Raw genomic sequence first — 66,945 nt, 5'->3', positions numbered from 1 at the left:
AGCGCTGCGTGCCTTCGGCGGCTGGCAAAGCCGTGCGTGCCTTCGTCGCCTCACACACCGCGGCGTGCCTTCGGCGCCTGGCAGAGCAGCGCGTGCCTTCGCCGCCTCGCCGCCTAAGAGAGCGCTGCGTGCCTTCGCCGCCTCACACAGCGCGGCGTGCCTTCGGCGGCTGGCAGAGCAGCGCGTGCCTTCGCCGCCTCGCCGCCTGAGAAAGCGCTGCGTGCCTTCTCGCCCTCGCCGCCTAGCAAAGCGCCGTGTCCCTTCACCGCCTCGCCGCCTAGCAAAGCTGCGCGTGCCGTCGCCGCCTAGCAAAGCGCCGTGTTCCTTCGGCGCCTAGCAAAGCAGCGCGTGCCTTCGCCGCCTCGCCGCCTAAGAAAGCGCTGCGTGCCTTTCGCCCTCGCCGCCCAACAAAGCGCCCTGTCCCTTCACCGCCTCCCCAATCGCTTCGGCCCTTCGCCGCCTCGCCGCCCAGCAAAGCGCTGCTTGCCTTCGCCGCCTCACACACCGCTGCGTCCCTTCGCCGCCTCGCCGCTTAGCAAACGCCGTAGTAGCGCCGAAGGCACACGGCGCTTTTGTAGGCGCCGAAGGCACGTGGCGCTTTGCTAAGCAGCGAGGCAGCGAAGGCACGCAGCGATCTGATCGTGGTGGACGGGCTAGGGCGCCTTGCTAGGCGGCGAGGCGGCGAAGGCACGCAGCGCTTTGCCAGGCGCCCAAGGACGCAGCGCTGTGCGAGGTGGCGAGGGCACGCAGTGCTTTGCCAGGCGCCGAAGGCACTCAGCGCTTTGCCAGGCGCCGAAGGCACGCAGCGCTGTGCGAGGCGGTGAGGGCACACAGTGCTTTGCTAGGCGGCGAGCGGACGTGCAGCTTTGCTAGGCAGCGAAGGCTGAGGACGCTTTGCTAGGCGCTTTGCTAGGCGGCGAAGGCACGAAGCGATTGGGGAGGCGGCGAAGGCACACGGCGCTTTGCTAGGCGGCGAGGGCGAGAAGGCACGCAGCGCTCTCTTAGGCGGCGAGGCAGCGAAGGCACGCGCTGCTTTGCTAGGCGCCGAAGGCACGCAGCGCTTCCTTCGTTTGCGAGGCAGCGAAGAGATGGAGCGCTTTGCTTGTTGGCCAGGCAGCGAACAGGCGCTGTGCTTTGCTTTCTGCCACTCAGCGAATACACGCAGCGCTCTGCTTTTTGGCGAGGCACTGAACAGATGCAGCGTTTAGTTTGCGAGGCGGCCAAGAGACGCGGCGCTTTGCATGCTGGCGAGGCGGCGAGCAGATCGAGTGGTTTGCTTGTTGGTGAGGCAGCGAAGAGATGCAGCGGTTTGCTTGTTGGCAAGGCAGCGAAGAGATTCAGCAGTCTCCTTGTTTGTGAGACAGCCAACATGCACAGTGCTTGCTCCTTGTGCGAGGCAGCGAAGAGATGCAGCACTTTGCTTGTGCACCAGGTGGCGCAGTGGCATCGCGGATGGCTTTTTGGCGTGGAGGCGAAGCGAGGCAGCACTTTGCTAGTTGGCGAGGCAGCGAAGAGACGCAGCAGTCTGCTTGTTTGTGAGACAGCCAACATGCCCAGTGGTTAGCTTTTGTGCGAGGCAGCGAATGACCGCCGAGCAAATCGCTTTGTGCGTTCGCCGCCTCGCTGCCTAGCAAAGCGTCGTCTGCCTTGGGCGCCTAGCAAAGCTGCGCGTGCCGTCGCCGTCAGGCAAAGCGCCGTGTTCCTTGGGCGCCTAGCAAGGAACTGCCTGCGTTGGGCGCCTCGCCGCATCGCAGCCTAGCAAAGCGCTGCGTGCCTTCGGCGGCTGGCAAAGCCGTGCGTGCCTTCGCCGCCTCACACAGCGCGGCGTGCCTTCGCCGCCTGGCAGAGCAGCGCGTGCCTTCGCCGCCTCGCCGCCTGAGAAAGCGCTGCGTGCCTTCTCGCCCTCGCCGCCTAGCAAAGCGCCGTGTCCCTTCACCGCCTCGCCGCCTAGCAAAGCTGCGCGTGCCGTCGCCGCCTAGCAAAGCGCCGTGTTCCTTCGGCGCCTAGCAAAGCAGCGCGTGCCTTCGCCGCCTCGCCGCCTAAGAAAGCGCTGCGTGCCTTTCGCCCTCGCCGCCCAACAAAGCGCCCTGTCCCTTCACCGCCTCCCCAATCGCTTCGGCCCTTCGCCGCCTCGCCGCCCAGCAAAGCGCTGCTTGCCTTCGCCGCCTCACACACCGCTGCGTCCCTTCGCCGCCTCGCCGCTTAGCAAACGCCGTAGTAGCGCCGAAGGCACACGGCGCTTTTGTAGGCGCCGAAGGCACGTGGCGCTTTGCTAAGCACCGAGGCAGCGAAGGCACGCAGCGATCTGATCGTGGTGGACGGGCTAGGGCGCCTTGCTAGGCGGCGAGGCGGCGAAGGCACGCAGCGCTTTGCCAGGCGCCCAAGGACGCAGCGCTGTGCGAGGCGGCGAGGGCACGCAGTGCTTTGCCAGGCGCCGAAGGCACTCAGCGCTTTGCCAGGCGCCCAAGGACGCAGCGCTGTGCGAGGTGGCGAGGGCACGCAGTGCTTTGCCAGGCGCCCAAGGCACTCAGCGCTTTGCCAGGCGCCCAAGGACGCAGCGCTGTGCGAGGTGGCGAGGGCACGCAGTGCTTTGCCAGGCGCCGAAGGCACGCAGCGCTTTGCCAGGCGCCGAAGGCACGCAGCGCTGTGCGAGGCGGTGAGGGCACACAGTGCTTTGCTAGGCGGCGAGCCGACGTGGAGCTTTGCTAGGCAGCGAAGGCTGAGGACGCTTTGCTAGGCGCTTTGCTAGGCGGCGAAGGCACGAAGCGATTGGGGAGGCGGCGAAGGCACACGGCGCTTTGCTAGGCGGCGAGGCAGCGAAGGCACGCGCTGCTTTGCTAGGCGCCGAAGGCACGCAGCGCTTCCTTCGTTTGCGAGGCAGCGAAGAGATGGAGCGCTTTGCTTGTTGGCCAGGCAGCGAACAGGCGCTGTGCTTTGCTTTCTGCCACTCAGCGAATACACGCAGCGCTCTGCTTTTTGGCGAGGCACTGAACAGATGCAGCGTTTAGTTTGCGAGGCGGCCAAGAGACGCGGCGCTTTGCATGCTGGCGAGGCGGCGAGCAGATCGAGTGGTTTGCTTGTTGGTGAGGCAGCGAAGAGATGCAGCGGTTTGCTTGTTGGCAAGGCAGCGAAGAGATTCAGCAGTCTCCTTGTTTGTGAGACAGCCAACATGCACAGTGCTTGCTCCTTGTGCGAGGCAGCGAAGAGATGCAGCACTTTGCTTGTGCACCAGGTGGCGCAGTGGCATCGCGGATGGCTTTTTGGCGTGGAGGCGAAGCGAGGCAGCACTTTGCTAGTTGGCGAGGCAGCGAAGAGACGCAGCAGTCTGCTTGTTTGTGAGACAGCCAACATGCCCAGTGGTTAGCTCTTGTGCGAGGCAGCGAATGACCGCAGAGCAAATCGCTTTGTGCGTTCGCCGCCTCGCTGCCTAGCAAAGCGTCGTCTGCCTTGGGCGCCTAGCAAAGCTGCGCGTGCCGTCGCCGTCAGGCAAAGCGCCGTGTTCCTTGGGCGCCTAGCAAGGAACTGCCTGCGTTGGGCGCCTCGCCGCATCGCAGCCTAGCAAAGCGCTGCGTGCCTTCGGCGGCTGGCAAAGCCGTGCGTGCCTTCGTCGCCTCACACACCGCGGCGTGCCTTCGGCGCCTGGCAGAGCAGCGCGTGCCTTCGCCGCCTCGCCGCCTAAGAGAGCGCTGCGTGCCTTCGCCGCCTCACACACCGCGGCGTGCCTTCGCCGCCTGGCAGAGCAGCGCGTGCCTTCGCCGCCTCGCCGCCTGAGAAAGCGCTGCGTGCCTTCTCGCCCTCGCCGCCTAGCAAAGCGCCGTGTCCCTTCACCGCCTCGCCGCCTAGCAAAGCTGCGCGTGCCGTCGCCGCCTAGCAAAGCGCCGTGTTCCTTCGGCGCCTAGCAAAGCAGCGCGTGCCTTCGCCGCCTCGCCGCCTAAGAAAGCGCTGCGTGCCTTTCGCCCTCGCCGCCCAACAAAGCGCCCTGTCCCTTCACCGCCTCCCCAATCGCTTCGGCCCTTCGCCGCCTCGCCGCCCAGCAAAGCGCTGCTTGCCTTCGCCGCCTCACACACCGCTGCGTCCCTTCGCCGTCTCGCCGCTTAGCAAACGCCGTAGTAGCGCCGAAGGCACACGGCGCTTTTGTAGGCGCCGAAGGCACGTGGCGCTTTGCTAAGCACCGAGGCAGCGAAGGCACGCAGCGATCTGATGGTGGTGGACGGGCTAGGGCGCCTTGCTAGGCGGCGAGGCGGCGAAGGCACGCAGCGCTTTGCCAGGCGCCCAAGGACGCAGCGCTGTGCGAGGCGGCGAGGGCACGCAGTGCTTTGCCAGGCGCCGAAGGCACTCAGCGCTTTGCCAGGCGCCGAAGGCACGCAGCGCTGTGCGAGGCGGTGAGGGCACACAGTGCTTTGCTAGGCGGCGAGCGGACGTGCAGCTTTGCTAGGCAGCGAAGGCTGAGGACGCTTTGCTAGGCGCTTTGCTAGGCGGCGAAGGCACGAAGCGATTGGGGAGGCGGCGAAGGCACACGGCGCTTTGCTAGGCGGCGAGGGCGAGAAGGCACGCAGCGCTCTCTTAGGCGGCGAGGCAGCGAAGGCGCGCGCTGCTTTGCTAGGCGCCGAAGGCACGCAGCGCTTCCTTCGTTTGCGAGGCAGCGAAGAGATGGAGCGCTTTGCTTGTTGGCCAGGCAGCGAACAGGCGCTGTGCTTTGCTTTCTGCCACTCAGCGAATACACGCAGCGCTCTGCTTTTTGGCGAGGCACTGAACAGATGCAGCGTTTAGTTTGCGAGGCGGCCAAGAGACGCGGCGCTTTGCATGCTGGCGAGGCGGCGAGCAGATCGAGTGGTTTGCTTGTTGGTGAGGCAGCGAAGAGATGCAGCGGTTTGCTTGTTGGCAAGGCAGCGAAGAGATTCAGCAGTCTCCTTGTTTGTGAGACAGCCAACATGCACAGTGCTTGCTCCTTGTGCGAGGCAGCGAAGAGATGCAGCACTTTGCTTGTGCACCAGGTGGCGCAGTGGCATCGCGGATGGCTTTTTGGCGTGGAGGCGAAGCGAGGCAGCACTTTGCTAGTTGGCGAGGCAGCGAAGAGACGCAGCAGTCTGCTTGTTTGTGAGACAGCCAACATGCCCAGTGGTTAGCTCTTGTGCGAGGCAGCGAATGACCGCAGAGCAAATCGCTTTGTGCGTTCGCCGCCTCGCTGCCTAGCAAAGCGTCGTCTGCCTTGGGCGCCTAGCAAAGCTGCGCGTGCCGTCGCCGTCAGGCAAAGCGCCGTGTTCCTTCGGCGCCTAGCAAGGAATTGCCTGCGTTCGGCGCCTCGCCGCATCGCAGCCTAGCAAAACGCTGCGTGCCTTCGCCGCCTCACACAGCGCGGCGTGCCTTCGGCGCCTGGCAGAGCAGCGCGTGCCTTCGCCGCCTCGCCGCCTGAGAAAGCGCTGCGTGCCTTCTCGCCCTCGCCGCCTAGCAAAGCGCCGTGTCCCTTCACCGCCTCGCCGCCTAGCAAAGCTGCGCGTGCCGTCGCCGCCTAGCAAAGCGCCGTGTTCCTTCGGCGCCTAGCAAAGCAGCGCGTGCCTTCGCCGCCTCGCCGCCTAAGAAAGCGCTGCGTGCCTTTCGCCCTCGCCGCCCAACAAAGCGCCCTGTCCCTTCACCGCCTCCCCAATCGCTTCGGCCCTTCGCCGCCTCGCCGCCCAGCAAAGCGCTGCTTGCCTTCGCCGCCTCACACACCGCTGCGTCCCTTCGCCGCCTCGCCGCTTAGCAAACGCCGTAGTAGCGCCGAAGGCACACGGCGCTTTTGTAGGCGCCGAAGGCACGTGGCGCTTTGCTAAGCACCGAGGCAGCGAAGGCACGCAGCGATCTGATCGTGGTGGACGGGCTAGGGCGCCTTGCTAGGCGGCGAGGCGGCGAAGGCACGCAGCGCTTTGCCAGGCGCCCAAGGACGCAGCGCTGTGCGAGGTGGCGAGGGCACGCAGTGCTTTGCCAGGCGCCGAAGGCACTCAGCGCTTTGCCAGGCGCCGAAGGCACGCAGCGCTGTGCGAGGCGGTGAGGGCACACAGTGCTTTGCTAGGCGGCGAGCCGACGTGGAGCTTTGCTAGGCAGCGAAGGCTGAGGACGCTTTGCTAGGCGCTTTGCTAGGCGGCGAAGGCACGAAGCGATTGGGGAGGCGGCGAAGGCACACGGCGCTTTGCTAGGCGGCGAGGGCGAGAAGGCACGCAGCGCTCTCTTAGGCGGCGAGGCAGCGAAGGCACGCGCTGCTTTGCTAGGCGCCGAAGGCACGCAGCGCTTCCTTCGTTTGCGAGGCAGCGAAGAGATGGAGCGCTTTGCTTGTTGGCCAGGCAGCGAACAGGCGCTGTGCTTTGCTTTCTGCCACTCAGCGAATACACGCAGCGCTCTGCTTTTTGGCGAGGCACTGAACAGATGCAGCGTTTAGTTTGCGAGGCGGCCAAGAGACGCGGCGCTTTGCATGCTGGCGAGGCGGCGAGCAGATCGAGTGGTTTGCTTGTTGGTGAGGCAGCGAAGAGATGCAGCGGTTTGCTTGTTGGCAAGGCAGCGAAGAGATTCAGCAGTCTCCTTGTTTGTGAGACAGCCAACATGCACAGTGCTTGCTCCTTGTGCGAGGCAGCGAAGAGATGCAGCACTTTGCTTGTGCACCAGGTGGCGCAGTGGCATCGCGGATGGCTTTTTGGCGTGGAGGCGAAGCGAGGCAGCACTTTGCTAGTTGGCGAGGCAGCGAAGAGACGCAGCAGTCTGCTTGTTTGTGAGACAGCCAACATGCCCAGTGGTTAGCTCTTGTGCGAGGCAGCGAATGACCGCAGAGCAAATCGCTTTGTGCGTTCGCCGCCTCGCTGCCTAGCAAAGCGTCGTCTGCCTTGGGCGCCTAGCAAAGCTGCGCGTGCCGTCGCCGTCAGGCAAAGCGCCGTGTTCCTTCGGCGCCTAGCAAGGAATTGCCTGCGTTCGGCGCCTCGCCGCATCGCAGCCTAGCAAAACGCTGCGTGCCTTCGCCGCCTCACACAGCGCGGCGTGCCTTCGGCGCCTGGCAGAGCAGCGCGTGCCTTCGCCGCCTCGCCGCCTGAGAAAGCGCTGCGTGCCTTCTCGCCCTCGCCGCCTAGCAAAGCGCCGTGTCCCTTCACCGCCTCGCCGCCTAGCAAAGCTGCGCGTGCCGTCGCCGCCTAGCAAAGCGCCGTGTTCCTTCGGCGCCTAGCAAAGCAGCGCGTGCCTTCGCCGCCTCGCCGCCTAAGAAAGCGCTGCGTGCCTTTCGCCCTCGCCGCCCAACAAAGCGCCCTGTCCCTTCACCGCCTCCCCAATCGCTTCGGCCCTTCGCCGCCTCGCCGCCCAGCAAAGCGCTGCTTGCCTTCGCCGCCTCACACACCGCTGCGTCCCTTCGCCGCCTCGCCGCTTAGCAAACGCCGTAGTAGCGCCGAAGGCACACGGCGCTTTTGTAGGCGCCGAAGGCACGTGGCGCTTTGCTAAGCACCGAGGCAGCGAAGGCACGCAGCGATCTGATCGTGGTGGACGGGCTAGGGCGCCTTGCTAGGCGGCGAGGCGGCGAAGGCACGCAGCGCTTTGCCAGGCGCCCAAGGACGCAGCGCTGTGCGAGGTGGCGAGGGCACGCAGTGCTTTGCCAGGCGCCGAAGGCACTCAGCGCTTTGCCAGGCGCCGAAGGCACGCAGCGCTGTGCGAGGCGGTGAGGGCACACAGTGCTTTGCTAGGCGGCGAGCCGACGTGGAGCTTTGCTAGGCAGCGAAGGCTGAGGACGCTTTGCTAGGCGCTTTGCTAGGCGGCGAAGGCACGAAGCGATTGGGGAGGCGGCGAAGGCACACGGCGCTTTGCTAGGCGGCGAGGGCGAGAAGGCACGCAGCGCTCTCTTAGGCGGCGAGGCAGCGAAGGCACGCGCTGCTTTGCTAGGCGCCGAAGGCACGCAGCGCTTCCTTCGTTTGCGAGGCAGCGAAGAGATGGAGCGCTTTGCTTGTTGGCCAGGCAGCGAACAGGCGCTGTGCTTTGCTTTATGCCACTCAGCGAATACACGCAGCGCTCTGCTTTTTGGCGAGGCACTGAACAGATGCAGCGTTTAGTTTGCGAGGCGGCCAAGAGACGCGGCGCTTTGCATGCTGGCGAGGCGGCGAGCAGATCGAGTGGTTTGCTTGTTGGTGAGGCAGCGAAGAGATGCAGCGGTTTGCTTGTTGGCAAGGCAGCGAAGAGATTCAGCAGTCTCCTTGTTTGTGAGACAGCCAACATGCACAGTGCTTGCTCCTTGTGCGAGGCAGCGAAGAGATGCAGCACTTTGCTTGTGCACCAGGTGGCGCAGTGGCATCGCGGATGGCTTTTTGGCGTGGAGGCGAAGCGAGGCAGCACTTTGCTAGTTGGCGAGGCAGCGAAGAGACGCAGCAGTCTGCTTGTTTGTGAGACAGCCAACATGCCCAGTGGTTAGCTCTTGTGCGAGGCAGCGAATGACGGCAGAGCAAATCGCTTTGTGCGTTCGCCGCCTCGCTGCCTAGCAAAGCGTCGTCTGCCTTGGGCGCCTAGCAAAGCTGCGCGTGCCGTCGCCGTCAGGCAAAGCGCCGTGTTCCTTCGGCGCCTAGCAAGGAATTGCCTGCGTTCGGCGCCTCGCCGCATCGCAGCCTAGCAAAACGCTGCGTGCCTTCGCCGCCTCACACAGCGCGGCGTGCCTTCGCCGCCTGGCAGAGCAGCGCGTGCCTTCGCCGCCTCGCCGCCTGAGAAAGCGCTGCGTGCCTTCTCGCCCTCGCCGCCTAGCAAAGCGCCGTGTCCCTTCACCGCCTCGCCGCCTAGCAAAGCTGCGCGTGCCGTCGCCGCCTAGCAAAGCGCCGTGTTCCTTCGGCGCCTAGCAAAGCAGCGCGTGCCTTCGCCGCCTCGCCGCCTAAGAAAGCGCTGCGTGCCTTTCGCCCTCGCCGCCCAACAAAGCGCCCTGTCCCTTCACCGCCTCCCCAATCGCTTCGGCCCTTCGCCGCCTCGCCGCCCAGCAAAGCGCTGCTTGCCTTCGCCGCCTCACACAGCGCTGCGTCCCTTCGCCGCCTCGCCGCTTAGCAAACGCCGTAGTAGCGCCGAAGGCACACGGCGCTTTTGTAGGCGCCGAAGGCACGTGGCGCTTTGCTAAGCACCGAGGCAGCGAAGGCACGCAGCGATCTGATGGTGGTGGACGGGCTAGGGCGCCTTGCTAGGCGGCGAGGCGGCGAAGGCACGCAGCGCTTTGCCAGGCGCCCAAGGACGCAGCGCTGTGCGAGGCGGCGAGGGCACGCAGTGCTTTGCCAGGCGCCGAAGGCACTCAGCGCTTTGCCAGGCGCCGAAGGCACGCAGCGCTGTGCGAGGCGGTGAGGGCACACAGTGCTTTGCTAGGCGGCGAGCCGACGTGGAGCTTTGCTAGGCAGCGAAGGCTGAGGACGCTTTGCTAGGCGCTTTGCTAGGCGGCGAAGGCACGAAGCGATTGGGGAGGCGGCGAAGGCACACGGCGCTTTGCTAGGCGGCGAGGGCGAGAAGGCACGCAGCGCTCTCTTAGGCGGCGAGGCAGCGAAGGCACGCGCTGCTTTGCTAGGCGCCGAAGGCACGCAGCGCTTCCTTCGTTTGCGAGGCAGCGAAGAGATGGAGCGCTTTGCTTGTTGGCCAGGCAGCGAACAGGCGCTGTGCTTTGCTTTCTGCCACTCAGCGAATACACGCAGCGCTCTGCTTTTTGGCGAGGCACTGAACAGATGCAGCGTTTAGTTTGCGAGGCGGCCAAGAGACGCGGCGCTTTGCATGCTGGCGAGGCGGCGAGCAGATCGAGTGCTTTGCTTGTTGGTGAGGCAGCGAAGAGATGCAGCGGTTTGCTTGTTGGCAAGGCAGCGAAGAGATTCAGCAGTCTCCTTGTTTGTGAGACAGCCAACATGCACAGTGCTTGCTCCTTGTGCGAGGCAGCGAAGAGATGCAGCACTTTGCTTGTGCACCAGGTGGCGCAGTGGCATCGCGGATGGCTTTTTGGCGTGGAGGCGAAGCGAGGCAGCACTTTGCTAGTTGGCGAGGCAGCGAAGAGACGCAGCAGTCTGCTTGTTTGTGAGACAGCCAACATGCCCAGTGGTTAGCTCTTGTGCGAGGCAGCGAATGACCGCAGAGCAAATCGCTTTGTGCGTTCGCCGCCTCGCTGCCTAGCAAAGCGTCGTCTGCCTTGGGCGCCTAGCAAAGCTGCGCGTGCCGTCGCCGTCAGGCAAAGCGCCGTGTTCCTTCGGCGCCTAGCAAGGAATTGCCTGCGTTCGGCGCCTCGCCGCATCGCAGCCTAGCAAAACGCTGCGTGCCTTCGCCGCCTCACACAGCGCGGCGTGCCTTCGCCGCCTGGCAGAGCAGCGCGTGCCTTCGCCGCCTCGCCGCCTGAGAAAGCGCTGCGTGCCTTCTCGCCCTCGCCGCCTAGCAAAGCGCCGTGTCCCTTCACCGCCTCGCCGCCTAGCAAAGCTGCGCGTGCCGTCGCCGCCTAGCAAAGCGCCGTGTTCCTTCGGCGCCTAGCAAAGCAGCGCGTGCCTTCGCCGCCTCGCCGCCTAAGAAAGCGCTGCGTGCCTTTCGCCCTCGCCGCCCAACAAAGCGCCCTGTCCCTTCACCGCCTCCCCAATCGCTTCGGCCCTTCGCCGCCTCGCCGCCCAGCAAAGCGCTGCTTGCCTTCGCCGCCTCACACAGCGCTGCGTCCCTTCGCCGCCTCGCCGCTTAGCAAACGCCGTAGTAGCGCCGAAGGCACACGGCGCTTTTGTAGGCGCCGAAGGCACGTGGCGCTTTGCTAAGCACCGAGGCAGCGAAGGCACGCAGCGATCTGATGGTGGTGGACGGGCTAGGGCGCCTTGCTAGGCGGCGAGGCGGCGAAGGCACGCAGCGCTTTGCCAGGCGCCCAAGGACGCAGCGCTGTGCGAGGCGGCGAGGGCACGCAGTGCTTTGCCAGGCGCTGAAGGCACTCAGCGCTTTGCCAGGCGCCGAAGGCACGCAGCGCTGTGCGAGGTGGCGAGGGCACACAGTGCTTTGCTAGGCGGCGAGCCGACGTGGAGCTTTGCTAGGCAGCGAAGGCTGAGGACGCTTTGCTAGGCGCTTTGCTAGGCGGCGAAGGCACGAAGCGATTGGGGAGGCGGCGAAGGCACACGGCGCTTTGCTAGGCGGCGAGGGCGAGAAGGCACGCAGCGCTCTCTTAGGCGGCGAGGCAGCGAAGGCATGCGCTGCTTTGCTAGGCGCCGAAGGCACGCAGCGCTTCCTTCGTTTGCGAGGCAGCGAAGAGATGGAGCGCTTTGCTTGTTGGCCAGGCAGCGAACAGGCGCTGTGCTTTGCTTTCTGCCACTCAGCGAATACACGCAGCGCTCTGCTTTTTGGCGAGGCACTGAACAGATGCAGCGTTTAGTTTGCGAGGCGGCCAAGAGACGCGGCGCTTTGCATGCTGGCGAGGCGGCGAGCAGATCGAGTGGTTTGCTTGTTGGTGAGGCAGCGAAGAGATGCAGCGGTTTGCTTGTTGGCAAGGCAGCGAAGAGATTCAGCAGTCTCCTTGTTTGTGAGACAGCCAACATGCACAGTGCTTGCTCCTTGTGCGAGGCAGCGAAGAGATGCAGCACTTTGCTTGTGCACCAGGTGGCGCAGTGGCATCGCGGATGGCTTTTTGGCGTGGAGGCGAAGCGAGGCAGCACTTTGCTAGTTGGCGAGGCAGCGAAGAGACGCAGCAGTCTGCTTGTTTGTGAGACAGCCAACATGCCCAGTGGTTAGCTCTTGTGCGAGGCAGCGAATGACCGCAGAGCAAATCGCTTTGTGCGTTCGCCGCCTCGCTGCCTAGCAAAGCGTCGTCTGCCTTGGGCGCCTAGCAAAGCTGCGCGTGCCGTCGCCGTCAGGCAAAGCGCCGTGTTCCTTGGGCGCCTAGCAATGAACTGCCTGCGTTGGGCGCCTCGCCGCATCGCAGCCTAGCAAAGCGCTGCGTGCCTTCGGCGGCTGGCAAAGCCGTGCGTGCCTTCGCCGCCTCACACAGCGCGGCGTGCCTTCGGCGGCTGGCAGAGCAGCGCGTGCCTTCGCCGCCTCGCCGCCTGAGAAAGCGCTGCGTGCCTTCTCGCCCTCGCCGCCTAGCAAAGCGCCGTGTCCCTTCACCGCCTCGCCGCCTAGCAAAGCTGCGCGTGCCGTCGCCGCCTAGCAAAGCGCCGTGTTCCTTCGGCGCCTAGCAAAGCAGCGCGTGCCTTCGCCGCCTCGCCGCCTAAGAAAGCGCTGCGTGCCTTTCGCCCTCGCCGCCCAACAAAGCGCCCTGTCCCTTCACCGCCTCCCCAATCGCTTCGGCCCTTCGCCGCCTCGCCGCCCAGCAAAGCGCTGCTTGCCTTCGCCGCCTCACACACCGCTGCGTCCCTTCGCCGCCTCGCCGCTTAGCAAACGCCGTAGTAGCGCCGAAGGCACACGGCGCTTTTGTAGGCGCCGAAGGCACGTGGCGCTTTGCTAAGCACCGAGGCAGCGAAGGCACGCAGCGATCTGATGGTGGTGGACGGGCTAGGGCGCCTTGCTAGGCGGCGAGGCGGCGAAGGCACGCAGCGCTTTGCCAGGGGCCCAAGGACGCAGCGCTGTGCGAGGCGGCGAGGGCACGCAGTGCTTTGCCAGGCGCCGAAGGCACTCAGCGCTTTGCCAGGCGCCGAAGGCACGCAGCGCTGTGCGAGGCGGTGAGGGCACACAGTGCTTTGCTAGGCGGCGAGCCGACGTGGAGCTTTGCTAGGCAGCGAAGGCTGAGGACGCTTTGCTAGGCGCTTTGCTAGGCGGCGAAGGCACGAAGCGATTGGGGAGGCGGCGAAGGCACACGGCGCTTTGCTAGGCGGCGAGGGCGAGAAGGCACGCAGCGCTCTCTTAGGCGGCGAGGCAGCGAAGGCACGCGCTGCTTTGCTAGGCGCCGAAGGCACGCAGCGCTTCCTTCGTTTGCGAGGCAGCGAAGAGATGGAGCGCTTTGCTTGTTGGCCAGGCAGCGAACAGGCGCTGTGCTTTGCTTTCTGCCACTCAGCGAATACACGCAGCGCTCTGCTTTTTGGCGAGGCACTGAACAGATGCAGCGTTTAGTTTGCGAGGCGGCCAAGAGACGCGGCGCTTTGCATGCTGGCGAGGCGGCGAGCAGATCGAGTGCTTTGCTTGTTGGTGAGGCAGCGAAGAGATGCAGCGGTTTGCTTGTTGGCAAGGCAGCGAAGAGATTCAGCAGTCTCCTTGTTTGTGAGACAGCCAACATGCACAGTGCTTGCTCCTTGTGCGAGGCAGCGAAGAGATGCAGCACTTTGCTTGTGCACCAGGTGGCGCAGTGGCATCGCGGATGGCTTTTTGGCGTGGAGGCGAAGCGAGGCAGCACTTTGCTAGTTGGCGAGGCAGCGAAGAGACGCAGCAGTCTGCTTGTTTGTGAGACAGCCAACATGCCCAGTGGTTAGCTCTTGTGCGAGGCAGCGAATGACCGCAGAGCAAATCGCTTTGTGCGTTCGCCGCCTCGCTGCCTAGCAAAGCGTCGTCTGCCTTGGGCGCCTAGCAAAGCTGCGCGTGCCGTCGCCGTCAGGCAAAGCGCCGTGTTCCTTGGGCGCCTAGCAAGGAACTGCCTGCGTTGGGCGCCTCGCCGCATCGCAGCCTAGCAAAGCGCTGCGTGCCTTCGGCGGCTGGCAAAGCCGTGCGTGCCTTCGTCGCCTCACACAGCGCGGCGTGCCTTCGGCGCCTGGCAGAGCAGCGCGTGCCTTCGCCGCCTCGCCGCCTAAGAGAGCGCTGCGTGCCTTCGCCGCCTCACACACCGCGGCGTGCCTTCGGCGCCTGGCAGAGCAGCGCGTGCCTTCGCCGCCTCGCCGCCTAGCAAAGCGCTGCGTGCCTTCGCCGCCTCACACAGCGCGGCGTGCCTTCGCCGCCTGGCAGAGCAGCGCGTGCCTTCGCCGCCTCGCCGCCTGAGAAAGCGCTGCGTGCCTTCTCGCCCTCGCCGCCTAGCAAAGCGCCGTGTCCCTTCACCGCCTCGCCGCCTAGCAAAGCTGCGCGTGCCGTCGCCGCCTAGCAAAGCGCCGTGTTCCTTCGGCGCCTAGCAAAGCAGCGCGTGCCTTCGCCGCCTCGCCGCCTAAGAAAGCGCTGCGTGCCTTTCGCCCTCGCCGCCCAACAAAGCGCCCTGTCCCTTCACCGCCTCCCCAATCGCTTCGGCCCTTCGCCGCCTCGCCGCCCGGCAAAGCGCTGCTTGCCTTCGCCGCCTCACACACCGCTGCGTCCCTTCGCCGCCTCGCCGCTTAGCAAACGCCGTAGTAGCGCCGAAGGCACACGGCGCTTTTGTAGGCGCCGAAGGCACGTGGCGCTTTGCTAAGCACCGAGGCAGCGAAGGCACGCAGCGATCTGATCGTGGTGGACGGGCTAGGGCGCCTTGCTAGGCGGCGAGGCGGTGAAGGCACGCAGCGCTTTGCCAGGCGCCCAAGGACGCAGCGCTGTGCGAGGCGGCGAGGGCACGCAGTGCTTTGCCAGGCGCCGAAGGCACTCAGCGCTTTGCCAGGCGCCGAAGGCACGCAGCGCTGTGCGAGGCGGTGAGGGCACACAGTGCTTTGCTAGGCGGCGAGCCGACGTGGAGCTTTGCTAGGCAGCGAAGGCTGAGGACGCTTTGCTAGGCGCTTTGCTAGGCGGCGAAGGCACGAAGCGATTGGGGAGGCGGCGAAGGCACACGGCGCTTTGCTAGGCGGCGAGGGCGAGAAGGCACGCAGCGCTCTCTTAGGCGGCGAGGCAGCGAAGGCACGCGCTGCTTTGCTAGGCGCCGAAGGCACGCAGCGCTTCCTTCGTTTGCGAGGCAGCGAAGAGATGGAGCGCTTTGCTTGTTGGCCAGGCAGCGAACAGGCGCTGTGCTTTGCTTTCTGCCACTCAGCGAATACACGCAGCGCTCTGCTTTTTGGCGAGGCACTGAACAGATGCAGCGTTTAGTTTGCGAGGCGGCCAAGAGACGCGGCGCTTTGCATGCTGGCGAGGCGGCGAGCAGATCGAGTGGTTTGCTTGTTGGTGAGGCAGCGAAGAGATGCAGCGGTTTGCTTGTTGGCAAGGCAGCGAAGAGATTCAGCAGTCTCCTTGTTTGTGAGACAGCCAACATGCACAGTGCTTGCTCCTTGTGCGAGGCAGCGAAGAGATGCAGCACTTTGCTTGTGCACCAGGTGGCGCAGTGGCATCGCGGATGGCTTTTTGGCGTGGAGGCGAAGCGAGGCAGCACTTTGCTAGTTGGCGAGGCAGCGAAGAGACGCAGCAGTCTGCTTGTTTGTGAGACAGCCAACATGCCCAGTGGTTAGCTCTTGTGCGAGGCAGCGAATGACCGCAGAGCAAATCGCTTTGTGCGTTCGCCGCCTCGCTGCCTAGCAAAGCGTCGTCTGCCTTGGGCGCCTAGCAAAGCTGCGCGTGCCGTCGCCGTCAGGCAAAGCGCCGTGTTCCTTGGGCGCCTAGCAATGAACTGCCTGCGTTGGGCGCCTCGCCGCATCGCAGCCTAGCAAAGCGCTGCGTGCCTTCGGCGGCTGGCAAAGCCGTGCGTGCCTTCGCCGCCTCACACAGCGCGGCGTGCCTTCGGCGGCTGGCAGAGCAGCGCGTGCCTTCGCCGCCTCGCCGCCTGAGAAAGCGCTGCGTGCCTTCTCGCCCTCGCCGCCTAGCAAAGCGCCGTGTCCCTTCACCGCCTCGCCGCCTAGCAAAGCTGCGCGTGCCGTCGCCGCCTAGCAAAGTGCCGTGTTCCTTCGGCGCCTAGCAAAGCAGCGCGTGCCTTCGCCGCCTCGCCGCCTAAGAAAGCGCTGCGTGCCTTTCGCCCTCGCCACCCAACAAAGCGCCCTGTCCCTTCACCGCCTCCCCAATCGCTTCGGCCCTTCGCCGCCTCGCCGCCCAGCAAAGCGCTGCTTGCCTTCGCCGCCTCACACACCGCTGCGTCCCTTCGCCGCCTCGCCGCTTAGCAAACGCCGTAGTAGCGCCGAAGGCACACGGCGCTTTTGTAGGCGCCGAAGGCACGTGGCGCTTTGCTAAGCACCGAGGCAGCGAAGGCACGCAGCGATCTGATCGTGGTGGACGGGCTAGGGCGCCTTGCTAGGCGGCGAGGCGGCGAAGGCACGCAGCGCTTTGCCAGGCGCCCAAGGACGCAGCGCTGTGCGAGGTGGCGAGGGCACGCAGTGCTTTGCCAGGCGCCGAAGGCACTCAGCGCTTTGCCAGGCGCCGAAGGCACGCAGCGCTGTGCGAGGCGGTGAGGGCACACAGTGCTTTGCTAGGCGGCGAGCCGACGTGGAGCTTTGCTAGGCAGCGAAGGCTGAGGACGCTTTGCTAGGCGCTTTGCTAGGCGGCGAAGGCACGAAGCGATTGGGGAGGCGGCGAAGGCACACGGCGCTTTGCTAGGCGGCGAGGGCGAGAAGGCACGCAGCGCTCTCTTAGGCGGCGAGGCAGCGAAGGCACGCGCTGCTTTGCTAGGCGCCGAAGGCACGCAGCGCTTCCTTCGTTTGCGAGGCAGCGAAGAGATGGAGCGCTTTGCTTGTTGGCCAGGCAGCGAACAGGCGCTGTGCTTTGCTTTCTGCCACTCAGCGAATACACGCAGCGCTCTGCTTTTTGGCGAGGCACTGAACAGATGCAGCGTTTAGTTTGCGAGGCGGCCAAGAGACGCGGCGCTTTGCATGCTGGCGAGGCGGCGAGCAGATCGAGTGGTTTGCTTGTTGGTGAGGCAGCGAAGAGATGCAGCGGTTTGCTTGTTGGCAAGGCAGCGAAGAGATTCAGCAGTCTCCTTGTTTGTGAGACAGCCAACATGCACAGTGCTTGCTCCTTGTGCGAGGCAGCGAAGAGATGCAGCACTTTGCTTGTGCACCAGGTGGCGCAGTGGCATCGCGGATGGCTTTTTGGCGTGGAGGCGAAGCGAGGCAGCACTTTGCTAGTTGGCGAGGCAGCGAAGAGACGCAGCAGTCTGCTTGTTTGTGAGACAGCCAACATGCCCAGTGGTTAGCTCTTGTGCGAGGCAGCGAATGACCGCAGAGCAAATCGCTTTGTGCGTTCGCCGCCTCGCTGCCTAGCAAAGCGTCGTCTGCCTTGGGCGCCTAGCAAAGCTGCGCGTGCCGTCGCCGTCAGGCAAAGCGCCGTGTTCCTTGGGCGCCTAGCAATGAACTGCCTGCGTTGGGCGCCTCGCCGCATCGCAGCCTAGCAAAGCGCTGCGTGCCTTCGGCGGCTGGCAAAGCCGTGCGTGCCTTCGCCGCCTCACACAGCGCGGCGTGCCTTCGGCGGCTGGCAGAGCAGCGCGTGCCTTCGCCGCCTCGCCGCCTGAGAAAGCGCTGCGTGCCTTCTCGCCCTCGCCGCCTAGCAAAGCGCCGTGTCCCTTCACCGCCTCGCCGCCTAGCAAAGCTGCGCGTGCCGTCGCCGCCTAGCAAAGCGCCGTGTTCCTTCGGCGCCTAGCAAAGCAGCGCGTGCCTTCGCCGCCTCGCCGCCTAAGAAAGCGCTGCGTGCCTTTCGCCCTCGCCGCCCAACAAAGCGCCCTGTCCCTTCACCGCCTCCCCAATCGCTTCGGCCCTTCGCCGCCTCGCCGCCCAGCAAAGCGCTGCTTGCCTTCGCCGCCTCACACACCGCTGCGTCCCTTCGCCGCCTCGCCGCTTAGCAAACGCCGTAGTAGCGCCGAAGGCACACGGCGCTTTTGTAGGCGCCGAAGGCACGTGGCGCTTTGCTAAGCACCGAGGCAGCGAAGGCACGCAGCGATCTGATCGTGGTGGACGGGCTAGGGCGCCTTGCTAGGCGGCGAGGCGGCGAAGGCACGCAGCGCTTTGCCAGGCGCCCAAGGACGCAGCGCTGTGCGAGGTGGCGAGGGCACGCAGTGCTTTGCCAGGCGCCCAAGGCACTCAGCGCTTTGCCAGGCGCCGAAGGCACGCAGCGCTGTGCGAGGTGGCGAGGGCACACAGTGCTTTGCTAGGCGGCGAGCCGACGTGGAGCTTTGCTAGGCAGCGAAGGCTGAGGACGCTTTGCTAGGCGCTTTGCTAGGCGGCGAAGGCACGAAGCGATTGGGGAGGCGGCGAAGGCACACGGCGCTTTGCTAGGCGGCGAGGGCGAGAAGGCACGCAGCGCTCTCTTAGGCGGCGAGGCAGCGAAGGCACGCGCTGCTTTGCTAGGCGCCGAAGGCACGCAGCGCTTCCTTCGTTTGCGAGGCAGCGAAGAGGTGGAGCGCTTTGCTTGTTGGCCAGGCAGCGAACAGGCGCTGTGCTTTGCTTTCTGCCACTCAGCGAATACACGCAGCGCTCTGCTTTTTGGCGAGGCACTGAACAGATGCAGCGTTTAGTTTGCGAGGCGGCCAAGAGACGCGGCGCTTTGCATGCTGCCGAGGCGGCGAGCAGATCGAGTGGTTTGCTTGTTGGTGAGGCAGCGAAGAGATGCAGCGGTTTGCTTGTTGGCAAGGCAGCGAAGAGATTCAGCAGTCTCCTTGTTTGTGAGACAGCCAACATGCACAGTGCTTGCTCCTTGTGCGAGGCAGCGAAGAGATGCAGCACTTTGCTTGTGCACCAGGTGGCGCAGTGGCATCGCGGATGGCTTTTTGGCGTGGAGGCGAAGCGAGGCAGCACTTTGCTAGTTGGCGAGGCAGCGAAGAGACGCAGCAGTCTGCTTGTTTGTGAGACAGCCAACATGCCCAGTGGTTAGCTCTTGTGCGAGGCAGCGAATGACGGCAGAGCAAATCGCTTTGTGCGTTCGACGCCTCGCTGCCTAGCAAAGCGTCGTCTGCCTTGGGCGCCTAGCAAAGCTGCGCGTGCCGTCGCCGTCAGGCAAAGCGCCGTGTTCCTTGGGCGCCTAGCAAGGAACTGCCTGCGTTCGGCGCCTCGCCGCATCGCAGCCTAGCAAAGCGCTGCGTGCCTTCGGCGGCTGGCAAAGCCGTGCGTGCCTTCGCCGCCTCACACAGCGCGGCGTGCCTTCGCCGCCTGGCAGAGCAGCGCGTGCCTTCGCCGCCTCGCCGCCTGAGAAAGCGCTGCGTGCCTTCTCGCCCTCGCCGCCTAGCAAAGCGCCGTGTCCCTTCACCGCCTCGCCGCCTAGCAAAGCTGCGCGTGCCGTCGCCGCCTAGCAAAGCGCCGTGTTCCTTCGGCGCCTAGCAAAGCAGCGCGTGCCTTCGCCGCCTCGCCGCCTAAGAAAGCGCTGCGTGCCTTTCGCCCTCGCCGCCCAACAAAGCGCCCTGTCCCTTCACCGCCTCCCCAATCGCTTCGGCCCTTCGCCGCCTCGCCGCCCAGCAAAGCGCTGCTTGCCTTCGCCGCCTCACACACCGCTGCGTCCCTTCGCCGCCTCGCCGCTTAGCAAACGCCGTAGTAGCGCCGAAGGCACACGGCGCTTTTGTAGGCGCCGAAGGCACGTGGCGCTTTGCTAAGCACCGAGGCAGCGAAGGCACGCAGCGATCTGATCGTGGTGGACGGGCTAGGGCGCCTTGCTAGGCGGCGAGGCGGCGAAGGCACGCAGCGCTTTGCCAGGCGCCCAAGGACGCAGCGCTGTGCGAGGTGGCGAGGGCACGCAGTGCTTTGCCAGGCGCCGAAGGCACTCAGCGCTTTGCCAGGCGCCGAAGGCACGCAGCGCTGTGCGAGGCGGCGAGGGCACGCAGTGCTTTGCTAGGCGGCGAGCCGACGTGGAGCTTTGCTAGGCAGCGAAGGCTGAGGACGCTTTGCTAGGCGCTTTGCTAGGCGGCGAAGGCACGAAGCGATTGGGGAGGCGGCGAAGGCACACGGCGCTTTGCTAGGCGGCGAGGGCGAGAAGGCACGCAGCGCTCTCTTAGGCGGCGAGGCAGCGAAGGCACGCGCTGCTTTGCTAGGCGCCGAAGGCACGCAGCGCTTCCTTCGTTTGCGAGGCAGCGAAGAGATGGAGCGCTTTGCTTGTTGGCCAGGCAGCGAACAGGCGCTGTGCTTTGCTTTCTGCCACTCAGCGAATACACGCAGCGCTCTGCTTTTTGGCGAGGCACTGAACAGATGCAGCGTTTAGTTTGCGAGGCGGCCAAGAGACGCGGCGCTTTGCATGCTGGCGAGGCGGCGAGCAGATCGAGTGGTTTGCTTGTTGGTGAGGCAGCGAAGAGATGCAGCGGTTTGCTTGTTGGCAAGGCAGCGAAGAGATTCAGCAGTCTCCTTGTTTGTGAGACAGCCAACATGCACAGTGCTTGCTCCTTGTGCGAGGCAGCGAAGAGATGCAGCACTTTGCTTGTGCACCAGGTGGCGCAGTGGCATCGCGGATGGCTTTTTGGCGTGGAGGCGAAGCGAGGCAGCACTTTGCTAGTTGGCGAGGCAGCGAAGAGACGCAGCAGTCTGCTTGTTTGTGAGACAGCCAACATGCCCAGTGGTTAGCTCTTGTGCGAGGCAGCGAATGACCGCAGAGCAAATCGCTTTGTGCGTTCGCCGCCTCGCTGCCTAGCAAAGCGTCGTCTGCCTTGGGCGCCTAGCAAAGCTGCGCGTGCCGTCGCCGTCAGGCAAAGCGCCGTGTTCCTTGGGCGCCTAGCAATGAACTGCCTGCGTTGGGCGCCTCGCCGCATCGCAGCCTAGCAAAGCGCTGCGTGCCTTCGGCGGCTGGCAAAGCCGTGCGTGCCTTCGCCGCCTCACACAGCGCGGCGTGCCTTCGGCGGCTGGCAGAGCAGCGCGTGCCTTCGCCGCCTCGCCGCCTGAGAAAGCGCTGCGTGCCTTCTCGCCCTCGCCGCCTAGCAAAGCGCCGTGTCCCTTCACCGCCTCGCCGCCTAGCAAAGCTGCGCGTGCCGTCGCCGCCTAGCAAAGCGCCGTGTTCCTTCGGCGCCTAGCAAAGCAGCGCGTGCCTTCGCCGCCTCGCCGCCTAAGAAAGCGCTGCGTGCCTTTCGCCCTCGCCGCCCAACAAAGCGCCCTGTCCCTTCACCGCCTCCCCAATCGCTTCGGCCCTTCGCCGCCTCGCCGCCCAGCAAAGCGCTGCTTGCCTTCGCCGCCTCACACACCGCTGCGTCCCTTCGCCGCCTCGCCGCTTAGCAAACGCCGTAGTAGCGCCGAAGGCACACGGCGCTTTTGTAGGCGCCGAAGGCACGTGGCGCTTTGCTAAGCACCGAGGCAGCGAAGGCACGCAGCGATCTGATCGTGGTGGACGGGCTAGGGCGCCTTGCTAGGCGGCGAGGCGGCGAAGGCACGCAGCGCTTTGCCAGGCGCCCAAGGACGCAGCGCTGTGCGAGGTGGCGAGGGCACGCAGTGCTTTGCCAGGCGCCCAAGGCACTCAGCGCTTTGCCAGGCGCCGAAGGCACGCAGCGCTGTGCGAGGTGGCGAGGGCACACAGTGCTTTGCTAGGCGGCGAGCCGACGTGGAGCTTTGCTAGGCAGCGAAGGCTGAGGACGCTTTGCTAGGCGCTTTGCTAGGCGGCGAAGGCACGAAGCGATTGGGGAGGCGGCGAAGGCACACGGCGCTTTGCTAGGCGGCGAGGGCGAGAAGGCACGCAGCGCTCTCTTAGGCGGCGAGGCAGCGAAGGCACGCGCTGCTTTGCTAGGCGCCGAAGGCACGCAGCGCTTCCTTCGTTTGCGAGGCAGCGAAGAGGTGGAGCGCTTTGCTTGTTGGCCAGGCAGCGAACAGGCGCTGTGCTTTGCTTTCTGCCACTCAGCGAATACACGCAGCGCTCTGCTTTTTGGCGAGGCACTGAACAGATGCAGCGTTTAGTTTGCGAGGCGGCCAAGAGACGCGGCGCTTTGCATGCTGCCGAGGCGGCGAGCAGATCGAGTGGTTTGCTTGTTGGTGAGGCAGCGAAGAGATGCAGCGGTTTGCTTGTTGGCAAGGCAGCGAAGAGATTCAGCAGTCTCCTTGTTTGTGAGACAGCCAACATGCACAGTGCTTGCTCCTTGTGCGAGGCAGCGAAGAGATGCAGCACTTTGCTTGTGCACCAGGTGGCGCAGTGGCATCGCGGATGGCTTTTTGGCGTGGAGGCGAAGCGAGGCAGCACTTTGCTAGTTGGCGAGGCAGCGAAGAGACGCAGCAGTCTGCTTGTTTGTGAGACAGCCAACATGCCCAGTGGTTAGCTCTTGTGCGAGGCAGCGAATGACGGCAGAGCAAATCGCTTTGTGCGTTCGACGCCTCGCTGCCTAGCAAAGCGTCGTCTGCCTTGGGCGCCTAGCAAAGCTGCGCGTGCCGTCGCCGTCAGGCAAAGCGCCGTGTTCCTTGGGCGCCTAGCAAGGAACTGCCTGCGTTCGGCGCCTCGCCGCATCGCAGCCTAGCAAAGCGCTGCGTGCCTTCGGCGGCTGGCAAAGCCGTGCGTGCCTTCGCCGCCTCACACAGCGCGGCGTGCCTTCGCCGCCTGGCAGAGCAGCGCGTGCCTTCGCCGCCTCGCCGCCTGAGAAAGCGCTGCGTGCCTTCTCGCCCTCGCCGCCTAGCAAAGCGCCGTGTCCCTTCACCGCCTCGCCGCCTAGCAAAGCTGCGCGTGCCGTCGCCGCCTAGCAAAGCGCCGTGTTCCTTCGGCGCCTAGCAAAGCAGCGCGTGCCTTCGCCGCCTCGCCGCCTAAGAAAGCGCTGCGTGCCTTTCGCCCTCGCCGCCCAACAAAGCGCCCTGTCCCTTCACCGCCTCCCCAATCGCTTCGGCCCTTCGCCGCCTCGCCGCCCAGCAAAGCGCTGCTTGCCTTCGCCGCCTCACACACCGCTGCGTCCCTTCGCCGCCTCGCCGCTTAGCAAACGCCGTAGTAGCGCCGAAGGCACACGGCGCTTTTGTAGGCGCCGAAGGCACGTGGCGCTTTGCTAAGCACCGAGGCAGCGAAGGCACGCAGCGATCTGATCGTGGTGGACGGGCTAGGGCGCCTTGCTAGGCGGCGAGGCGGCGAAGGCACGCAGCGCTTTGCCAGGCGCCCAAGGACGCAGCGCTGTGCGAGGCGGCGAGGGCACGCAGTGCTTTGCCAGGCGCCGAAGGCACTCAGCGCTTTGCCAGGCGCCCAAGGACGCAGCGCTGTGCGAGGTGGCGAGGGCACGCAGTGCTTTGCCAGGCGCCGAAGGCACGCAGCGCTTTGCCAGGCGCCGAAGGCACGCAGCGCTGTGCGAGGCGGTGAGGGCACACAGTGCTTTGCTAGGCGGCGAGCGGACGTGCAGCTTTGCTAGGCAGCGAAGGCTGAGGACGCTTTGCTAGGCGCTTTGCTAGGCGGCGAAGGCACGAAGCGATTGGGGAGGCGGCGAAGGCACACGGCGCTTTGCTAGGCGGCGAGGGCGAGAAGGCACGCAGCGCTCTCTTAGGCGGCGAGGCAGCGAAGGCACGCGCTGCTTTGCTAGGCGCCGAAGGCACGCAGCGCTTCCTTCGTTTGCGAGGCAGCGAAGAGATGGAGCGCTTTGCTTGTTGGCCAGGCAGCGAACAGGCGCTGTGCTTTGCTTTCTGCCACTCAGCGAATACACGCAGCGCTCTGCTTTTTGGCGAGGCACTGAACAGATGCAGCGTTTAGTTTGCGAGGCGGCCAAGAGACGCGGCGCTTTGCATGCTGGCGAGGCGGCGAGCAGATCGAGTGGTTTGCTTGTTGGTGAGGCAGCGAAGAGATGCAGCGGTTTGCTTGTTGGCAAGGCAGCGAAGAGATTCAGCAGTCTCCTTGTTTGTGAGACAGCCAACATGCACAGTGCTTGCTCCTTGTGCGAGGCAGCGAAGAGATGCAGCACTTTGCTTGTGCACCAGGTGGCGCAGTGGCATCGCGGATGGCTTTTTGGCGTGGAGGCGAAGCGAGGCAGCACTTTGCTAGTTGGCGAGGCAGCGAAGAGACGCAGCAGTCTGCTTGTTTGTGAGACAGCCAACATGCCCAGTGGTTAGCTCTTGTGCGAGGCAGCAAATGACCGCCGAGCAAATCGCTTTGTGCGTTCGACGCCTCGCTGCCTAGCAAAGCGTCGTCTGCCTTGGGCGCCTAGCAAAGCTGCGCGTGCCGTCGCCGTCAGGCAAAGCGCCGTGTTCCTTGGGCGCCTAGCAAGGAACTGCCTGCGTTCGGCGCCTCGCCGCATCGCAGCCTAGCAAAGCGCTGCGTGCCTTCGGCGGCTGGCAAAGCCGTGCGTGCCTTCGTCGCCTCACACACCGCGGCGTGCCTTCCGCGCCTGGCAGAGCAGCGCGTGCCTTCGCCGCCTCGCCGCCTAGCAAAGCGCTGCGTGCCTTCGCCGCCTCACACAGCGCGGCGTGCCTTCGGCGCCTGGCAGAGCAGCGCGTGCCTTCGCCGCCTCGCCGCCTGAGAAAGCGCTGCGTGCCTTCTCGCCCTCGCCGCCTAGCAAAGCGCCGTGTCCCTTCACCGCCTCGCCGCCTAGCAAAGCTGCGCGTGCCGTCGCCGCCTAGCAAAGCGCCGTGTTCCTTCGGCGCCTAGCAAAGCAGCGCGTGCCTTCGCCGCCTCGCCGCCTAAGAAAGCGCTGCGTGCCTTTCGCCCTCGCCGCCCAACAAAGCGCCCTGTCCCTTCACCGCCTCCCCAATCGCTTCGGCCCTTCGCCGCCTCGCCGCCCAGCAAAGCGCTGCTTGCCTTCGCCGCCTCACACAGCGCTGCGTCCCTTCGCCGCCTCGCCGCTTAGCAAACGCCGTAGTAGCGCCGAAGGCACACGGCGCTTTTGTAGGCGCCGAAGGCACGTGGCGCTTTGCTAAGCACCGAGGCAGCGAAGGCACGCAGCGATCTGATCGTGGTGGACGGGCTAGGGCGCCTTGCTAGGCGGCGAGGCGGCGAAGGCACGCAGCGCTTTGCCAGGCGCCCAAGGACGCAGCGCTGTGCGAGGTGGCGAGGGCACTCAGCGCTTTGCCAGGCGCCGAAGGCACGCAGCGCTCTAGGAGGCGGCGAGGGCACACAGTGCTTTGCTAGGCGGCGAGCGGACGTGGAGCTTTGCTAGGCAGCGAAGGCTGAGGACGCTTTGCTAGGCGCTTTGCTAGGCGGCGAAGGCACGAAGCGATTGGGGAGGCGGCGAAGGCACACGGCACTTTCTTAGGCGGCGAGGCGGCGAAGGCACGCGCTGCTTTGCTAGGCGCCGAAGGCACGCAGCGCTTCCTTCGTTTGCGAGGCAGCGAAGAGATGGAGCGCTTTGCTTGTTGGCCAGGCAGCGAACAGGCGCTGTGCTTTGCTTTCTGCCACTCAGCGAATACACGCAGCGCTCTGCTTTTTGGCGAGGCACTGAACAGATGCAGCGTTTAGTTTGCGAGGCGGCCAAGAGACGCGGCGCTTTGCATGCTGGCGAGGCGGCGAGCAGATCGAGTGGTTTGCTTGTTGGTGAGGCAGCGAAGAGATGCAGCGGTTTGCTTGTTGGCAAGGCAGCGAAGAGATTCAGCAGTCTCCTTGTTTGTGAGACAGCCAACATGCACAGTGCTTGCTCCTTGTGCGAGGCAGCGAAGAGATGCAGCACTTTGCTTGTGCACCAGGTGGCGCAGTGGCATCGCGGATGGCTTTTTGGCGTGGAGGCGAAGCGAGGCAGCACTTTGCTAGTTGGCGAGGCAGCGAAGAGACGCAGCAGTCTGCTTGTTTGTGAGACAGCCAACATGCCCAGTGGTTAGCTCTTGTGCGAGGCAGCGAATGACCGCAGAGCAAATCGCTTTGTGCGTTCGCCGCCTCGCTGCCTAGCAAAGCGTCGTCTGCCTTGGGCGCCTAGCAAAGCTGCGCGTGCCGTCGCCGTCAGGCAAAGCGCCGTGTTCCTTGGGCGCCTAGCAAGGAACTGCCTGCGTTGGGCGCCTCGCCGCATCGCAGCCTAGCAAAGCGCTGCGTGCCTTCGGCGGCTGGCAAAGCCGTGCGTGCCTTCGTCGCCTCACACACCGCGGCGTGCCTTCGGCGCCTGGCAGAGCAGCGCGTGCCTTCGCCGCCTCGCCGCCTAAGAGAGCGCTGCGTGCCTTCGCCGCCTCACACAGCGCGGCGTGCCTTCGGCGGCTGGCAGAGCAGCGCGTGCCTTCGCCGCCTCGCCGCCTGAGAAAGCGCTGCGTGCCTTCTCGCCCTCGCCGCCTAGCAAAGCGCCGTGTCCCTTCACCGCCTCGCCGCCTAGCAAAGCTGCGCGTGCCGTCGCCGCCTAGCAAAGCGCCGTGTTCCTTCGGCGCCTAGCAAAGCAGCGCGTGCCTTCGCCGCCTCGCCGCCTAAGAAAGCGCTGCGTGCCTTTCGCCCTCGCCGCCCAACAAAGCGCCCTGTCCCTTCACCGCCTCCCCAATCGCTTCGGCCCTTCGCCGCCTCGCCGCCCAGCAAAGCGCTGCTTGCCTTCGCCGCCTCACACACCGCTGCGTCCCTTCGCCGTCTCGCCGCTTAGCAAACGCCGTAGTAGCGCCGAAGGCACACGGCGCTTTTGTAGGCGCCGAAGGCACGTGGCGCTTTGCTAAGCACCGAGGCAGCGAAGGCACGCAGCGATCTGATCATGGTGGACGGGCTAGGGCGCCTTGCTAGGCGGCGAGGCGGCGAAGGCACGCAGCGCTTTGCCAGGCGCCCAAGGACGCAGCGCTGTGCGAGGCGGCGAGGGCACGCAGTGCTTTGCCAGGCGCCGAAGGCACTCAGCGCTTTGCCAGGCGCCGAAGGCACGCAGCGCTGTGCGAGGCGGTGAGGGCACACAGTGCTTTGCTAGGCGGCGAGCGGACGTGCAGCTTTGCTAGGCAGCGAAGGCTGAGGACGCTTTGCTAGGCGCTTTGCTAGGCGGCGAAGGCACGAAGCGATTGGGGAGGCGGCGAAGGCACACGGCGCTTTGCTAGGCGGCGAGGGCGAGAAGGCACGCAGCGCTCTCTTAGGCGGCGAGGCAGCGAAGGCGCGCGCTGCTTTGCTAGGCGCCGAAGGCACGCAGCGCTTCCTTCGTTTGCGAGGCAGCGAAGAGATGGAGCGCTTTGCTTGTTGGCCAGGCAGCGAACAGGCGCTGTGCTTTGCTTTCTGCCACTCAGCGAATACACGCAGCGCTCTGCTTTTTGGCGAGGCACTGAACAGATGCAGCGTTTAGTTTGCGAGGCGGCCAAGAGACGCGGCGCTTTGCATGCTGGCGAGGCGGCGAGCAGATCGAGTGGTTTGCTTGTTGGTGAGGCAGCGAAGAGATGCAGCGGTTTGCTTGTTGGCAAGGCAGCGAAGAGATTCAGCAGTCTCCTTGTTTGTGAGACAGCCAACATGCACAGTGCTTGCTCCTTGTGCGAGGCAGCGAAGAGATGCAGCACTTTGCTTGTGCACCAGGTGGCGCAGTGGCATCGCGGATGGCTTTTTGGCGTGGAGGCGAAGCGAGGCAGCACTTTGCTAGTTGGCGAGGCAGCGAAGAGACGCAGCAGTCTGCTTGTTTGTGAGACAGCCAACATGCCCAGTGGTTAGCTCTTGTGCGAGGCAGCGAATGACCGCAGAGCAAATCGCTTTGTGCGTTCGCCGCCTCGCTGCCTAGCAAAGCGTCGTCTGCCTTGGGCGCCTAGCAAAGCTGCGCGTGCCGTCGCCGTCAGGCAAAGCGCCGTGTTCCTTCGGCGCCTAGCAAGGAATTGCCTGCGTTCGGCGCCTCGCCGCATCGCAGCCTAGCAAAACGCTGCGTGCCTTCGCCGCCTCACACAGCGCGGCGTGCCTTCGGCGCCTGGCAGAGCAGCGCGTGCCTTCGCCGCCTCGCCGCCTGAGAAAGCGCTGCGTGCCTTCTCGCCCTCGCCGCCTAGCAAAGCGCCGTGTCCCTTCACCGCCTCGCCGCCTAGCAAAGCTGCGCGTGCCGTCGCCGCCTAGCAAAGCGCCGTGTTCCTTCGGCGCCTAGCAAAGCAGCGCGTGCCTTCGCCGCCTCGCCGCCTAAGAAAGCGCTGCGTGCCTTTCGCCCTCGCCGCCCAACAAAGCGCCCTGTCCCTTCACCGCCTCCCCAATCGCTTCGGCCCTTCGCCGCCTCGCCGCCCAGCAAAGCGCTGCTTGCCTTCGCCGCCTCACACACCGCTGCGTCCCTTCGCCGCCTCGCCGCTTAGCAAACGCCGTAGTAGCGCCGAAGGCACACGGCGCTTTTGTAGGCGCCGAAGGCACGTGGCGCTTTGCTAAGCACCGAGGCAGCGAAGGCACGCAGCGATCTGATCGTGGTGGACGGGCTAGGGCGCCTTGCTAGGCGGCGAGGCGGCGAAGGCACGCAGCGCTTTGCCAGGCGCCCAAGGACGCAGCGCTGTGCGAGGTGGCGAGGGCACGCAGTGCTTTGCCAGGCGCCGAAGGCACTCAGCGCTTTGCCAGGCGCCGAAGGCACGCAGCGCTGTGCGAGGCGGTGAGGGCACACAGTGCTTTGCTAGGCGGCGAGCCGACGTGGAGCTTTGCTAGGCAGCGAAGGCTGAGGACGCTTTGCTAGGCGCTTTGCTAGGCGGCGAAGGCACGAAGCGATTGGGGAGGCGGCGAAGGCACACGGCGCTTTGCTAGGCGGCGAGGGCGAGAAGGCACGCAGCGCTCTCTTAGGCGGCGAGGCAGCGAAGGCACGCGCTGCTTTGCTAGGCGCCGAAGGCACGCAGCGCTTCCTTCGTTTGCGAGGCAGCGAAGAGATGGAGCGCTTTGCTTGTTGGCCAGGCAGCGAACAGGCGCTGTGCTTTGCTTTCTGCCACTCAGCGAATACACGCAGCGCTCTGCTTTTTGGCGAGGCACTGAACAGATGCAGCGTTTAGTTTGCGAGGCGGCCAAGAGACGCGGCGCTTTGCATGCTGGCGAGGCGGCGAGCAGATCGAGTGGTTTGCTTGTTGGTGAGGCAGCGAAGAGATGCAGCGGTTTGCTTGTTGGCAAGGCAGCGAAGAGATTCAGCAGTCTCCTTGTTTGTGAGACAGCCAACATGCACAGTGCTTGCTCCTTGTGCGAGGCAGCGAAGAGATGCAGCACTTTGCTTGTGCACCAGGTGGCGCAGTGGCATCGCGGATGGCTTTTTGGCGTGGAGGCGAAGCGAGGCAGCACTTTGCTAGTTGGCGAGGCAGCGAAGAGACGCAGCAGTCTGCTTGTTTGTGAGACAGCCAACATGCCCAGTGGTTAGCTCTTGTGCGAGGCAGCGAATGACCGCAGAGCAAATCGCTTTGTGCGTTCGCCGCCTCGCTGCCTAGCAAAGCGTCGTCTGCCTTGGGCGCCTAGCAAAGCTGCGCGTGCCGTCGCCGTCAGGCAAAGCGCCGTGTTCCTTCGGCGCCTAGCAAGGAATTGCCTGCGTTCGGCGCCTCGCCGCATCGCAGCCTAGCAAAACGCTGCGTGCCTTCGCCGCCTCACACAGCGCGGCGTGCCTTCGGCGCCTGGCAGAGCAGCGCGTGCCTTCGCCGCCTCGCCGCCTGAGAAAGCGCTGCGTGCCTTCTCGCCCTCGCCGCCTAGCAAAGCGCCGTGTCCCTTCACCGCCTCGCCGCCTAGCAAAGCTGCGCGTGCCGTCGCCGCCTAGCAAAGCGCCGTGTTCCTTCGGCGCCTAGCAAAGCAGCGCGTGCCTTCGCCGCCTCGCCGCCTAAGAAAGCGCTGCGTGCCTTTCGCCCTCGCCGCCCAACAAAGCGCCCTGTCCCTTCACCGCCTCCCCAATCGCTTCGGCCCTTCGCCGCCTCGCCGCCCAGCAAAGCGCTGCTTGCCTTCGCCGCCTCACACAGCGCTGCGTCCCTTCGCCGCCTCGCCGCTTAGCAAACGCCGTAGTAGCGCCGAAGGCACACGGCGCTTTTGTAGGCGCCGAAGGCACGTGGCGCTTTGCTAAGCACCGAGGCAGCGAAGGCACGCAGCGATCTGATCGTGGTGGACGGGCTAGGGCGCCTTGCTAGGCGGCGAGGCGGCGAAGGCACGCAGCGCTTTGCCAGGCGCCCAAGGACGCAGCGCTGTGCGAGGCGGCGAGGGCACGCAGTGCTTTGCCAGGCGCTGAAGGCACTCAGCGCTTTGCCAGGCGCCGAAGGCACGCAGCGCTGTGCGAGGTGGCGAGGGCACACAGTGCTTTGCTAGGCGGCGAGCCGACGTGGAGCTTTGCTAGGCAGCGAAGGCTGAGGACGCTTTGCTAGGCGCTTTGCTAGGCGGCGAAGGCACGAAGCGATTGGGGAGGCGGCGAAGGCACACGGCGCTTTGCTAGGCGGCGAGGGCGAGAAGGCACGCAGCGCTCTCTTAGGCGGCGAGGCAGCGAAGGCATGCGCTGCTTTGCTCGGCGCCGAAGGCACGCAGCGCTTCCTTCGTTTGCGAGGCAGCGAAGAGATGGAGCGCTTTGCTTGTTGGCCAGGCAGCGAACAGGCGCTGTGCTTTGCTTTCTGCCACTCAGCGAATACACGCAGCGCTCTGCTTTTTGGCGAGGCACTGAACAGATGCAGCGTTTAGTTTGCGAGGCGGCCAAGAGACGCGGCGCTTTGCATGCTGGCGAGGCGGCGAGCAGATCGAGTGGTTTGCTTGTTGGTGAGGCAGCGAAGAGATGCAGCGGTTTGCTTGTTGGCAAGGCAGCGAAGAGATTCAGCAGTCTCCTTGTTTGTGAGACAGCCAACATGCACAGTGCTTGCTCCTTGTGCGAGGCAGCGAAGAGATGCAGCACTTTGCTTGTGCACCAGGTGGCGCAGTGGCATCGCGGATGGCTTTTTGGCGTGGAGGCGAAGCGAGGCAGCACTTTGCTAGTTGGCGAGGCAGCGAAGAGACGCAGCAGTCTGCTTGTTTGTGAGACAGCCAACATGCCCAGTGGTTAGCTCTTGTGCGAGGCAGCGAATGACCGCAGAGCAAATCGCTTTGTGCGTTCGCCGCCTCGCTGCCTAGCAAAGCGTCGTCTGCCTTGGGCGCCTAGCAAAGCTGCGCGTGCCGTCGCCGTCAGGCAAAGCGCCGTGTTCCTTCGGCGCCTAGCAAGGAATTGCCTGCGTTCGGCGCCTCGCCGCATCGCAGCCTAGCAAAACGCTGCGTGCCTTCGCCGCCTCACACAGCGCGGCGTGCCTTCGGCGCCTGGCAGAGCAGCGCGTGCCTTCGCCGCCTCGCCGCCTGAGAAAGCGCTGCGTGCCTTCTCGCCCTCGCCGCCTAGCAAAGCGCCGTGTCCCTTCACCGCCTCGCCGCCTAGCAAAGCTGCGCGTGCCGTCGCCGCCTAGCAAAGCGCCGTGTTCCTTCGGCGCCTAGCAAAGCAGCGCGTGCCTTCGCCGCCTCGCCGCCTAAGAAAGCGCTGCGTGCCTTTCGCCCTCGCCGCCCAACAAAGCGCCCTGTCCCTTCACCGCCTCCCCAATCGCTTCGGCCCTTCGCCGCCTCGCCGCCCAGCAAAGCGCTGCTTGCCTTCGCCGCCTCACACACCGCTGCGTCCCTTCGCCGCCTCGCCGCTTAGCAAACGCCGTAGTAGCGCCGAAGGCACACGGCGCTTTTGTAGGCGCCGAAGGCACGTGGCGCTTTGCTAAGCACCGAGGCAGCGAAGGCACGCAGCGATCTGATCGTGGTGGACGGGCTAGGGCGCCTTGCTAGGCGGCGAGGCGGCGAAGGCACGCAGCGCTTTGCCAGGCGCCCAAGGACGCAGCGCTGTGCGAGGTGGCGAGGGCACGCAGTGCTTTGCCAGGCGCCGAAGGCACTCAGCGCTTTGCCAGGCGCCGAAGGCACGCAGCGCTGTGCGAGGCGGTGAGGGCACACAGTGCTTTGCTAGGCGGCGAGCCGACGTGGAGCTTTGCTAGGCAGCGAAGGCTGAGGACGCTTTGCTAGGCGCTTTGCTAGGCGGCGAAGGCACGAAGCGATTGGGGAGGCGGCGAAGGCACACGGCGCTTTGCTAGGCGGCGAGGGCGAGAAGGCACGCAGCGCTCTCTTAGGCGGCGAGGCAGCGAAGGCACGCGCTGCTTTGCTAGGCGCCGAAGGCACGCAGCGCTTCCTTCGTTTGCGAGGCAGCGAAGAGATGGAGCGCTTTGCTTGTTGGCCAGGCAGCGAACAGGCGCTGTGCTTTGCTTTCTGCCACTCAGCGAATACACGCAGCGCTCTGCTTTTTGGCGAGGCACTGAACAGATGCAGCGTTTAGTTTGCGAGGCGGCCAAGAGACGCGGCGCTTTGCATGCTGGCGAGGCGGCGAGCAGATCGAGTGGTTTGCTTGTTGGTGAGGCAGCGAAGAGATGCAGCGGTTTGCTTGTTGGCAAGGCAGCGAAGAGATTCAGCAGTCTCCTTGTTTGTGAGACAGCCAACATGCACAGTGCTTGCTCCTTGTGCGAGGCAGCGAAGAGATGCAGCACTTTGCTTGTGCACCAGGTGGCGCAGTGGCATCGCGGATGGCTTTTTGGCGTGGAGGCGAAGCGAGGCAGCACTTTGCTAGTTGGCGAGGCAGCGAAGAGACGCAGCAGTCTGCTTGTTTGTGAGACAGCCAACATGCCCAGTGGTTAGCTCTTGTGCGAGGCAGCGAATGACCGCAGAGCAAATCGCTTTGTGCGTTCGCCGCCTCGCTGCCTAGCAAAGCGTCGTCTGCCTTGGGCGCCTAGCAAAGCTGCGCGTGCCGTCGCCGTCAGGCAAAGCGCCGTGTTCCTTCGGCGCCTAGCAAGGAATTGCCTGCGTTCGGCGCCTCGCCGCATCGCAGCCTAGCAAAACGCTGCGTGCCTTCGCCGCCTCACACAGCGCGGCGTGCCTTCGGCGGCTGGCAGAGCAGCGCGTGCCTTCGCCGCCTCGCCGCCTGAGAAAGCGCTGCGTGCCTTCTCGCCCTCGCCGCCTAGCAAAGCGCCGTGTCCCTTCACCGCCTCGCCGCCTAGCAAAGCTGCGCGTGCCGTCGCCGCCTAGCAAAGCGCCGTGTTCCTTCGGCGCCTAGCAAAGCAGCGCGTGCCTTCGCCGCCTCGCCGCCTAAGAAAGCGCTGCGTGCCTTTCGCCCTCGCCGCCCAACAAAGCGCCCTGTCCCTTCACCGCCTCCCCAATCGCTTCGGCCCTTCGCCGCCTCGCCGCCCAGCAAAGCGCTGCTTGCCTTCGCCGCCTCACACAGCGCTGCGTCCCTTCGCCGCCTCGCCGCTTAGCAAACGCCGTAGTAGCGCCGAAGGCACACGGCGCTTTTGTAGGCGCCGAAGGCACGTGGCGCTTTGCTAAGCACCGAGGCAGCGAAGGCACGCAGCGATCTGATCGTGGTGGACGGGCTAGGGCGCCTTGCTAGGCGGCGAGGCGGCGAAGGCACGCAGCGCTTTGCCAGGCGCCCAAGGACGCAGCGCTGTGCGAGGCGGCGAGGGCACGCAGTGCTTTGCCAGGCGCCGAAGGCACTCAGCGCTTTGCCAGGCGCCGAAGGCACGCAGCGCTGTGCGAGGCGGTGAGGGCACACAGTGCTTTGCTAGGCGGCGAGCGGACGTGGAGCTTTGCTAGGCAGCGAAGGCTGAGGACGCTTTGCTAGGCGCTTTGCTAGGCGGCGAAGGCACGAAGCGATTGGGGAGGCGGCGAAGGCACACGGCGCTTTGCTAGGCGGCGAGGGCGAGAAGGCACGCAGCGCTCTCTTAGGCGGCGAGGCAGCGAAGGCACGCGCTGCTTTGCTAGGCGCCGAAGGCACGCAGCGCTTCCTTCGTTTGCGAGGCAGCGAAGAGATGGAGCGCTTTGCTTGTTGGCCAGGCAGCGAACAGGCGCTGTGCTTTGCTTTCTGCCACTCAGCGAATACACGCAGCGCTCTGCTTTTTGGCGAGGCACTGAACAGATGCAGCGTTTAGTTTGCGAGGCGGCCAAGAGACGCGGCGCTTTGCATGCTGGCGAGGCGGCGAGCAGATCGAGTGCTTTGCTTGTTGGTGAGGCAGCGAAGAGATGCAGCGGTTTGCTTGTTGGCAAGGCAGCGAAGAGATTCAGCAGTCTCCTTGTTTGTGAGACAGCCAACATGCACAGTGCTTGCTCCTTGTGCGAGGCAGCGAAGAGATGCAGCACTTTGCTTGTGCACCAGGTGGCGCAGTGGCATCGCGGATGGCTTTTTGGCGTGGAGGCGAAGCGAGGCAGCACTTTGCTAGTTGGCGAGGCAGCGAAGAGACGCAGCAGTCTGCTTGTTTGTGAGACAGCCAACATGCCCAGTGGTTAGCTCTTGTGCGAGGCAGCGAATGACCGCAGAGCAAATCGCTTTGTGCGTTCGCCGCCTCGCTGCCTAGCAAAGCGTCGTCTGCCTTGGGCGCCTAGCAAAGCTGCGCGTGCCGTCGCCGTCAGGCAAAGCGCCGTGTTCCTTGGGCGCCTAGCAAGGAACTGCCTGCGTTGGGCGCCTCGCCGCATCGCAGCCTAGCAAAGCGCTGCGTGCCTTCGGCGGCTGGCAAAGCCGTGCGTGCCTTCGTCGCCTCACACACCGCGGCGTGCCTTCGGCGCCTGGCAGAGCAGCGCGTGCCTTCGCCGCCTCGCCGCCTAAGAGAGCGCTGCGTGCCTTCGCCGCCTCACACAGCGCGGCGTGCCTTCGGCGGCTGGCAGAGCAGCGCGTGCCTTCGCCGCCTCGCCGCCTGAGAAAGCGCTGCGTGCCTTCTCGCCCTCGCCGCCTAGCAAAGCGCCGTGTCCCTTCACCGCCTCGCCGCCTAGCAAAGCTGCGCGTGCCGTCGCCGCCTAGCAAAGCGCCGTGTTCCTTCGGCGCCTAGCAAAGCAGCGCGTGCCTTCGCCGCCTCGCCGCCTAAGAAAGCGCTGCGTGCCTTTCGCCCTCGCCGCCCAACAAAGCGCCCTGTCCCTTCACCGCCTCCCCAATCGCTTCGGCCCTTCGCCGCCTCGCCGCCCAGCAAAGCGCTGCTTGCCTTCGTCGCCTCACACACCGCTGCGTCCCTTCGCCGCCTCGCCGCTTAGCAAACGCCGTAGTAGCGCCGAAGGCACACGGCGCTTTTGTAGGCGCCGAAGGCACGTGGCGCTTTGCTAAGCACCGAGGCAGCGAAGGCACGCAGCGATCTGATCGTGGTGGACGGGCTAGGGCGCCTTGCTAGGCGGCGAGGCGGCGAAGGCACGAGCGCTTTGCCAGGCGCCCAAGGACGCAGCGCTGTGCGAGGCGGCGAGGGCACGCAGTGCTTTGCCAGGCGCCGAAGGCACTCAGCGCTTTGCCAGGCGCCGAAGGCACGCAGCGCTGTGCGAGGCGGTGAGGGCACACAGTGCTTTGCTAGGCGGCGAGCCGACGTGGAGCTTTGCTAGGCAGCGAAGGCTGAGGACGCTTTGCTAGGCGATTTGCTAGGCGGCGAAGGCACGAAGCGATTGGGGAGGCGGCGAAGGCACACGGCGCTTTGCTAGGCGGCGAGGGCGAGAAGGCACGCAGCGCTCTCTTAGGCGGCGAGGCAGCGAAGGCACGCGCTGCTTTGCTAGGCGCCGAAGGCACGCAGCGCTTCCTTCGTTTGCGAGGCAGCGAAGAGATGGAGCGCTTTGCTTGTTGGCCAGGCAGCGAACAGGCGCTGTGCTTTGCTTTCTGCCACTCAGCGAATACACGCAGCGCTCTGCTTTTTGGCGAGGCACTGAACAGATGCAGCGTTTAGTTTGCGAGGCGGCCAAGAGACGCGGCGCTTTGCATGCTGGCGAGGCGGCGAGCAGATCGAGTGGTTTGCTTGTTGGTGAGGCAGCGAAGAGATGCAGCGGTTTGCTTGTTGGCAAGGCAGCGAAGAGATTCAGCAGTCTCCTTGTTTGTGAGACAGCCAACATGCACAGTGCTTGCTCCTTGTGCGAGGCAGCGAAGAGATGCAGCACTTTGCTTGTGCAGCAGGTGGCGCAGTGGCATCGCGGATGGCTTTTTGGCGTGGAGGCGAAGCGAGGCAGCACTTTGCTAGTTGGCGAGGCAGCGAAGAGACGCAGCAGTCTGCTTGTTTGTGAGACAGCCAACATGCCCAGTGGTTAGCTCTTGTGCGAGGCAGCGAATGACCGCAGAGCAAATCGCTTTGTGCGTTCGCCGCCTCGCTGCCTAGCAAAGCGTCGTCTGCCTTGGGCGCCTAGCAAAGCTGCGCGTGCCGTCGCCGTCAGGCAAAGCGCCGTGTTCCTTGGGCGCCTAGCAAGGAACTGCCTGCGTTGGGCGCCTCGCCGCATCGCAGCCTAGCAAAGCGCTGCGTGCCTTCGGCGGCTGGCAAAGCCGTGCGTGCCTTCGCCGCCTCACACACCGTGGCGTGCCTTCGCCGCCTGGCAGAGCAGCGCGTGCCTTCGCCGCCTCGCCGCCTGAGAAAGCGCTGCGTGCCTTCTCGCCCTCGCCGCCTAGCAAAGCGCCGTGTCCCTTCACCGCCTCGCCGCCTAGCAAAGCTGCGCGTGCCGTCGCCGCCTAGCAAAGCGCCGTGTTCCTTCGGCGCCTAGCAAAGCAGCGCGTGCCTTCGCCGCCTCGCCGCCTAAGAAAGCGCTGCGTGCCTTTCGCCCTCGCCGCCCAACAAAGCGCCCTGTCCCTTCACCGCCTCCCCAATCGCTTCGGCCCTTCGCCGCCTCGCCGCCCAGCAAAGCGCTGCTTGCCTTCGCCGCCTCACACACCGCTGCGTCCCTTCGCCGCCTCGCCGCTTAGCAAACGCCGTAGTAGCGCCGAAGGCACACGGCGCTTTTGTAGGCGCCGAAGGCACGTGGCGCTTTGCTAAGCACCGAGGCAGCGAAGGCACGCAGCGATCTGATGGTGGTGGACGGGCTAGGGCGCCTTGCTAGGCGGCGAGGCGGCGAAGGCACGCAGTGCTTTGCCAGGCGCCCAAGGACGCAGCGCTGTGCGAGGCGGCGAGGGCACGCAGTGCTTTGCCAGGCGCCGAAGGCACTCAGCGCTTTGCCAGGCGCCGAAGGCACGCAGCGCTGTGCGAGGCGGTGAGGGCACACAGTGCTTTGCTAGGCGGCGAGCGGACGTGGAGCTTTGCTAGGCAGCGAAGGCTGAGGACGCTTTGCTAGGCGCTTTGCTAGGCGGCGAAGGCACGAAGCGATTGGGGAGGCGGCGAAGGCACACGGCGCTTTGCTAGGCGGCGAGGGCGAGAAGGCACGCAGCGCTCTCTTAGGCGGCGAGGCAGCGAAGGCACGCGCTGCTTTGCTAGGCGCCGAAGGCACGCAGCGCTTCCTTCGTTTGCGAGGCAGCGAAGAGATGGAGCGCTTTGCTTGTTGGCCAGGCAGCGAACAGGCGCTGTGCTTTGCTTTCTGCCACTCAGCGAATACACGCAGCGCTCTGCTTTTTGGCGAGGCACTGAACAGATGCAGCGTTTAGTTTGCGAGGCGGCCAAGAGACGCGGCGCTTTGCATGCTGGCGAGGCGGCGAGCAGATCGAGTGGTTTGCTTGTTGGTGAGGCAGCGAAGAGATGCAGCGGTTTGCTTGTTGGCAAGGCAGCGAAGAGATTCAGCAGTCTCCTTGTTTGTGAGACAGCCAACATGCACAGTGCTTGCTCCTTGTGCGAGGCAGCGAAGAGATGCAGCACTTTGCTTGTGCAGCAGGTGGCGCAGTGGCATCGCGGATGGCTTTTTGGCGTGGAGGCGAAGCGAGGCAGCACTTTGCTAGTTGGCGAGGCAGCGAAGAGACGCAGCAGTCTGCTTGTTTGTGAGACAGCCAACATGCCCAGTGGTTAGCTCTTGTGCGAGGCAGCGAATGACCGCAGAGCAAATCGCTTTGTGCGTTCGCCGCCTCGCTGCCTAGCAAAGCGTCGTCTGCCTTGGGCGCCTAGCAAAGCTGCGCGTGCCGTCGCCGTCAGGCAAAGCGCCGTGTTCCTTGGGCGCCTAGCAATGAACTGCCTGCGTTGGGCGCCTCGCCGCATCGCAGCCTAGCAAAGCGCTGCGTGCCTTCGGCGGCTGGCAAAGCCGTGCGTGCCTTCGCCGCCTCACACAGCGCGGCGTGCCTTCGGCGGCTGGCAGAGCAGCGCGTGCCTTCGCCGCCTCGCCGCCTGAGAAAGCGCTGCGTGCCTTCTCGCCCTCGCCGCCTAGCAAAGCGCCGTGTCCCTTCACCGCCTCGCCGCCTAGCAAAGCTGCGCGTGCCGTCGCCGCCTAGCAAAGCGCCGTGTTCCTTCGGCGCCTAGCAAAGCAGCGCGTGCCTTCGCCGCCTCGCCGCCTAAGAAAGCGCTGCGTGCCTTTCGCCCTCGCCGCCCAACAAAGCGCCCTGTCCCTTCACCGCCTCCCCAATCGCTTCGGCCCTTCGCCGCCTCGCCGCCCAGCAAAGCGCTGCTTGCCTTCGCCGCCTCACACACCGCTGCGTCCCTTCGCCGCCTCGCCGCTTAGCAAACGCCGTAGTAGCGCCGAAGGCACACGGCGCTTTTGTAGGCGCCGAAGGCACGTGGCGCTTTGCTAAGCACCGAGGCAGCGAAGGCACGCAGCGATCTGATCGTGGTGGACGGGCTAGGGCGCCTTGCTAGGCGGCGAGGCGGCGAAGGCACGCAGCGCTTTGCCAGGCGCCCAAGGACGCAGCGCTGTGCGAGGTGGCGAGGGCACGCAGTGCTTTGCCAGGCGCCCAAGGCACTCAGCGCTTTGCCAGGCGCCGAAGGCACGCAGCGCTGTGCGAGGTGGCGAGGGCACACAGTGCTTTGCTAGGCGGCGAGCCGACGTGGAGCTTTGCTAGGCAGCGAAGGCTGAGGACGCTTTGCTAGGCGCTTTGCTAGGCGGCGAAGGCACGAAGCGATTGGGGAGGCGGCGAAGGCACACGGCGCTTTGCTAGGCGGCGAGGGCGAGAAGGCACGCAGCGCTCTCTTAGGCGGCGAGGCAGCGAAGGCACGCGCTGCTTTGCTAGGCGCCGAAGGCACGCAGCGCTTCCTTCGTTTGCGAGGCAGCGAAGAGGTGGAGCGCTTTGCTTGTTGGCCAGGCAGCGAACAGGCGCTGTGCTTTGCTTTCTGCCACTCAGCGAATACACGCAGCGCTCTGCTTTTTGGCGAGGCACTGAACAGATGCAGCGTTTAGTTTGCGAGGCGGCCAAGAGACGCGGCGCTTTGCATGCTGCCGAGGCGGCGAGCAGATCGAGTGGTTTGCTTGTTGGTGAGGCAGCGAAGAGATGCAGCGGTTTGCTTGTTGGCAAGGCAGCGAAGAGATTCAGCAGTCTCCTTGTTTGTGAGACAGCCAACATGCACAGTGCTTGCTCCTTGTGCGAGGCAGCGAAGAGATGCAGCACTTTGCTTGTGCACCAGGTGGCGCAGTGGCATCGCGGATGGCTTTTTGGCGTGGAGGCGAAGCGAGGCAGCACTTTGCTAGTTGGCGAGGCAGCGAAGAGACGCAGCAGTCTGCTTGTTTGTGAGACAGCCAACATGCCCAGTGGTTAGCTCTTGTGCGAGGCAGCGAATGACCGCAGAGCAAATCGCTTTGTGCGTTCGCCGCCTCGCTGCCTAGCAAAGCGTCGTCTGCCTTGGGCGCCTAGCAAAGCTGCGCGTGCCGTCGCCGTCAGGCAAAGCGCCGTGTTCCTTGGGCGCCTAGCAAGGAACTGCCTGCGTTGGGCGCCTCGCCGCATCGCAGCCTAGCAAAGCGCTGCGTGCCTTCGGCGGCTGGCAAAGCCGTGCGTGCCTTCGCCGCCTCACACAGCGCGGCGTGCCTTCGCCGCCTGGCAGAGCAGCGCGTGCCTTCGCCGCCTCGCCGCCTGAGAAAGCGCTGCGTGCCTTCTCGCCCTCGCCGCCTAGCAAAGCGCCGTGTCCCTTCACCGCCTCGCCGCCTAGCAAAGCTGCGCGTGCCGTCGCCGCCTAGCAAAGCGCCGTGTTCCTTCGGCGCCTAGCAAAGCAGCGCGTGCCTTCGCCGCCTCGCCGCCTAAGAAAGCGCTGCGTGCCTTTCGCCCTCGCCGCCCAACAAAGCGCCCTGTCCCTTCACCGCCTCCCCAATCGCTTCGGCCCTTCGCCGCCTCGCCGCCCAGCAAAGCGCTGCTTGCCTTCGCCGCCTCACACACCGCTGCGTCCCTTCGCCGCCTCGCCGCTTAGCAAACGCCGTAGTAGCGCCGAAGGCACACGGCGCTTTTGTAGGCGCCGAAGGCACGTGGCGCTTTGCTAAGCACCGAGGCAGCGAAGGCACGCAGCGATCTGATCGTGGTGGACGGGCTAGGGCGCCTTGCTAGGCGGCGAGGCGGCGAAGGCACGCAGCGCTTTGCCAGGCGCCCAAGGACGCAGCGCTGTGCGAGGTGGCGAGGGCACGCAGTGCTTTGCCAGGCGCCGAAGGCACTCAGCGCTTTGCCAGGCGCCGAAGGCACGCAGCGCTGTGCGAGGCGGCGAGGGCACGCAGTGCTTTGCCAGGCGCCGAAGGCACTCAGCGCTTTGCCAGGCGCCGAAGGCACGCAGCGCTGTGCGAGGTGGCGAGGGCACGCAGTGCTTTGCCAGGCGCCGAAGGCACTCAGCGCTTTGCCAGGCGCCGAAGGCACGCAGCGCTGTGCGAGGCGGTGAGGGCACACAGTGCTTTGCTAGGCGGCGAGCCGACGTGGAGCTTTGCTAGGCAGCGAAGGCTGAGGACGCTTTGCTAGGCGCTTTGCTAGGCGGCGAAGGCACGAAGCGATTGGGGAGGCGGCGAAGGCACACGGCGCTTTGCTAGGCGGCGAGGGCGAGAAGGCACGCAGCGCTCTCTTAGGCGGCGAGGCAGCGAAGGCACGCGCTGCTTTGCTAGGCGCCGAAGGCACGCAGCGCTTCCTTCGTTTGCGAGGCAGCGAAGAGATGGAGCGCTTTGCTTGTTGGCCAGGCAGCGAACAGGCGCTGTGCTTTGCTTTCTGCCACTCAGCGAATACACGCAGCGCTCTGCTTTTTGGCGAGGCACTGAACAGATGCAGCGTTTAGTTTGCGAGGCGGCCAAGAGACGCGGCGCTTTGCATGCTGGCGAGGCGGCGAGCAGATCGAGTGGTTTGCTTGTTGGTGAGGCAGCGAAGAGATGCAGCGGTTTGCTTGTTGGCAAGGCAGCGAAGAGATTCAGCAGTCTCCTTGTTTGTGAGACAGCCAACATGCACAGTGCTTGCTCCTTGTGCGAGGCAGCGAAGAGATGCAGCACTTTGCTTGTGCACCAGGTGGCGCAGTGGCATCGCGGATGGCTTTTTGGCGTGGAGGCGAAGCGAGGCAGCACTTTGCTAGTTGGCGAGGCAGCGAAGAGACGCAGCAGTCTGCTTGTTTGTGAGACAGCCAACATGCCCAGTGGTTAGCTCTTGTGCGAGGCAGCGAATGACCGCCGAGCAAATCGCTTTGTGCGTTCGCCGCCTCGCTGCCTAGCAAAGCGTCGTCTGCCTTGGGCGCCTAGCAAAGCTGCGCGTGCCGTCGCCGTCAGGCAAAGCGCCGTGTTCCTTGGGCGCCTAGCAAGGAACTGCCTGCGTTCGGCGCCTCGCCGCATCGCAGCCTAGCAAAGCGCTGCGTGCCTTCGGCGGCTGGCAAAGCCGTGCGTGCCTTCGCCGCCTCACACAGCGCGGCGTGCCTTCGGCGGCTGGCAGAGCAGCGCGTGCCTTCGCCGCCTCGCCGCCTGAGAAAGCGCTGCGTGCCTTCTCGCCCTCGCCGCCTAGCAAAGCGCCGTGTCCCTTCACCGCCTCGCCGCCTAGCAAAGCTGCGCGTGCCGTCGCCGCCTAGCAAAGCGCCGTGTTCCTTCGGCGCCTAGCAAAGCAGCGCGTGCCTTCGCCGCCTCGCCGCCTAAGAAAGCGCTGCGTGCCTTTCGCCCTCGCCGCCCAACAAAGCGCCCTGTCCCTTCACCGCCTCCCCAATCGCTTCGGCCCTTCGCCGCCTCGCCGCCCAGCAAAGCGCTGCTTGCCTTCGCCGCCTCACACACCGCTGCGTCCCTTCGCCGCCTCGCCGCTTAGCAAACGCCGTAGTAGCGCCGAAGGCACACGGCGCTTTTGTAGGCGCCGAAGGCACGTGGCGCTTTGCTAAGCACCGAGGCAGCGAAGGCACGCAGCGATCTGATCGTGGTGGACGGGCTAGGGCGCCTTGCTAGGCGGCGAGGCGGCGAAGGCACGCAGCGCTTTGCCAGGCGCCCAAGGACGCAGCGCTGTGCGAGGTGGCGAGGGCACGCAGTGCTTTGCCAGGCGCCCAAGGCACTCAGCGCTTTGCCAGGCGCCGAAGGCACGCAGCGCTGTGCGAGGCGGTGAGGGCACACAGTGCTTTGCTAGGCGGCGAGCCGACGTGGAGCTTTGCTAGGCAGCGAAGGCTGAGGACGCTTTGCTAGGCGCTTTGCTAGGCGGCGAAGGCACGAAGCGATTGGGGAGGCGGCGAAGGCACACGGCGCTTTGCTAGGCGGCGAGGGCGAGAAGGCACGCAGCGCTCTCTTAGGCGGCGAGGCAGCGAAGGCACGCGCTGCTTTGCTAGGCGCCGAAGGCACGCAGCGCTTCCTTCGTTTGCGAGGCAGCGAAGAGATGGAGCGCTTTGCTTGTTGGCCAGGCAGCGAACAGGCGCTGTGCTTTGCTTTCTGCCACTCAGCGAATACACGCAGCGCTCTGCTTTTTGGCGAGGCACTGAACAGATGCAGCGTTTAGTTTGCGAGGCGGCCAAGAGACGCGGCGCTTTGCATGCTGGCGAGGCGGCGAGCAGATCGAGTGCTTTGCTTGTTGGTGAGGCAGCGAAGAGATGCAGCGGTTTGCTTGTTGGCAAGGCAGCGAAGAGATTCAGCAGTCTCCTTGTTTGTGAGACAGCCAACATGCACAGTGGTTGCTCCTTGTGCGAGGCAGCGAAGAGATGCAGCACTTTGCTTGTGCACCAGGTGGCGCAGTGGCATCGCGGATGGCTTTTTGGCGTGGAGGCGAAGCGAGGCAGCACTTTGCTAGTTGGCGAGGCAGCGAAGAGACGCAGCAGTCTGCTTGTTTGTGAGACAGCCAACATGCCCAGTGGTTAGCTCTTGTGCGAGGCAGCGAATGACCGCCGAGCAAATCGCTTTGTGCGTTCGCCGCCTCGCTGCCTAGCAAAGCGTCGTCTGCCTTGGGCGCCTAGCAAAGCTGCGCGTGCCGTCGCCGTCAGGCAAAGCGCCGTGTTCCTTGGGCGCCTAGCAAGGAACTGCCTGCGTTGGGCGCCTCGCCGCATCGCAGCCTAGCAAAGCGCTGCGTGCCTTCGGCGGCTGGCAAAGCCGTGCGTGCCTTCGCCGCCTCACACAGCGCGGCGTGCCTTCGGCGGCTGGCAGAGCAGCGCGTGCCTTCGCCGCCTCGCCGCCTGAGAAAGCGCTGCGTGCCTTCTCGCCCTCGCCGCCTAGCAAAGCGCCGTGTCCCTTCACCGCCTCGCCGCCTAGCAAAGCTGCGCGTGCCGTCGCCGCCTAGCAAAGCGCCGTGTTCCTTCGGCGCCTAGCAAAGCAGCGCGTGCCTTCGCCGCCTCGCCGCCTAAGAAAGCGCTGCGTGCCTTTCGCCCTCGCCGCCCAACAAAGCGCCCTGTCCCTTCACCGCCTCCCCAATCGCTTCGGCCCTTCGCCGCCTCGCCGCCCAGCAAAGCGCTGCTTGCCTTCGCCGCCTCACACACCGCTGCGTCCCTTCGCCGCCTCGCCGCTTAGCAAACGCCGTAGTAGCGCCGAAGGCACACGGCGCTTTTGTAGGCGCCGAAGGCACGTGGCGCTTTGCTAAGCACCGAGGCAGCGAAGGCACGCAGCGATCTGATCGTGGTGGACGGGCTAGGGCGCCTTGCTAGGCGGCGAGGCGGCGAAGGCACGCAGCGCTTTGCCAGGCGCCCAAGGACGCAGCGCTGTGCGAGGTGGCGAGGGCACGCAGTGCTTTGCCAGGCGCCCAAGGCACTCAGCGCTGTGCGAGGTGGCGAGGGCACACAGTGCTTTGCTAGGCGGCGAGCCGACGTGGAGCTTTGCTAGGCAGCGAAGGCTGAGGACGCTTTGCTAGGCGCTTTGCTAGGCGGCGAAGGCACGAAGCGATTGGGGAGGCGGCGAAGGCACACGGCGCTTTGCTAGGCGGCGAGGGCGAGAAGGCACGCAGCGCTCTCTTAGGCGGCGAGGCAGCGAAGGCACGCGCTGCTTTGCTAGGCGCCGAAGGCACGCAGCGCTTCCTTCGTTTGCGAGGCAGCGAAGAGGTGGAGCGCTTTGCTTGTTGGCCAGGCAGCGAACAGGCGCTGTGCTTTGCTTTCTGCCACTCAGCGAATACACGCAGCGCTCTGCTTTTTGGCGAGGCACTGAACAGATGCAGCGTTTAGTTTGCGAGGCGGCCAAGAGACGCGGCGCTTTGCATGCTGGCGAGGCGGCGAGCAGATCGAGTGGTTTGCTTGTTGGTGAGGCAGCGAAGAGATGCAGCGGTTTGCTTGTTGGCAAGGCAGCGAAGAGATTCAGCAGTCTCCTTGTTTGTGAGACAGCCAACATGCACAGTGCTTGCTCCTTGTGCGAGGCAGCGAAGAGATGCAGCACTTTGCTTGTGCACCAGGTGGCGCAGTGGCATCGCGGATGGCTTTTTGGCGTGGAGGCGAAGCGAGGCAGCACTTTGCTAGTTGGCGAGGCAGCGAAGAGACGCAGCAGTCTGCTTGTTTGTGAGACAGCCAACATGCCCAGTGGTTAGCTCTTGTGCGAGGCAGCGAATGACGGCAGAGCAAATCGCTTTGTGCGTTCGCCGCCTCGCTGCCTAGCAAAGCGTCGTCTGCCTTGGGCGCCTAGCAAAGCTGCGCGTGCCGTCGTCGTCAGGCAAAGCGCCGTGTTCCTTGGGCGCCTAGCAAGGAACTGCCTGCGTTGGGCGCCTCGCCGCATCGCAGCCTAGCAAAGCGCTGCGTGCCTTCGGCGGCTGGCAAAGCCGTGCGTGCCTTCGCCGCCTCACACAGCGCGGCGTGCCTTCGGCGCCTGGCAGAGCAGCGCGTGCCTTCGCCGCCTCGCCGCCTGAGAAAGCGCTGCGTGCCTTCTCGCCCTCGCCGCCTAGCAAAGCGCCGTGTCCCTTCACCGCCTCGCCGCCTAGCAAAGCTGCGCGTGCCGTCGCCGCCTAGCAAAGCGCCGTGTTCCTTCGGCGCCTAGCAAAGCAGCGCGTGCCTTCGCCGCCTCGCCGCCTAAGAAAGCGCTGCGTGCCTTTCGCCCTCGCCGCCCAACAAAGCGCCCTGTCCCTTCACCGCCTCCCCAATCGCTTCGGCCCTTCGCCGCCTCGCCGCCCAGCAAAGCGCTGCTTGCCTTCGCCGCCTCACACACCGCTGCGTCCCTTCGCCGCCTCGCCGCTTAGCAAACGCCGTAGTAGCGCCGAAGGCACACGGCGCTTTTGTAGGCGCCGAAGGCACGTGGCGCTTTGCTAAGCACCGAGGCAGCGAAGGCACGCAGCGATCTGATCGTGGTGGACGGGCTAGGGCGCCTTGCTAGGCGGCGAGGCGGCGAAGGCACGCAGCGCTTTGCCAGGCGCCCAAGGACGCAGCGCTGTGCGAGGTGGCGAGGGCACGCAGTGCTTTGCCAGGCGCCGAAGGCACTCAGCGCTTTGCCAGGCGCCGAAGGCACGCAGCGCTGTGCGAGGCGGTGAGGGCACACAGTGCTTTGCTAGGCGGCGAGCCGACGTGGAGCTTTGCTAGGCAGCGAAGGCTGAGGACGCTTTGCTAGGCGCTTTGCTAGGCGGCGAAGGCACGAAGCGATTGGGGAGGCGGCGAAGGCACACGGCGCTTTGCTAGGCGGCGAGGGCGAGAAGGCACGCAGCGCTCTCTTAGGCGGCGAGGCAGCGAAGGCACGCGCTGCTTTGCTAGGCGCCGAAGGCACGCAGCGCTTCCTTCGTTTGCGAGGCAGCGAAGAGATGGAGCGCTTTGCTTGTTGGCCAGGCAGCGAACAGGCGCTGTGCTTTGCTTTCTGCCACTCAGCGAATACACGCAGCGCTCTGCTTTTTGGCGAGGCACTGAACAGATGCAGCGTTTAGTTTGCGAGGCGGCCAAGAGACGCGGCGCTTTGCATGCAGCCGAGGCGGCGAGCAGATCGAGTGGTTTGCTTGTTGGTGAGGCAGCGAAGAGATGCAGCGGTTTGCTTGTTGGCAAGGCAGCGAAGAGATTCAGCAGTCTCCTTGTTTGTGAGACAGCCAACATGCACAGTGCTTGCTCCTTGTGCGAGGCAGCGAAGAGATGCAGCACTTTGCTTGTGCACCAGGTGGCGCAGTGGCATCGCGGATGGCTTTTTGGCGTGGAGGCGAAGCGAGGCAGCACTTTGCTAGTTGGCGAGGCAGCGAAGAGACGCAGCAGTCTGCTTGTTTGTGAGACAGCCAACATGCCCAGTGGTTAGCTCTTGTGCGAGGCAGCGAATGACCGCAGAGCAAATCGCTTTGTGCGTTCGCCGCCTCGCTGCCTAGCAAAGCGTCGTCTGCCTTGGGCGCCTAGCAAAGCTGCGCGTGCCGTCGCCGTCAGGCAAAGCGCCGTGTTCCTTGGGCGCCTAGCAAGGAACTGCCTGCGTTCGGCGCCTCGCCGCATCGCAGCCTAGCAAAGCGCTGCGTGCCTTCGGCGGCTGGCAAAGCCGTGCGTGCCTTCGCCGCCTCACACAGCGCGGCGTGCCTTCGCCGCCTGGCAGAGCAGCGCGTGCCTTCGCCGCCTCGCCGCCTGAGAAAGCGCTGCGTGCCTTCTCGCCCTCGCCGCCTAGCAAAGCGCCGTGTCCCTTCACCGCCTCGCCGCCTAGCAAAGCTGCGCGTGCCGTCGCCGCCTAGCAAAGCGCCGTGTTCCTTCGGCGCCTAGCAAAGCAGCGCGTGCCTTCGCCGCCTCGCCGCCTAAGAAAGCGCTGCGTGCCTTTCGCCCTCGCCGCCCAACAAAGCGCCCTGTCCCTTCACCGCCTCCCCAATCGCTTCGGCCCTTCGCCGCCTCGCCGCCCAGCAAAGCGCTGCTTGCCTTCGCCGCCTCACACACCGCTGCGTCCCTTCGCCGCCTCGCCGCTTAGCAAACGCCGTAGTAGCGCCGAAGGCACACGGCGCTTTTGTAGGCGCCGAAGGCACGTGGCGCTTTGCTAAGCACCGAGGCAGCGAAGGCACGCAGCGATCTGATGGTGGTGGACGGGCTAGGGCGCCTTGCTAGGCGGCGAGGCGGCGAAGGCACGCAGCGCTTTGCCAGGCGCCCAAGGACGCAGCGCTGTGCGAGGTGGCGAGGGCACGCAGTGCTTTGCCAGGCGCCCAAGGCACTCAGCGCTTTGCCAGGCGCCGAAGGCACGCAGCGCTGTGCGAGGCGGTGAGGGCACACAGTGCTTTGCTAGGCGGCGAGCCGACGTGGAGCTTTGCTAGGCAGCGAAGGCTGAGGACGCTTTGCTAGGCGCTTTGCTAGGCGGCGAAGGCACGAAGCGATTGGGGAGGCGGCGAAGGCACACGGCGCTTTGCTAGGCGGCGAGGGCGAGAAGGCACGCAGCGCTCTCTTAGGCGGCGAGGCAGCGAAGGCACGCGCTGCTTTGCTAGGCGTCAAAGGCACGCAGCGCTTCCTTCGTTTGCGAGGCAGCGAAGAGATGGAGCGCTTTGCTTGTTGGCCAGGCAGCGAACAGGCGCTGTGCTTTGCTTTCTGCCACTCAGCGAATACACGCAGCGCTCTGCTTTTTGGCGAGGCACTGAACAGATGCAGCGTTTAGTTTGCGAGGCGGCCAAGAGACGCGGCGCTTTGCATGCTGGCGAGGCGGCGAGCAGATCGAGGGGTTTGCTTGTTGGTGAGGCAGCGAAGAGATGCAGCGGTTTGCTTGTTGGCAAGGCAGCGAAGAGATTCAGCAGTCTCCTTGTTTGTGAGACAGCCAACATGCACAGTGCTTGCTCCTTGTGCGAGGCAGCGAAGAGATGCAGCACTTTGCTTGTGCACCAGGTGGCGCAGTGGCATCGCGGATGGCTTTTTGGCGTGGAGGCGAAGCGAGGCAGCACTTTGCTAGTTGGCGAGGCAGCGAAGAGACGCAGCAGTCTGCTTGTTTGTGAGACAGCCAACATGCCCAGTGGTTAGCTCTTGTGCGAGGCAGCGAATGACGGCAGAGCAAATCGCTTTGTGCGTTCGCCGCCTCGCTGCCTAGCAAAGCGTCGTCTGCCTTGGGCGCCTAGCAAAGCTGCGCGTGCCGTCGTCGTCAGGCAAAGCGCCGTGTTCCTTCGGCGCCTAGCAAGGAATTGCCTGCGTTCGGCGCCTCGCCGCATCGCAGCCTAGCAAAGCGCTGCGTGCCTTCGCCGCCTCACACAGCGCGGCGTGCCTTCGGCGCCTGGCAGAGCAGCGCGTGCCTTCGCCGCCTCGCCGCCTGAGAAAGCGCTGCGTGCCTTCTCGCCCTCGCCGCCTAGCAAAGCGCCGTGTCCCTTCACCGCCTCGCCGCCTAGCAAAGCTGCGCGTGCCGTCGCCGCCTAGCAAAGCGCCGTGTTCCTTCGGCGCCTAGCAAAGCAGCGCGTGCCTTCGCCGCCTCGCCGCCTAAGAAAGCGCTGCGTGCCTTTCGCCCTCGCCGCCCAACAAAGCGCCCTGTCCCTTCACCGCCTCCCCAATCGCTTCGGCCCTTCGCCGCCTCGCCGCCCAGCAAAGCGCTGCTTGCCTTCGCCGCCTCACACACCGCTGCGTCCCTTCGCCGCCTCGCCGCTTAGCAAACGCCGTAGTAGCGCCGAAGGCACACGGCGCTTTTGTAGGCGCCGAAGGCACGTGGCGCTTTGCTAAGCACCGAGGCAGCGAAGGCACGCAGCGATCTGATCGTGGTGGACGGGCTAGGGCGCCTTGCTAGGCGGCGAGGCGGCGAAGGCACGCAGCGCTTTGCCAGGCGCCCAAGGACGCAGCGCTGTGCGAGGCGGCGAGGGCACGCAGTGCTTTGCCAGGCGCCGAAGGCACTCAGCGCTTTGCCAGGCGCCGAAGGCACGCAGCGCTGTGCGAGGCGGTGAGGGCACACAGTGCTTTGCTAGGCGGCGAGCCGACGTGGAGCTTTGCTAGGCAGCGAAGGCTGAGGACGCTTTGCTAGGCGCTTTGCTAGGCGGCGAAGGCACGAAGCGATTGGGGAGGCGGCGAAGGCACACGGCGCTTTGCTAGGCGGCGAGGGCGAGAAGGCACGCAGCGCTCTCTTAGGCGGCGAGGCAGCGAAGGCACGCGCTGCTTTGCTAGGCGTCAAAGGCACGCAGCGCTTCCTTCGTTTGCGAGGCAGCGAAGAGATGGAGCGCTTTGCTTGTTGGCCAGGCAGCGAACAGGCGCTGTGCTTTGCTTTCTGCCACTCAGCGAATACACGCAGCGCTCTGCTTTTTGGCGAGGCACTGAACAGATGCAGCGTTTAGTTTGCGAGGCGGCCAAGAGACGCGGCGCTTTGCATGCTGGCGAGGCGGCGAGCAGATCGAGTGCTTTGCTTGTTGGTGAGGCAGCGAAGAGATGCAGCGGTTTGCTTGTTGGCAAGGCAGCGAAGAGATTCAGCAGTCTCCTTGTTTGTGAGACAGCCAACATGCACAGTGGTTGCTCCTTGTGCGAGGCAGCGAAGAGATGCAGCACTTTGCTTGTGCACCAGGTGGCGCAGTGGCATCGCGGATGGCTTTTTGGCGTGGAGGCGAAGCGAGGCAGCACTTTGCTAGTTGGCGAGGCAGCGAAGAGACGCAGCAGTCTGCTTGTTTGTGAGACAGCCAACATGCCCAGTGGTTAGCTCTTGTGCGAGGCAGCGAATGACGGCAGAGCAAATCGCTTTGTGCGTTCGCCGCCTCGCTGCCTAGCAAAGCGTCGTCTGCCTTGGGCGCCTAGCAAAGCTGCGCGTGCCGTCGTCGTCAGGCAAAGCGCCGTGTTCCTTCGGCGCCTAGCAAGGAATTGCCTGCGTTCGGCGCCTCGCCGCATCGCAGCCTAGCAAAGCGCTGCGTGCCTTCGCCGCCTCACACAGCGCGGCGTGCCTTCGCCGCCTGGCAGAGCAGCGCGTGCCTTCGCCGCCTCGCCGCCTGAGAAAGCGCTGCGTGCCTTCTCGCCCTCGCCGCCTAGCAAAGCGCCGTGTCCCTTCACCGCCTCGCCGCCTAGCAAAGCTGCGCGTGCCGTCGCCGCCTAGCAAAGCGCCGTGTTCCTTCGGCGCCTAGCAAAGCAGCGCGTGCCTTCGCCGCCTCGCCGCCTAAGAAAGCGCTGCGTGCCTTTCGCCCTCGCCGCCCAACAAAGCGCCCTGTCCCTTCACCGCCTCCCCAATCGCTTCGGCCCTTCGCCGCCTCGCCGCCCAGCAAAGCGCTGCTTGCCTTCGCCGCCTCACACACCGCTGCGTCCCTTCGCCGCCTCGCCGCTTAGCAAACGCCGTAGTAGCGCCGAAGGCACACGGCGCTTTTGTAGGCGCCGAAGGCACGTGGCGCTTTGCTAAGCACCGAGGCAGCGAAGGCACGCAGCGATCTGATCGTGGTGGACGGGCTAGGGCGCCTTGCTAGGCGGCGAGGCGGCGAAGGCACGCAGCGCTTTGCCAGGCGCCCAAGGACGCAGCGCTGTGCGAGGCGGCGAGGGCACGCAGTGCTTTGCCAGGCGCCGAAGGCACTCAGCGCTTTGCCAGGCGCCGAAGGCACGCAGCGCTGTGCGAGGTGGCGAGGGCACGCAGTGCTTTGCCAGGCGCCGAAGGCACTCAGCGCTTTGCCAGGCGCCGAAGGCACGCAGCGCTGTGCGAGGCGGTGAGGGCACACAGTGCTTTGCTAGGCGGCGAGCCGACGTGGAGCTTTGCTAGGCAGCGAAGGCTGAGGACGCTTTGCTAGGCGCTTTGCTAGGCGGCGAAGGCACGAAGCGATTGGGGAGGCGGCGAAGGCACACGGCGCTTTGCTAGGCGGCGAGGGCGAGAAGGCACGCAGCGCTCTCTTAGGCGGCGAGGCAGCGAAGGCACGCGCTGCTTTGCTAGGCGTCAAAGGCACGCAGCGCTTCCTTCGTTTGCGAGGCAGCGAAGAGATGGAGCGCTTTGCTTGTTGGCCAGGCAGCGAACAGGCGCTGTGCTTTGCTTTCTGCCACTCAGCGAATACACGCAGCGCTCTGCTTTTTGGCGAGGCACTGAACAGATGCAGCGTTTAGTTTGCGAGGCGGCCAAGAGACGCGGCGCTTTGCATGCTGGCGAGGCGGCGAGCAGATCGAGGGGTTTGCTTGTTGGTGAGGCAGCGAAGAGATGCAGCGGTTTGCTTGTTGGCAAGGCAGCGAAGAGATTCAGCAGTCTCCTTGTTTGTGAGACAGCCAACATGCACAGTGCTTGCTCCTTGTGCGAGGCAGCGAAGAGATGCAGCACTTTGCTTGTGCACCAGGTGGCGCAGTGGCATCGCGGATGGCTTTTTGGCGTGGAGGCGAAGCGAGGCAGCACTTTGCTAGTTGGCGAGGCAGCGAAGAGACGCAGCAGTCTGCTTGTTTGTGAGACAGCCAACATGCCCAGTGGTTAGCTCTTGTGCGAGGCAGCGAATGACGGCAGAGCAAATCGCTTTGTGCGTTCGCCGCCTCGCTGCCTAGCAAAGCGTCGTCTGCCTTGGGCGCCTAGCAAAGCTGCGCGTGCCGTCGCCGTCAGGCAAAGCGCCGTGTTCCTTCGGCGCCTAGCAAGGAATTGCCTGCGTTCGGCGCCTCGCCGCATCGCAGCCTAGCAAAGCGCTGCGTGCCTTCGCCGCCTCACACAGCGCGGCGTGCCTTCGGCGGCTGGCAGAGCAGCGCGTGCCTTCGCCGCCTCGCCGCCTGAGAAAGCGCTGCGTGCCTTCTCGCCCTCGCCGCCTAGCAAAGCGCCGTGTCCCTTCACCGCCTCGCCGCCTAGCAAAGCTGCGCGTGCCGTCGCCGCCTAGCAAAGCGCCGTGTTCCTTCGGCGCCTAGCAAAGCTGCGCGTGCCTTCGCCGCCTCGCCGCCTAAGAAAGCGCTGCGTGCCTTTCGCCCTCGCCGCCCAACAAAGCGCCCTGTCCCTTCACCGCCTCCCCAATCGCTTCGGCCCTTCGCCGCCTCGCCGCCCAGCAAAGCGCTGCTTGCCTTCGCCGCCTCACACACCGCTGCGTCCCTTCGCCGCCTCGCCGCTTAGCAAACGCCGTAGTAGCGCCGAAGGCACACGGCGCTTTTGTAGGCGCCGAAGGCACGTGGCGCTTTGCTAAGCACCGAGGCAGCGAAGGCACGCAGCGATCTGATCGTGGTGGACGGGCTAGGGCGCCTTGCTAGGCGGCGAGGCGGCGAAGGCACGCAGCGCTTTGCCAGGCGCCCAAGGACGCAGCGCTGTGCGAGGCGGCGAGGGCACGCAGTGCTTTGCCAGGCGCCGAAGGCACTCAGCGCTTTGCCAGGCGCCGAAGGCACGCAGCGCTGTGCGAGGTGGCGAGGGCACACAGTGCTTTGCTAGGCGGCGAGCGGACGTGGAGCTTTGCTAGGCAGCGAAGGCTGAGGACGCTTTGCTAGGCGCTTTGCTAGGCGGCGAAGGCACGAAGCGATTGGGGAGGCGGCGAAGGCACACGGCGCTTTGCTAGGCGGCGAGGGCGAGAAGGCACGCAGCGCTCTCTTAGGCGGCGAGGCAGCGAAGGCACGCGCTGCTTTGCTAGGCGCCGAAGGCACGCAGCGCTTCCTTCGTTTGCGAGGCAGCGAAGAGATGGAGCGCTTTGCTTGTTGGCCAGGCAGCGAACAGGCGCTGTGCTTTGCTTTCTGCCACTCAGCGAATACACGCAGCGCTCTGCTTTTTGGCGAGGCACTGAACAGATGCAGCGTTTAGTTTGCGAGGCGGCCAAGAGACGCGGCGCTTTGCATGCTGGCGAGGCGGCGAGCAGATCGAGTGGTTTGCTTGTTGGTGAGGCAGCGAAGAGATGCAGCGGTTTGCTTGTTGGCAAGGCAGCGAAGAGATTCAGCAGTCTCCTTGTTTGTGAGACAGCCAACATGCACAGTGCTTGCTCCTTGTGCGAGGCAGCGAAGAGATGCAGCACTTTGCTTGTGCACCAGGTGGCGCAGTGGCATCGCGGATGGCTTTTTGGCGTGGAGGCGAAGCGAGGCAGCACTTTGCTAGTTGGCGAGGCAGCGAAGAGACGCAGCAGTCTGCTTGTTTGTGAGACAGCCAACATGCCCAGTGGTTAGCTCTTGTGCGAGGCAGCGAATGACCGCCGAGCAAATCGCTTTGTGCGTTCGCCGCCTCGCTGCCTAGCAAAGCGTCGTCTGCCTTGGGCGCCTAGCAAAGCTGCGCGTGCCGTCGCCGTCAGGCAAAGCGCCGTGTTCCTTGGGCGCCTAGCAAGGAACTGCCTGCGTTGGGCGCCTCGCCGCATCGCAGCCTAGCAAAGCGCTGCGTGCCTTCGGCGGCTGGCAAAGCCGTGCGTGCCTTCGCCGCCTCACACAGCGCGGCGTGCCTTCGCCGCCTGGCAGAGCAGCGCGTGCCTTCGCCGCCTCGCCGCCTGAGAAAGCGCTGCGTGCCTTCTCGCCCTCGCCGCCTAGCAAAGCGCCGTGTCCCTTCACCGCCTCGCCGCCTAGCAAAGCTGCGCGTGCCGTCGCCGCCTAGCAAAGCGCCGTGTTCCTTCGGCGCCTAGCAAAGCAGCGCGTGCCTTCGCCGCCTCGCCGCCTAAGAAAGCGCTGCGTGCCTTTCGCCCTCGCCGCCCAACAAAGCGCCCTGTCCCTTCACCGCCTCCCCAATCGCTTCGGCCCTTCGCCGCCTCGCCGCCCAGCAAAGCGCTGCTTGCCTTCGCCGCCTCACACACCGCTGCGTCCCTTCGCCGCCTCGCCGCTTAGCAAACGCCGTAGTAGCGCCGAAGGCACACGGCGCTTTTGTAGGCGCCGAAGGCACGTGGCGCTTTGCTAAGCACCGAGGCAGCGAAGGCACGCAGCGATCTGATCGTGGTGGACGGGCTAGGGCGCCTTGCTAGGCGGCGAGGCGGCGAAGGCACGCAGCGCTTTGCCAGGCGCCCAAGGACGCAGCGCTGTGCGAGGCGGCGAGGGCACGCAGTGCTTTGCCAGGCGCCGAAGGCACTCAGCGCTTTGCCAGGCGCCGAAGGCACGCAGCGCTGTGCGAGGTGGCGAGGGCACGCAGTGCTTTGCCAGGCGCCGAAGGCACTCAGCGCTTTGCCAGGCGCCGAAGGCACGCAGCGCTGTGCGAGGCGGTGAGGGCACACAGTGCTTTGCTAGGCGGCGAGCCGACGTGGAGCTTTGCTAGGCAGCGAAGGCTGAGGACGCTTTGCTAGGCGCTTTGCTAGGCGGCGAAGGCACGAAGCGATTGGGGAGGCGGCGAAGGCACACGGCGCTTTGCTAGGCGGCGAGGGCGAGAAGGCACGCAGCGCTCTCTTAGGCGGCGAGGCAGCGAAGGCACGCGCTGCTTTGCTAGGCGTCAAAGGCACGCAGCGCTTCCTTCGTTTGCGAGGCAGCGAAGAGATGGAGCGCTTTGCTTGTTGGCCAGGCAGCGAACAGGCGCTGTGCTTTGCTTTCTGCCACTCAGCGAATACACGCAGCGCTCTGCTTTTTGGCGAGGCACTGAACAGATGCAGCGTTTAGTTTGCGAGGCGGCCAAGAGACGCGGCGCTTTGCATGCTGGCGAGGCGGCGAGCAGATCGAGGGGTTTGCTTGTTGGTGAGGCAGCGAAGAGATGCAGCGGTTTGCTTGTTGGCAAGGCAGCGAAGAGATTCAGCAGTCTCCTTGTTTGTGAGACAGCCAACATGCACAGTGCTTGCTCCTTGTGCGAGGCAGCGAAGAGATGCAGCACTTTGCTTGTGCACCAGGTGGCGCAGTGGCATCGCGGATGGCTTTTTGGCGTGGAGGCGAAGCGAGGCAGCACTTTGCTAGTTGGCGAGGCAGCGAAGAGACGCAGCAGTCTGCTTGTTTGTGAGACAGCCAACATGCCCAGTGGTTAGCTCTTGTGCGAGGCAGCGAATGACGGCAGAGCAAATCGCTTTGTGCGTTCGCCGCCTCGCTGCCTAGCAAAGCGTCGTCTGCCTTGGGCGCCTAGCAAAGCTGCGCGTGCCGTCGCCGTCAGGCAAAGCGCCGTGTTCCTTCGGCGCCTAGCAAGGAATTGCCTGCGTTCGGCGCCTCGCCGCATCGCAGCCTAGCAAAGCGCTGCGTGCCTTCGCCGCCTCACACAGCGCGGCGTGCCTTCGGCGGCTGGCAGAGCAGCGCGTGCCTTCGCCGCCTCGCCGCCTGAGAAAGCGCTGCGTGCCTTCTCGCCCTCGCCGCCTAGCAAAGCGCCGTGTCCCTTCACCGCCTCGCCGCCTAGCAAAGCTGCGCGTGCCGTCGCCGCCTAGCAAAGCGCCGTGTTCCTTCGGCGCCTAGCAAAGCTGCGCGTGCCTTCGCCGCCTCGCCGCCTAAGAAAGCGCTGCGTGCCTTTCGCCCTCGCCGCCCAACAAAGCGCCCTGTCCCTTCACCGCCTCCCCAATCGCTTCGGCCCTTCGCCGCCTCGCCGCCCAGCAAAGCGCTGCTTGCCTTCGCCGCCTCACACACCGCTGCGTCCCTTCGCCGCCTCGCCGCTTAGCAAACGCCGTAGTAGCGCCGAAGGCACACGGCGCTTTTGTAGGCGCCGAAGGCACGTGGCGCTTTGCTAAGCACCGAGGCAGCGAAGGCACGCAGCGATCTGATCGTGGTGGACGGGCTAGGGCGCCTTGCTAGGCGGCGAGGCGGCGAAGGCACGCAGCGCTTTGCCAGGCGCCCAAGGACGCAGCGCTGTGCGAGGCGGCGAGGGCACGCAGTGCTTTGCCAGGCGCCGAAGGCACTCAGCGCTTTGCCAGGCGCCGAAGGCACGCAGCGCTGTGCGAGGTGGCGAGGGCACACAGTGCTTTGCTAGGCGGCGAGCGGACGTGGAGCTTTGCTAGGCAGCGAAGGCTGAGGACGCTTTGCTAGGCGCTTTGCTAGGCGGCGAAGGCACGAAGCGATTGGGGAGGCGGCGAAGGCACACGGCGCTTTGCTAGGCGGCGAGGGCGAGAAGGCACGCAGCGCTCTCTTAGGCGGCGAGGCAGCGAAGGCACGCGCTGCTTTGCTAGGCGCCGAAGGCACGCAGCGCTTCCTTCGTTTGCGAGGCAGCGAAGAGATGGAGCGCTTTGCTTGTTGGCCAGGCAGCGAACAGGCGCTGTGCTTTGCTTTCTGCCACTCAGCGAATACACGCAGCGCTCTGCTTTTTGGCGAGGCACTGAACAGATGCAGCGTTTAGTTTGCGAGGCGGCCAAGAGACGCGGCGCTTTGCATGCTGGCGAGGCGGCGAGCAGATCGAGTGGTTTGCTTGTTGGTGAGGCAGCGAAGAGATGCAGCGGTTTGCTTGTTGGCAAGGCAGCGAAGAGATTCAGCAGTCTCCTTGTTTGTGAGACAGCCAACATGCACAGTGCTTGCTCCTTGTGCGAGGCAGCGAAGAGATGCAGCACTTTGCTTGTGCACCAGGTGGCGCAGTGGCATCGCGGATGGCTTTTTCGCCTGGAGGCGAAGCGAGGCAGCACTTTGCTAGTTGGCGAGGCAGCGAAGAGACGCAGCAGTCTGCTTGTTTGTGAGACAGCCAACATGCCCAGTGGTTAGCTCTTGTGCGAGGCAGCGAATGACCGCCGAGCAAATCGCTTTGTGCGTTCGCCGCCTCGCTGCCTAGCAAAGCGTCGTCTGCCTTGGGCGCCTAGCAAAGCTGCGCGTGCCGTCGCCGTCAGGCAAAGCGCCGTGTTCCTTGGGCGCCTAGCAAGGAACTGCCTGCGTTCGGCGCCTCGCCGCATCGCAGCCTAGCAAAGCGCTGCGTGCCTTCGGCGGCTGGCAAAGCCGTGCGTGCCTTCGCCGCCTCACACAGCGCGGCGTGCCTTCGGCGCCAGGCAGAGCAGCGCGTGCCTTCGCCGCCTCGCCGCCTGAGAAAGCGCTGCGTGCCTTCTCGCCCTCGCCGCCTAGCAAAGCGCCGTGTCCCTTCACCGCCTCGCCGCCTAGCAAAGCTGCGCGTGCCGTCGCCGCCTAGCAAAGCGCCGTGTTCCTTCGGCGCCTAGCAAAGCAGCGCGTGCCTTCGCCGCCTCGCCGCCTAAGAAAGCGCTGCGTGCCTTTCGCCCTCGCCGCCCAACAAAGCGCCCTGTCCCTTCACCGCCTCCCCAATCGCTTCGGCCCTTCGCCGCCTCGCCGCCCAGCAAAGCGCTGCTTGCCTTCGCCGCCTCACACACCGCTGCGTCCCTTCGCCGCCTCGCCGCTTAGCAAACGCCGTAGTAGCGCCGAAGGCACACGGCGCTTTTGTAGGCGCCGAAGGCACGTGGCGCTTTGCTAAGCACCGAGGCAGCGAAGGCACGCAGCGATCTGATCGTGGTGGACGGGCTAGGGCGCCTTGCTAGGCGGCGAGGCGGCGAAGGCACGCAGCGCTTTGCCAGGCGCCCAAGGACGCAGCGCTGTGCGAGGCGGCGAGGGCACGCAGTGCTTTGCCAGGCGCCGAAGGCACTCAGCGCTTTGCCAGGCGCCCAAGGACGCAGCGCTGTGCGAGGTGGCGAGGGCACGCAGTGCTTTGCCAGGCGCCGAAGGCACGCAGCGCTTTGCCAGGCGCCGAAGGCACGCAGCGCTGTGCGAGGCGGTGAGGGCACACAGTGCTTTGCTAGGCGGCGAGCCGACGTGGAGCTTTGCTAGGCAGCGAAGGCTGAGGACGCTTTGCTAGGCGCTTTGCTAGGCGGCGAAGGCACGAAGCGATTGGGGAGGCGGCGAAGGCACACGGCGCTTTGCTAGGCGGCGAGGGCGAGAAGGCACGCAGCGCTCTCTTAGGCGGCGAGGCAGCGAAGGCACGCGCTGCTTTGCTAGGCGCCGAAGGCACGCAGCGCTTCCTTCGTTTGCGAGGCAGCGAAGAGATGGAGCGCTTTGCTTGTTGGCCAGGCAGCGAACAGGCGCTGTGCTTTGCTTTCTGCCACTCAGCGAATACACGCAGCGCTCTGCTTTTTGGCGAGGCACTGAACAGATGCAGCGTTTAGTTTGCGAGGCGGCCAAGAGACGCGGCGCTTTGCATGCTGGCGAGGCGGCGAGCAGATCGAGTGGTTTGCTTGTTGGTGAGGCAGCGAAGAGATGCAGCGGTTTGCTTGTTGGCAAGGCAGCGAAGAGATTCAGCAGTCTCCTTGTTTGTGAGACAGCCAACATGCACAGTGCTTGCTCCTTGTGCGAGGCAGCGAAGAGATGCAGCACTTTGCTTGTGCACCAGGTGGCGCAGTGGCATCGCGGATGGCTTTTTGGCGTGGAGGCGAAGCGAGGCAGCACTTTGCTAGTTGGCGAGGCAGCGAAGAGACGCAGCAGTCTGCTTGTTTGTGAGACAGCCAACATGCCCAGTGGTTAGCTCTTGTGCGAGGCAGCGAATGACGGCAGAGCAAATCGCTTTGTGCGTTCGCCGCCTCGCTGCCTAGCAAAGCGTCGTCTGCCTTGGGCGCCTAGCAAAGCTGCGCGTGCCGTCGTCGTCAGGCAAAGCGCCGTGTTCGTTCGGCGCCTAGCAAGGAATTGCCTGCGTTCGGCGCCTCGCCGCATCGCAGCCTAGCAAAGCGCTGCGTGCCTTCGCCGCCTCACACAGCGCGGCGTGCCTTCGGCGCCTGGCAGAGCAGCGCGTGCCTTCGCCGCCTCGCCGCCTGAGAAAGCGCTGCGTGCCTTCTCGCCCTCGCCGCCTAGCAAAGCGCCGTGTCCCTTCACCGCCTCGCCGCCTAGCAAAGCTGCGCGTGCCGTCGCCGCCTAGCAAAGCGCCGTGTTCCTTCGGCGCCTAGCAAAGCAGCGCGTGCCTTCGCCGCCTCGCCGCCTAAGAAAGCGCTGCGTGCCTTTCGCCCTCGCCGCCCAACAAAGCGCCCTGTCCCTTCACCGCCTCCCCAATCGCTTCGGCCCTTCGCCGCCTCGCCGCCCAGCAAAGCGCTGCTTGCCTTCGCCGCCTCACACACCGCTGCGTCCCTTCGCCGCCTCGCCGCTTAGCAAACGCCGTAGTAGCGCCGAAGGCACACGGCGCTTTTGTAGGCGCCGAAGGCACGTGGCGCTTTGCTAAGCACCGAGGCAGCGAAGGCACGCAGCGATCTGATCGTGGTGGACGGGCTAGGGCGCCTTGCTAGGCGGCGAGGCGGCGAAGGCACGCAGCGCTTTGCCAGGCGCCCAAGGACGCAGCGCTGTGCGAGGCGGCGAGGGCACGCAGTGCTTTGCCAGGCGCCGAAGGCACTCAGCGCTTTGCCAGGCGCCGAAGGCACGCAGCGCTGTGCGAGGTGGCGAGGGCACACAGTGCTTTGCTAGGCGGCGAGCGGACGTGGAGCTTTGCTAGGCAGCGAAGGCTGAGGACGCTTTGCTAGGCGCTTTGCTAGGCGGCGAAGGCACGAAGCGATTGGGGAGGCGGCGAAGGCACACGGCGCTTTGCTAGGCGGCGAGGGCGAGAAGGCACGCAGCGCTCTCTTAGGCGGCGAGGCAGCGAAGGCACGCGCTGCTTTGCTAGGCGCCGAAGGCACGCAGCGCTTCCTTCGTTTGCGAGGCAGCGAAGAGATGGAGCGCTTTGCTTGTTGGCCAGGCAGCGAACAGGCGCTGTGCTTTGCTTTCTGCCACTCAGCGAATACACGCAGCGCTCTGCTTTTTGGCGAGGCACTGAACAGATGCAGCGTTTAGTTTGCGAGGCGGCCAAGAGACGCGGCGCTTTGCATGCTGGCGAGGCGGCGAGCAGATCGAGTGGTTTGCTTGTTGGTGAGGCAGCGAAGAGATGCAGCGGTTTGCTTGTTGGCAAGGCAGCGAAGAGATTCAGCAGTCTCCTTGTTTGTGAGACAGCCAACATGCACAGTGCTTGCTCCTTGTGCGAGGCAGCGAAGAGATGCAGCACTTTGCTTGTGCACCAGGTGGCGCAGTGGCATCGCGGATGGCTTTTTGGCGTGGAGGCGAAGCGAGGCAGCACTTTGCTAGTTGGCGAGGCAGCGAAGAGACGCAGCAGTCTGCTTGTTTGTGAGACAGCCAACATGCCCAGTGGTTAGCTCTTGTGCGAGGCAGCGAATGACCGCCGAGCAAATCGCTTTGTGCGTTCGCCGCCTCGCTGCCTAGCAAAGCGTCGTCTGCCTTGGGCGCCTAGCAAAGCTGCGCGTGCCGTCGCCGTCAGGCAAAGCGCCGTGTTCCTTGGGCGCCTAGCAAGGAACTGCCTGCGTTGGGCGCCTCGCCGCATCGCAGCCTAGCAAAGCGCTGCGTGCCTTCGGCGGCTGGCAAAGCCGTGCGTGCCTTCGCCGCCTCACACAGCGCGGCGTGCCTTCGGCGCCTGGCAGAGCAGCGCGTGCCTTCGCCGCCTCGCCGCCTGAGAAAGCGCTGCGTGCCTTCTCGCCCTCGCCGCCTAGCAAAGCGCCGTGTCCCTTCACCGCCTCGCCGCCTAGCAAAGCTGCGCGTGCCGTCGCCGCCTAGCAAAGCGCCGTGTTCCTTCGGCGCCTAGCAAAGCAGCGCGTGCCTTCGCCGCCTCGCCGCCTAAGAAAGCGCTGCGTGCCTTTCGCCCTCGCCGCCCAACAAAGCGCCCTGTCCCTTCACCGCCTCCCCAATCGCTTCGGCCCTTCGCCGCCTCGCCGCCCAGCAAAGCGCTGCTTGCCTTCGCCGCCTCACACACCGCTGCGTCCCTTCGCCGCCTCGCCGCTTAGCAAACGCCGTAGTAGCGCCGAAGGCACACGGCGCTTTTGTAGGCGCCGAAGGCACGTGGCGCTTTGCTAAGCACCGAGGCAGCGAAGGCACGCAGCGATCTGATCGTGGTGGACGGGCTAGGGCGCCTTGCTAGGCGGCGAGGCGGCGAAGGCACGCAGCGCTTTGCCAGGCGCCCAAGGACGCAGCGCTGTGCGAGGCGGCGAGGGCACGCAGTGCTTTGCCAGGCGCCGAAGGCACTCAGCGCTTTGCCAGGCGCCCAAGGACGCAGCGCTGTGCGAGGTGGCGAGGGCACGCAGTGCTTTGCCAGGCGCCGAAGGCACTCAGCGCTTTGCCAGGCGCCGAAGGCACGCAGCGCTGTGCGAGGCGGTGAGGGCACACAGTGCTTTGCTAGGCGGCGAGCCGACGTGGAGCTTTGCTAGGCAGCGAAGGCTGAGGACGCTTTGCTAGGCGCTTTGCTAGGCGGCGAAGGCACGAAGCGATTGGGGAGGCGGCGAAGGCACACGGCGCTTTGCTAGGCGGCGAGGGCGAGAAGGCACGCAGCGCTCTCTTAGGCGGCGAGGCAGCGAAGGCACGCGCTGCTTTGCTAGGCGTCAAAGGCACGCAGCGCTTCCTTCGTTTGCGAGGCAGCGAAGAGATGGAGCGCTTTGCTTGTTGGCCAGGCAGCGAACAGGCGCTGTGCTTTGCTTTCTGCCACTCAGCGAATACACGCAGCGCTCTGCTTTTTGGCGAGGCACTGAACAGATGCAGCGTTTAGTTTGCGAGGCGGCCAAGAGACGCGGCGCTTTGCATGCTGGCGAGGCGGCGAGCAGATCGAGGGGTTTGCTTGTTGGTGAGGCAGCGAAGAGATGCAGCGGTTTGCTTGTTGGCAAGGCAGCGAAGAGATTCAGCAGTCTCCTTGTTTGTGAGACAGCCAACATGCACAGTGCTTGCTCCTTGTGCGAGGCAGCGAAGAGATGCAGCACTTTGCTTGTGCACCAGGTGGCGCAGTGGCATCGCGGATGGCTTTTTCGCCTGGAGGCGAAGCGAGGCAGCACTTTGCTAGTTGGCGAGGCAGCGAAGAGACGCAGCAGTCTGCTTGTTTGTGAGACAGCCAACATGCCCAGTGGTTAGCTCTTGTGCGAGGCAGCGAATGACGGCAGAGCAAATCGCTTTGTGCGTTCGCCGCCTCGCTGCCTAGCAAAGCGTCGTCTGCCTTGGGCGCCTAGCAAAGCTGCGCGTGCCGTCGCCGTCAGGCAAAGCGCCGTGTTCCTTCGGCGCCTAGCAAGGAATTGCCTGCGTTCGGCGCCTCGCCGCATCGCAGCCTAGCAAAGCGCTGCGTGCCTTCGCCGCCTCACACAGCGCGGCGTGCCTTCGGCGGCTGGCAGAGCAGCGCGTGCCTTCGCCGCCTCGCCGCCTGAGAAAGCGCTGCGTGCCTTCTCGCCCTCGCCGCCTAGCAAAGCGCCGTGTCCCTTCACCGCCTCGCCGCCTAGCAAAGCTGCGCGTGCCGTCGCCGCCTAGCAAAGCGCCGTGTTCCTTCGGCGCCTAGCAAAGCTGCGCGTGCCTTCGCCGCCTCGCCGCCTAAGAAAGCGCTGCGTGCCTTTCGCCCTCGCCGCCCAACAAAGCGCCCTGTCCCTTCACCGCCTCCCCAATCGCTTCGGCCCTTCGCCGCCTCGCCGCCCAGCAAAGCGCTGCTTGCCTTCGCCGCCTCACACACCGCTGCGTCCCTTCGCCGCCTCGCCGCTTAGCAAACGCCGTAGTAGCGCCGAAGGCACACGGCGCTTTTGTAGGCGCCGAAGGCACGTGGCGCTTTGCTAAGCACCGAGGCAGCGAAGGCACGCAGCGATCTGATCGTGGTGGACGGGCTAGGGCGCCTTGCTAGGCGGCGAGGCGGCGAAGGCACGCAGCGCTTTGCCAGGCGCCCAAGGACGCAGCGCTGTGCGAGGCGGCGAGGGCACGCAGTGCTTTGCCAGGCGCCGAAGGCACTCAGCGCTTTGCCAGGCGCCGAAGGCACGCAGCGCTGTGCGAGGTGGCGAGGGCACACAGTGCTTTGCTAGGCGGCGAGCGGACGTGCAGCTTTGCTAGGCAGCGAAGGCTGAGGACGCTTTGCTAGGCGCTTTGCTAGGCGGCGAAGGCACGAAGCGATTGGGGAGGCGGCGAAGGCACACGGCGCTTTGCTAGGCGGCGAGGGCGAGAAGGCACGCAGCGCTCTCTTAGGCGGCGAGGCAGCGAAGGCACGCGCTGCTTTGCTAGGCGCCGAAGGCACGCAGCGCTTCCTTCGTTTGCGAGGCAGCGAAGAGATGGAGCGCTTTGCTTGTTGGCCAGGCAGCGAACAGGCGCTGTGCTTTGCTTTCTGCCACTCAGCGAATACACGCAGCGCTCTGCTTTTTGGCGAGGCACTGAACAGATGCAGCGTTTAGTTTGCGAGGCGGCCAAGAGACGCGGCGCTTTGCATGCTGGCGAGGCGGCGAGCAGATCGAGTGGTTTGCTTGTTGGTGAGGCAGCGAAGAGATGCAGCGGTTTGCTTGTTGGCAAGGCAGCGAAGAGATTCAGCAGTCTCCTTGTTTGTGAGACAGCCAACATGCACAGTGCTTGCTCCTTGTGCGAGGCAGCGAAGAGATGCAGCACTTTGCTTGTGCACCAGGTGGCGCAGTGGCATCGCGGATGGCTTTTTGGCGTGGAGGCGAAGCGAGGCAGCACTTTGCTAGTTGGCGAGGCAGCGAAGAGACGCAGCAGTCTGCTTGTTTGTGAGACAGCCAACATGCCCAGTGGTTAGCTCTTGTGCGAGGCAGCGAATGACCGCCGAGCAAATCGCTTTGTGCGTTCGCCGCCTCGCTGCCTAGCAAAGCGTCGTCTGCCTTGGGCGCCTAGCAAAGCTGCGCGTGCCGTCGCCGTCAGGCAAAGCGCCGTGTTCCTTGGGCGCCTAGCAAGGAACTGCCTGCGTTGGGCGCCTCGCCGCATCGCAGCCTAGCAAAGCGCTGCGTGCCTTCGGCGGCTGGCAAAGCCGTGCGTGCCTTCGCCGCCTCACACAGCGCGGCGTGCCTTCGGCGCCTGGCAGAGCAGCGCGTGCCTTCGCCGCCTCGCCGCCTGAGAAAGCGCTGCGTGCCTTCTCGCCCTCGCCGCCTAGCAAAGCGCCGTGTCCCTTCACCGCCTCGCCGCCTAGCAAAGCTGCGCGTGCCGTCGCCGCCTAGCAAAGCGCCGTGTTCCTTCGGCGCCTAGCAAAGCAGCGCGTGCCTTCGCCGCCTCGCCGCCTAAGAAAGCGCTGCGTGCCTTTCGCCCTCGCCGCCCAACAAAGCGCCCTGTCCCTTCACCGCCTCCCCAATCGCTTCGGCCCTTCGCCGCCTCGCCGCCCAGCAAAGCGCTGCTTGCCTTCGCCGCCTCACACACCGCTGCGTCCCTTCGCCGCCTCGCCGCTTAGCAAACGCCGTAGTAGCGCCGAAGGCACACGGCGCTTTTGTAGGCGCCGAAGGCACGTGGCGCTTTGCTAAGCACCGAGGCAGCGAAGGCACGCAGCGATCTGATGGTGGTGGACGGGCTAGGGCGCCTTGCTAGGCGGCGAGGCGGCGAAGGCACGCAGCGCTTTGCCAGGCGCCCAAGGACGCAGCGCTGTGCGAGGCGGCGAGGGCACGCAGTGCTTTGCCAGGCGCCGAAGGCACTCAGCGCTTTGCCAGGCGCCCAAGGACGCAGCGCTGTGCGAGGTGGCGAGGGCACGCAGTGCTTTGCCAGGCGCCGAAGGCACGCAGCGCTTTGCCAGGCGCCGAAGGCACGCAGCGCTGTGCGAGGCGGTGAGGGCACACAGTGCTTTGCTAGGCGGCGAGCCGACGTGGAGCTTTGCTAGGCAGCGAAGGCTGAGGACGCTTTGCTAGGCGATTTGCTAGGCGGCGAAGGCACGAAGCGATTGGGGAGGCGGCGAAGGCACACGGCGCTTTGCTAGGCGGCGAGGCAGCGAAGGCACGCGCTGCTTTGCTAGGCGCCGAAGGCACGCAGCGCTTCCTTCGTTTGCGAGGCAGCGAAGAGATGGAGCGCTTTGCTTGTTGGCCAGGCAGCGAACAGGCGCTGTGCTTTGCTTTCTGCCACTCAGCGAATACACGCAGCGCTCTGCTTTTTGGCGAGGCACTGAACAGATGCAGCGTTTAGTTTGCGAGGCGGCCAAGAGACGCGGCGCTTTGCATGCTGGCGAGGCGGCGAGCAGATCGAGTGGTTTGCTTGTTGGTGAGGCAGCGAAGAGATGCAGCGGTTTGCTTGTTGGCAAGGCAGCGAAGAGATTCAGCAGTCTCCTTGTTTGTGAGACAGCCAACATGCACAGTGCTTGCTCCTTGTGCGAGGCAGCGAAGAGATGCAGCACTTTGCTTGTGCACCAGGTGGCGCAGTGGCATCGCGGATGGCTTTTTGGCGTGGAGGCGAAGCGAGGCAGCACTTTGCTAGTTGGCGAGGCAGCGAAGAGACGCAGCAGTCTGCTTGTTTGTGAGACAGCCAACATGCCCAGTGGTTAGCTATTGTGCGAGGCAGCGAATGACCGCCGAGCAAATCGCTTTGTGCGTTCGCCGCCTCGCTGCCTAGCAAAGCGTCGTCTGCCTTGGGCGCCTAGCAAAGCTGCGCGTGCCGTCGCCGTCAGGCAAAGCGCCGTGTTCCTTGGGCGCCTAGCAAGGAACTGCCTGCGTTGGGCGCCTCGCCGCATCGCAGCCTAGCAAAGCGCTGCGTGCCTTCGGCGGCTGGCAAAGCCGTGCGTGCCTTCGTCGCCTCACACACCGCGGCGTGCCTTCGGCGCCTGGCAGAGCAGCGCGTGCCTTCGCCGCCTCGCCGCCTAAGAGAGCGCTGCGTGCCTTCGCCGCCTCACACAGCGCGGCGTGCCTTCGCCGCCTGGCAGAGCAGCGCGTGCCTTCGCCGCCTCGCCGCCTGAGAAAGCGCTGCGTGCCTTCTCGCCCTCGCCGCCTAGCAAAGCGCCGTGTCCCTTCACCGCCTCGCCGCCTAGCAAAGCTGCGCGTGCCGTCGCCGCCTAGCAAAGCGCCGTGTTCCTTCGGCGCCTGGCAAAGCAGCGCGTGCCTTCGCCGCCTCGCCGCCTAAGAAAGCGCTGCGTGCCTTTCGCCCTCGCCGCCCAACAAAGCGCCCTGTCCCTTCACCGCCTCCCCAATCGCTTCGGCCCTTCGCCGCCTCGCCGCCCAGCAAAGCGCTGCTTGCCTTCGCCGCCTCACACACCGCTGCGTCCCTTCGCCGCCTCGCCGCTTAGCAAACGCCGTAGTAGCGCCGAAGGCACACGGCGCTTTTGTAGGCGCCGAAGGCACGTGGCGCTTTGCTAAGCACCGAGGCAGCGAAGGCACGCAGCGATCTGATCGTGGTGGACGGGCTAGGGCGCCTTGCTAGGCGGCGAGGCGGCGAAGGCACGCAGCGCTTTGCCAGGCGCCCAAGGACGCAGCGCTGTGCGAGGTGGCGAGGGCACGCAGTGCTTTGCCAGGCGCCGAAGGCACTCAGCGCTTTGCCAGGCGCCGAAGGCACGCAGCGCTGTGCGAGGCGGTGAGGGCACACAGTGCTTTGCTAGGCGGCGAGCCGACGTGGAGCTTTGCTAGGCAGCGAAGGCTGAGGACGCTTTGCTAGGCGCTTTGCTAGGCGGCGAAGGCACGAAGCGATTGGGGAGGCGGCGAAGGCACACGGCGCTTTGCTAGGCGGCGAGGGCGAGAAGGCACGCAGCGCTCTCTTAGGCGGCGAGGCAGCGAAGGCACGCGCTGCTTTGCTAGGCGCCGAAGGCACGCAGCGCTTCCTTCGTTTGCGAGGCAGCGAAGAGATGGAGCGCTTTGCTTGTTGGCCAGGCAGCGAACAGGCGCTGTGCTTTGCTTTCTGCCACTCAGCGAATACACGCAGCGCTCTGCTTTTTGGCGAGGCACTGAACAGATGCAGCGTTTAGTTTGCGAGGCGGCCAAGAGACGCGGCGCTTTGCATGCTGGCGAGGCGGCGAGCAGATCGAGTGGTTTGCTTGTTGGTGAGGCAGCGAAGAGATGCAGCGGTTTGCTTGTTGGCAAGGCAGCGAAGAGATTCAGCAGTCTCCTTGTTTGTGAGACAGCCAACATGCACAGTGCTTGCTCCTTGTGCGAGGCAGCGAAGAGATGCAGCACTTTGCTTGTGCACCAGGTGGCGCAGTGGCATCGCGGATGGCTTTTTGGCGTGGAGGCGAAGCGAGGCAGCACTTTGCTAGTTGGCGAGGCAGCGAAGAGACGCAGCAGTCTGCTTGTTTGTGAGACAGCCAACATGCCCAGTGGTTAGCTCTTGTGCGAGGCAGCGAATGACCGCCGAGCAAATCGCTTTGTGCGTTCGCCGCCTCGCTGCCTAGCAAAGCGTCGTCTGCCTTGGGCGCCTAGCAAAGCTGCGCGTGCCGTCGCCGTCAGGCAAAGCGCCGTGTTCCTTGGGCGCCTAGCAAGGAACTGCCTGCGTTGGGCGCCTCGCCGCATCGCAGCCTAGCAAAGCGCTGCGTGCCTTCGGCGGCTGGCAAAGCCGTGCGTGCCTTCGCCGCCTCACACAGCGCGGCGTGCCTTCGGCGCCTGGCAGAGCAGCGCGTGCCTTCGCCGCCTCGCCGCCTGAGAAAGCGCTGCGTGCCTTCTCGCCCTCGCCGCCTAGCAAAGCGCCGTGTCCCTTCACCGCCTCGCCGCCTAGCAAAGCTGCGCGTGCCGTCGCCGCCTAGCAAAGCGCCGTGTTCCTTCGGCGCCTAGCAAAGCAGCGCGTGCCTTCGCCGCCTCGCCGCCTAAGAAAGCGCTGCGTGCCTTTCGCCCTCGCCGCCCAACAAAGCGCCCTGTCCCTTCACCGCCTCCCCAATCGCTTCGGCCCTTCGCCGCCTCGCCGCCCAGCAAAGCGCTGCTTGCCTTCGCCGCCTCACACACCGCTGCGTCCCTTCGCCGCCTCGCCGCTTAGCAAACGCCGTAGTAGCGCCGAAGGCACACGGCGCTTTTGTAGGCGCCGAAGGCACGTGGCGCTTTGCTAAGCACCGAGGCAGCGAAGGCACGCAGCGATCTGATGGTGGTGGACGGGCTAGGGCGCCTTGCTAGGCGGCGAGGCGGCGAAGGCACGCAGCGCTTTGCCAGGCGCCCAAGGACGCAGCGCTGTGCGAGGCGGCGAGGGCACGCAGTGCTTTGCCAGGCGCCGAAGGCACTCAGCGCTTTGCCAGGCGCCCAAGGACGCAGCGCTGTGCGAGGTGGCGAGGGCACGCAGTGCTTTGCCAGGCGCCGAAGGCACGCAGCGCTTTGCCAGGCGCCGAAGGCACGCAGCGCTG

Source organism: Apteryx mantelli, chromosome 12 (genome assembly GCF_036417845.1).
Source record: "Apteryx mantelli isolate bAptMan1 chromosome 12, bAptMan1.hap1, whole genome shotgun sequence".
In the NCBI taxonomy this organism is placed as follows: Eukaryota; Metazoa; Chordata; class Aves; order Apterygiformes; family Apterygidae; genus Apteryx; species Apteryx mantelli.
This window is presented reverse-complemented; position numbering follows the sequence as displayed.